The sequence below is a fragment of the Juglans microcarpa x Juglans regia genome, chromosome 1D (assembly GCF_004785595.1).
Source record: "Juglans microcarpa x Juglans regia isolate MS1-56 chromosome 1D, Jm3101_v1.0, whole genome shotgun sequence".
Classification (NCBI taxonomy): Eukaryota; Viridiplantae; Streptophyta; class Magnoliopsida; order Fagales; family Juglandaceae; genus Juglans; species Juglans microcarpa x Juglans regia.
Window position 1 is genome coordinate 26,711,432 of NC_054594.1, and position 72,089 is coordinate 26,783,520.

Sequence of the window (72,089 nt, forward strand, 5' to 3'; positions counted from 1 at the left end):
GGGTCTTTAATATGTCTCTACACATGAAGTGGGTTATTATCAAAGATTTAAATTTCGTATCGTACCGGCCGGTACGGCCGAAATTTTTCGTTTCGGCCGTCCGGCCGGTACAAGTACTATACCTGTTCCGTACCGGCCAAAATACCGGCCGTACCGGCCGGTACCGGTCATACCGGCCTCAATTTCGGCCTGTACCGGCCTATATTTCGGCCGATACCGGCCGATATTTCGGCCTGTGTATTTTTTTTTTTTTTCGTTTTTTCAAACTACAAACTTATTTTTTAACCCTCAATTCAGACTAGACTATTTATAATTTATATATATATGTATTTGTATATAATTTATTTATATATAGACTATTATTTTAGAATATAATTTTTATATATATTTATATGTATAATTTATTTATAGATCGACTATCCCGAAACGTTATCCCGAAACGCTATCCCGAAACGGTACCGGTACCGAAATATTTCGTTCCAGTGCCTTGACCGGTACGCTGTCCGGTACGGTATTCAAAACATTGGTTATTATCACTTTAATGCTAATGATCTCACTAAACTCTTGAGCTTCTAGAGATGTGTCAATAGCCTAGTTATATCACTTTATTGATCACACTTAATGAGACTTATAAACATGATCCAAACCTTATATTTGACAATTATACAATGTATGATTTATGATTTATGTAAATCCATTAATTAAAATATTCCTAACAACACAAAGCTAACCAATTCATTAAATTCATAAGACAACTACACATCAAAAGGTTTTGTTAGCATCTTCTCATATGGAAGGGAGAGCCGTAATTTGGCTGGGAATCTTTTGTCAAGGCTTTCTGGGTGAGATTGGCTTGGTATTGCCTCAATATCTCCAAGGTTAGCTTTAAGTGCTCCACATGCTCCTATTCTGTTTTACTATACACTAAAATGCTATAAAAAAATAAAACAAATTTCCTCAAGTAAGATTCGAATACCTCATTCATTAGGCTTTGAAAAGTTAAAGGGGCATTGGTTATCCTAAAGGGCATAACCAAAAACTCGTAGTGCCCTTATGGGTTGTGAATGCGGTTTTGTACACATCAGATGGTTTAACTCGGATTTGATGGTATCCAGACATTTAATCCAGCTTAGAAAAAATTTCTCCTCCATAGAGTTCATCCATCAATTCCTCCACCATTGGAATAGGAAACCTGCCCTTGACAGTGACATTATTCTCCTGTAATCTACACAAAGCCTCTAAGACCCATTAGCCTTCCTGGCAAGCAATATTGGAGAGCAATATGGGCTTTAGTTGGGCTGTATCACCCTTGAACTCAACAATTACTGCACTATCTTCTCACTTTCTTGTTTGTAGAAGTATGGGTATCTGTAGGGTCTAATGAAAATGGGCTTGGTTTCAGGAAATAGGTTTATATCATGATCATGGGTTCTAGGGGAGGAAGTCCCTTAGGTTCACTGAATACATCAGCATACCCTTCTAGTAGAGTCTGAATCACTGTAGGAATAACACTTCCCTCTTGCGATTGGAAACTGGAACTATCCTCAATCATCTACAAAATGACTCTCTTTTTGTTCTAATTTATTTGGACTTATTAAGTGGGCCCTATTCAATCAGCTAGGTTGCAACAAGCCCTTGTAGCTCTACTATTCTTCCTACATAACTGAACTTCATGAGAAGCTTCTCAAAGTTCCACAAAATAGACCATAACTCCCTAAGCCATTGGATACGTAGGACCATGTCACAACCAGCTTGGAACAGTACATGAACATCCACACTAAATTATGTTCCTTGGATTTTAACCTTCACCCCACTGCACTTTCCTTCACTAGGGATTAATTCCTCATTTGCACTCACCCTCACCTTCTTAGTGTGACCTAAGGGTAATCCAGCCTTGTTGGTTATAGCTGTATCTAAAAAATTATGGGTTGAACCTGTATGCACAAGGATTGTCACCAATTGAGCCCTATTCTCCCATTGAGCCTCATGGTTCCAAGATTTATAGATCTTGTCAAGGCATGGAGAGAAACTTCAGATTGCTCTGATTGAATCTCAACTCTACTTCAAGTGCTACAACCACTTCCAACTTTGGCACCATCTTAGTTTCTAGATTTCCTCCTGACTCCAATAGGACTTCTTCTAGTAAATAGAGCTTTGAGCTTTGACACTTGTGCCCTGGGCTTCACTTAGACTCACAATAGTAACAAAGTCCCTTCTCTCTACACTCCATCTGATTTTGGTTAATTTTTTGGATAGGAAGGGTTGTTTTGGGTACTTGTTTGGGTGCTTCAAAGTGGTTAGTATTTGGAGTTTTGAGTATACCGGGGTTAGGAGAGTAAGTCACATTAGATATGGAGGTTTTTTTTGGTTAGGTTAAGGTTTTCTTCTTGTATTTTAGCTAGGATGTACGTAGATGTTAAGTTGTTAGGGTTAAACATCCTAATAGGTAATCGGATCTCGTCCCTAAGGCCATTGAGGAAACACCTTAGCTTGTATGAATCTTAGAGTCCTCTGAGTCTATTAGAGAGGGTTCCAAACTTGGCCTTATACTCTTCCACCGTCTCATTTTGCCTTAGCTTGGTAACCTCTGTCCCTGGACCCTAAAACATCACGCCATGCCACTCAACATCCCATCCTCATTGAATGCATTTCACTCCATTTGAACTCCGGCATGGGCTTGTGGGCTTTATTTCATCATCTCTTGGCCCAACCATCTTTAAAAAAATAATAGCCCAATTTGACAACCTGTCAGACCCTTTATTGAGTCTAAATCCTTCTATAGATAAGAGAAATAGCCCAAAAGACAAACCCAGTTTGTCCATCACGCCCATCCATTCATCTCAGGATCTGAATCCTATTGAAACCTCCCTATCTACTGAGAATAAATCTAAAAGCCAAATCATTTATAAGTTTATCCCTTAGGAAGAAAATCCAACCCACTTCCTCCCCTTTGTTTCTCACATACTAGAGAACTTATCTCTCATTCCTATCAAAAACTCCCTTTCAATCAGAAAGAGAGGTCTGTCTCACTTAGAACAGGAAATAATAATAAAAAAAAGGATCTTCTAAATATCTGGTCTCTTCAAGGTTTATTGAAGATGTGAAGGAAGTAATAGAATAAATAATTTTTGAATCTGTTATCGTAGAGGAAAAGAATCATACATTGGCTAAACTCTTCAAGGTTTACTCAATACCAGAGGCGTTCAGGAGCCTCCTTAGCTGGTAAAATAACTCAGACCCCATCTCTTTCAATCTGTTTTTATGATGCAGCCACAGTGGCAGGGCCTAACCTGGCACCAAATCAGCCATGAGGCTACTATGATGGAATTGCAGAGGTATCACCCGTCCCTCTACAATGAGAAGATTAAGGGCACATGTTAGGTCTCACCAACCTGACATGGTCTTTCTCTCAGAGTAATATGTAAAAACCAACGGTGTTGTAAATAGACTAAGTTTTTCTTTGTTTTTGCATATTCCCCTCTATAGTAAATGGGGTGGTAATTTGTTAACGTGGCTCTTGGGCCTAGATGTAAAACCTGTTTATATTTCTTCTAATGTAATGGCTATTTTGCAGTATTCAGATCCTGCTCACTTATCTTGGCTACTTGTTCTTATGCATTGCTGTAATATACTAGTCATCGATTTGGGGTAGATAAGTAAATCTTCTTATTTTTTTCTATTATCATTATTTTTATAATCTTATCAGATTTTATATTTATTAACTTTAATAATTATTTTTTATAATTTTGTTGAATTTACTAGAGTTTTGTTTTATTATTAATTCTAATAATTATTACTAGATTTTATCATATTTTAGAGTTTTGGTTTGAATTTAAATCTTGTTTCTTCCTATCCCCACCCGTAAGCATCATCCCTATCTCTCGAATTTATAATCCTAACCTCATAATCATCCTCATCCCTTAATTCATAAATCCAAGTCCTAATAGGAGACCAACTCATATAAGAAAAATCCTACCGTTTATCCTCCCCATCGTCTATAAAATCCCACAGAAACTCTCTGTTTTAAACACACGAAAGTACGAAGAACTCACTTGCACCTTTTATACTCTGTCCAGCAGCCACCGCAGCTTCCATCCCAGCAACCAGTAGCCACCACAGCAGACCACCCTCTCCTCTGCCACAAAATTCGCCGACCAGCGTAGCCCTGTCAAACCCACTCCATTCTGGTAAGCCCACCGCTGTCAACCACCAATTTCTCTCAGCTTTTCAGTTTTACAGCTCTCTCTCTCTCTCTCTTGTTTCGGCATAACTCGATTTCTCTCTCTAGGTGTCTCGCCTCCCTACCTAGAGAAACAGTCATGTCGCCACCCACCTCCACCCACCCAAAGCCACCAAGCATCTCTCCTCTCTCTTGGTAAGTTTTTTTTCTTCGTTCGCCATTCTCTCTCTCTTGTTTTCAGTCTAACAATTTCCCTCTCTAAAATCTCTCTCCCTCACACGACGTCGTACCACTCTGCCAGAAGACCCAGTCACGTCGCCTTGACTTCCAGCTGCCAGAACCACCACACTGTGCAGCCCCTCCTCTCTCGGTGAGTCCATCACAGAACTTCCCCCTCCCTCGCAATCCCTCTGTTTGTTTTGGCCCCGTATGTTTTGATTTCCATAGAAATCCTTAAGTTCTTGATGGGCCCTTGGGCCCTAAGCCCTTATATGCGTATGCTAGGCTTATTTAGATGGACTCATGTAGTAATATTATTATGGGCCAGGTTGTAACTCTTACAGATTCTAATGATCTTTAAATGAACTTGTATTTTAAATTGGGCTTGATCTTATTTTATTTCAACAACAATTTTAGTAATTTTATTGGGCTTAATATTTTAAAGGTCAGTTTTTAATTAAATAAATATATTAGTCAAAGGCTATTTTTATAAGGAAGGGTTTAAAGAATTTGAAATATATTTTAAAGTATATTATTGAGCCTAATATTTTGTTAATATTCCTTTGTCTATTTAGTAGAAATTTAATAAAAATTATTATGTTAAGAATATTTAAACAATATTAGTATTTATTAGGTTTCTTATAAGATTTAATAATTATGTTAAGAAATGAAACTTATTTTAAGAATTGAAGTTTTATGACTTATTTTAAAATAGCTCAAGTATTCTACTAAATTCTAATATGTTATTAGTATTTAAGTAATTTAAATACTAGGATTTATCGATTATAGTTTTAAACAAAATATTTATTTGACTATCTTTTAGATTGTGAATTTAATTTAGTAGGATATTAGTATATATTGTTCCCAAGCAGATTTAGTGATAGTTATTATTGCGTATAGGTGTCGAGTTACGAAGTGATATTCAAGAAGAAGTGTAGCGAGGTAAGTAATTTGATCACAAATTAGGATCATCACAGTTCAACTTATATATAAGTATTATTCAAGCCAGTTCGTTTCCAACCATTATTTATGTACCATTCATGTCATATGCAAACATGTCATCCAACATAGAATACGATTATGTCATTCCGCATCATATTCAAATTCAGATATTATAATTATGTATGTAGTATGCCATGCATCTCATGTATAAGACACATAAGCTATCTTAAGTTCAAGTGCAAGATAAGATAAGATCAATTAATTAGAAGGCCATTCAGATGTATGGTACCAATGCAGTTCAGTTTCAAGGTGGATGTGCAAGTCACGGGCTCAAGCGTAGTCCACTTTAGTATGCCTGAATACTATCAGCGGCTCCCCTCGTGGCCGGGGGACGTGGGGCCTGTGCACAACCTCACACACAGGGTTAAGTGTGTTGGACAGTCAGATAAATCAGTCAGATTAGTTAGTTAATTCAGATAAATTAGTCATGCATAACATAAGTATTAATATAAACAGTTATGAATTTAAACTCTCAGCATGAAAACTTTTATGAAAACCTTATTTTTACGTTGTGATGGATTTCTTGCTGAGTCTTCAACACATTTTAGTTTGTTTTCATGTTTTTAACCACCCAAGTGAGGATGATGAATAAGAGCAGGCAAACTATGATTAGAAGGAGCAGTTGATTTTAGTTTCAGACTTTCTAGAATAAAATTTATTTTTATGACATAAATTTATTCAGTTTATTTATTTAATATTTTTTAGAAGACATTTTATTAGACATTTTTCTACAAAATAAATTCTAATTTCATTTATGAAATATGAGATCTTTTTCCGGGTTTATTTTATGAAAAATACGTGACACTCCTAACCTACAGGAAGGGGGTGTTACAATTGCCCTGCCCAAGAAAGTCAAAAAGCTTCTTTTTAGAATACCTTGAATTCAATCACTATGTCTTATTCTAGTCCTATGTTAGAAATAGGGTATTTCAAGTCAATTCTTCATCAATCTGAGAGAATGGGAGGCAAATCTTTTGCCTCATCCTCTAACCCCAGTGGACTTCAACTCTTCATGGACTAGAATGCCCTAGTTGACCTAGGTTACTCTAGTCCTAAATTCACCTGGTCCAATAAAAGACTAGGTTGAGGTAAAATTCGAAAAAGACTGGATCGAGGCATTGCCAATTCCCAATGGACCCTTCTCTTCCCTAATGCAAAAATTATCCATCTCCTCATAAATTGATCAAACCATGCCTCACTTCTTTTAAATACCTCTTGGTCAAAAAATTCTCCAAAGCCATTCAAATCCAAAGAATCTTGGGCTAGAGAACTTGGTAGCCTAGATTTGTCAAAAAAGTTTGGAATCTTCCTTTCCATGGTTTTCCAGCCTATAGCTCTTAAAATTAAAAGCTCTTAAAATTTGGAACAAAAATAGCTTTGGCCATATCCAAACTCTCATAAAGGATTTAAGCTCTCAATTATCCCACCTCCAATCTTTGCATAATTCTAACAATTCTTCCTTTATGGAAGATCAAGTTAGATACAATCTTAATGAGTAGCTTAAAAGGAAAGAGATTTCGTGGTGTCAAAAATCTAGGATCAATTGGTTAACAACCATTGATTTAAATACAAAATTCTTCCATGTCTTCCACCATCAAAAGAAGAAGGAATGACATAGACTATTTAAAAGATAACTCAAATCAGTGGGTCAATAATCCCAAACACATTCAAGATATGTTCCTTAATCATTTCCAAACAATCTATCAGTCCTCTAATCCCTATGTCCCTGAAGAGTTGGATAATCTCTTCTAGAACAAAATCCCTAATCTAGAAAATAATTTCTTATGCACTATCCCATTTGAAGATGAAATCATTTCTACCATCAAGCAAATCTCCTGGTCTTGATGGATTTATAGACTTTATTATTAAGATCGTTGTCATTGCTACCATATTTGTTTTTCACCAATGGTAATTTTTTGAAGGAATTAAACCACACGCATATAGCCTTAGTCCTGAAAAACAACTCCCCCAATACCGTGTGCTAATTTTGGCCTATTAGTCTTTCTAATGTGTGCTACAAAATCATTGCCAAGATACAAGCCAACAGGTTGGAAGTGGTTCTCCCGAAAATCATCTTACCCTATCAAACTGCCTTCCTTTCTGGTAACACCATCCAAACTAATACCATTTTGGCACATGAAGTCTTTCATCATTTGAAAAAAAAAAAGAGGGAGAAAAGGGTTCATGGCTATCAAGATAGACATGGAAAAAGTTTTTGATTTTATGGAATGAAAATTCTTACTTGCCATTCTTTCCAATTTAGACTTCAATTCTATTTGGATAAATTTGATCAAGGAATGTATATCCTCTATCTCATACTCGGTTATCATAAATTGGAAGCCACAGGGTTTCTACCATCCTTCTAAAGGGCTCAGACTAAGTGATCCTATATCTCCTTTCTTATTCATTATAGGTAGTGAGGTTTTATGTAGACTAATCACTAGGAAGGAGCATAATGGTAATCTAAAAGGGATAAAAATCAGCAAAGATGGTCATACTCTCTCACACCTTTTATTTGCTGATGACTTAATCCTATTTAGGTCAGCTACAACTCACAATGCACAAACCTTTCTTGACTTTCTAGACTGTTATTCGCTCTGGTCAGGACAAAAATTCCTCCAAGAAAATCATCAATCCAATTAAGTGAAAATCTCCAACTCTCCACTGTCAACTCTGTTAAAGAAATGCTCAATTTCAAAATCTCCTATTCCAAGATTAAATATCTTGGTCTTCCCCTCAATTTGGATGCATCCATCAAGTCCCATTTCAAAGAACTGTTAGTAAAATTCAAGATAAGTTAGTTGGTTAGAAATCCAAACTTCTATCCCAAGTAGGGAGAACTATATTAATCAGAACTGTTTTTCTGATTAATGAAAACACATTGCCATGTTTTCTTCCTCTTTCTTATTGGGATCAGACACATTAATTTCATGGTTGGCATTAATTAATTTTGAGGAAAATCCACACAAGTTGCATTATTTGAGTTTTAGAATTCTGAACAGGGCAATATATATATATATATATATATATATATATTAACTTTTATGTGAAATTATATTAGTCAAGTCGACTAGATTATGCGAGTCAGTTTAATCAATTTTCATAAAATGGGTTGAAATGGATTGTGTCGTGTTGACTCATTTCTAATTAATTATTAATAGGTCGTGTCGTGTGTGGCGCCCCCCAATCCCCCTTATATAAATACACAGGGATCGAGACGCCAGGATGGTGACAACACGGTCACACATCCCAACGAAGTGCCAGTGTGTGTACATGCAACAGTGTACAAATAAAATAACGCAGCGGATAGTCAACTAAGTACCAGAATTTATTTACAATCAAACATCAGTAAAGATTTAAATAACAGTTATACAGTAATCCATAGAATAATTTACAATAGTTTTGAAATAAACAAACGAGTGATCCCAGATCACTCCTCAGGCGGAGCCGTCTCCTCAGGCTCGCCCTCCTCCTCCTCATCTGCATCAAAATCTGCGTTACCACAAAATGGTATCGCAGGTAAGTATGACCTCAAATAACAACGTAATATAAAATGTATTAAATGCAACTAACATGCATGCACATGATGAAATATGCATTTTTCCATAAAACATCATTTTCCCCGAAAATGATAATTTTCCAACACACGCCAAAATCCCATTTTGGCCCAAAATATCCGTAAAACATTTTCCCAGAAAATGATTTACCCAAAAACCAACTCGCACTATTTTCCCAGAAAATAGTGCATTAATTCCAAATGCACCATGCATTATTTCCATATGCACCATGGCCTCCCCTATGGACCATCCGCACGTCCTGGCTTCGTAGCGGTGCTCAGTTCCGCGCCCAGCGCGTACATGGCCAAGCACCCACACTACGCAACGAGCGATGCCCAGTTCCGCGCCCAGCGCGTACGTGGCCAGACATCCTCTAGTCCCCGCCAGCAGAAGGACCACGGAGTCGGCACGAGACCATCTCGTCCGATCCCATTGTCGCTCGGCGACAATCCAGGGGACGTTACTCAGTATATTCCGCTCCCGAGTAACCAGAGGAGCTCCACCGAGTTAATACCCCATCTCGGCTTGGGGTCGTGATACACACGCACCAAAAATATTATCACATAAAATCATAGCTTTTCAAATCACATGAACATGAATGCAATACACGAAAACCCAGTTTTCTTTTACAAACATGATCATGCATGAAATGATGAAATGCACATGTACTAACACAATATCCAAACCAACAATTACCAATCCAATCAAATCCAACCAAACAACTCCAATCACAAATCCATCCGACCCCCGAACTCCTCGGACTCAGTCCGGCATGCCAAAAATACAGTGAAATGGGTTAGTGCAAAAATACATTTAAATTACGAAAGTTCTTTGGAGAAATACTTACAGTGCAATATAACAATTTTCGAAGGATCACGAAGTTGAAAAAGGCGACGTTTGAGCAACACCACAGTGTAAAATACACTGTGGCCGTGGGTCACGATACCGACTTTCAAACAGAGGCAAACGAAGACCCAAGATTGATAGGGTAGGGCCTAGGGAGGTCGGTGAAGCTAGTGGTGGTGAAGGTTGGCCGTGGGTGGCGGCATGGGCGGCGGTAGAAGACCAAAAAGCCCAAAACGGAAATGGAGTTGGATGTGCTTCACCGGTGACAGATCGGAGGTGGGATTGGGTCCAATGGGTTGCTAAGAGGTCGAGGATGATGTGGTAGGAAGATGGTGGCCAATGGTGGCGCGACGGCGGCGCAACGGCGGAAAGAGTGCCGCGGCTTCGAAGGGCTACTGGTGGTTAACGGCGGCACGGATGGAGGTGAGGTTGGTGGGGTGAGGTCGCCGGCGGCTGGGGAAGCTAGCGGGCTGAGCGGTGAAGGCCACCGCCGGCTCACGGCGGCGCTGGCGTGAAGGTGGCCCGCGGCTTCGTGGGGTGCGTGTGGGCTACCGGCGGCGAGGTAGGGGCTGAGATTTGGGGAGTGAGGTCGCCGGAGGGAGGGGGAGCTAGTCGGCCGGGCGGTGTCGCGCACGGCGGCGCGACGGCGGCGCGCTGGGCGGTGAGAAAGAACGGACGGAGAGAGAGGGAGGGAGAGGGAGTTGCGCGGGGAGGGAAAAAATAAAGAAGAAAAAGAAAAGAAAGAAAAGAAAAAGGAAGGAAAGAAAAAATGGAGGGAAAAGAAATGAGGTCCAATCCTCATAACTTGGGTCATAAAAATGATCCAACGGAGATGATTTTAAAACCACAAGTTAAATAAAATAATTTAAACGTAATGGTAAAGTTAAATTGAAATAATTAAATCCCACAGTAATTAATTTAAATATTAAAAGCAATTTAGATGCATAACAATAAATAAATATTTGGAAAGCACATAAAAATAATTTTCACCAAATTAAAATCATAGAAATAAACTTACTAAAAATCCAACCAATTTAAAATAAGAGAATAAATTTTAATTACATAAAAATAATTCCTTCAGTAAAAATACACTAAAATACGGGGTGTTACATCCTCCCCCCCTTAAAAAAAATTTCGTACTCGAAATTGGCAAGGTCAACATTAAGACAGGAATAAGATTCAACTAAGAGCAGACTAAGAACATACCGCCAAAATAGTCCGGCAAGGCCACTCTATAAGCAACAAGCCCAACCTTCTCTACGATCTGAAAATGGCCAACATATCTTGGACTAAGCTTTCCTTTCTTACCAAAGCGCTTAATGCCTTTCATAGGAGAGACTTTAAGATAAACTCAATCACCTACTTCAAAGGATAAATCTCTTCTTCTTGTATCTGCATAACTCTTCTGGCGATTTTGCGCTTCCGCCATTTTAGTCCTTATAAACTGAACTTGATCCTTCATTCCTTGAACTATCTCCTTGACATATAACCGAGTCAACTTACCCAACGAGTCAGTATTATTAACAGGCAAGAAATGGGCACTCTTGGTCAGCCGATCCACAATCACCCAAATTGAGTTCTTCCCACTAGGAGTCCTCGGCAACCCTACCACAAAATCCATAGAAATATCATCCCACTTCCACTCTGAAATAGGAGAGGTTGAAGTCTACCTTGATGCTCAACCTTAACTAGACGGCACATGGTACATTTCTCAATGAACATGGCAATATCCAATATACTCGTTTTAGTCCCCCAATGACACATCACGACCAGTATTCCTAGAGTGACTGCTATCCAAAAATCTCATTTCCTCGAGAACCTTAATACAACATCCAATAAATTCCAATGATCAATAGATCCATACAATAATATGTGCCAACCTCAATCAATTCCTATTCTCCAACTTCTAAACCTTCATGGAATTCTACTATTGGAAACCTAATAGCCACTTCCAATGTTAACCATCAATAACAAATTGCACAACCAAATGATTAATCTCCAATTACAAGTATCTTCTCAAAATTCAAGTCACCATTAATTCTTCAAATCAGCACAATTTGAACTCCTGACTACAACAAAAATACCACGCTTCTGCAGCGCACTCTGATATTCGCCACATGCATAAAACTTACGTCCTCATGAAACTAACACCAAGAGTACAAGGTGGCTCCATTCCTACTAACCAAAACCCTTATCACAATTTGGTAGAAAAACACTCTCTCTCCCAAAACCACGAGTTATAACTCAAATTCCTCAATTAACTTCTGCTGCCTTGATCAAAATCAAATTCTATAAAATACAACCATGATCAAAGACAGAAACCCAATATCAAACAACCTCAGCATCCCAAATTGAAAATAAACAACCTCAACCCAAAATACACTCATCTCCTCTAAGATAAGAAACATACTTTAAAAGACTCAATTCCAACCTAGCGAATCAAAAAGAGTGCCTAGAGACTTCTACCTAACAACCTAAACCCGAAAGCTCACCATCTACATTCTAAACATCATCTAATCTAACGGTGACTAAACTCACAACGAACCACCATTGACTTCACCAAAACATTAACAAAACCTCCTTGGTAACTCGCCCACCTATTTCTACTCCAATAAGCTAGTATTAACACAACTAGTTCCTTCAATAGCACATCACTATTAAACCTCAGGGCAAACCATACTGATCAAATCTTCAATCTACCAAAAGCCATTGCAAAGCACCCAGGGATCCTAATGCTTTATTAACTCACATACTTGATCATATTATTCATCGCTAACGTCTAAACTTCAACTTCCAAGATCTTATCATACACCAAATATGACGACCCATCAATCTCTCTTCAAGTTAAATAACAATGTCCTCAATTCAACCAACTGGATGCTCAATCTCCAAAGAAAGTATAACCTTAAAATTTAAATTCCTAGGTAACCTCAAGTCACAATTAATTCCTGAAGATAATCACAATAACTATTCCCAACCATGATTCATTGAGTAACCCACTTCAATTGCACACTTCGATCAACTCCCCAAAAACTCTAAGCCAAAGTCTCTTGAATTACTACTATTGTGTCGACTCCTCTTCCACACCTACCAAAACCACTTCTTTCAAACCAAAATGAGACTAGGACCTGAACTCTTCGAAATGTGCATAAATACTCACCACTACCATGCATCGATCACATGCACTCTTAGCCAAGACCAAAAATGCTCCAAATGTGCAAGTGATCATCATTACCATTTCCATCACTAAACCTATATCCTCGAAATCAATAAGAATCATTTCTTAAATCGTCACCATCTATTATCCTTAAAATTGATATAAATTAAATCCTCAACCTGACACTGCAACCTCATGCTAAAAATAATTATTAACCGAACTAGATCAATATCTTCCATCTCCAAAGAAATTCTCCCCTAAAAATTCTCATATCAGTAACTTAACTCAGATCAATCCTATTTTAATTCAGCCATTCAACTCTGCAATTCTAAAACCTTAACCCAGATATAAATCATTTCCTGAAATCCTCAAGATCGATGAACTCAAATCTAAAACATTCCCCTTATAAAACTTGTAAATTCTAAAACTCCAAATATTATCAAATTGCTTATCGAGGTTGGCAAAATCAAAAACTTCTAGTCTAAGTAATCTCTTAATTGCTTGTTGAACCTACCAGCTTAAATCCCATTAACTTATTTTCTAAAAAACTATGGGGCCACAAACCTTAGATGAACTTCTCATAAATCTAACATTGACATTCGTTGAACTTACAACCTCCTACCCCAAAGACTCATTACCTAAATTCTACGGAACCTAAATCCTCAATTATCCTAAGCAATTAAAAACTATTCCCCTCCTTAGCAGCAACTTGAGTACCTAATCCAAAGAGTTCACCCAGACCCTGATGTTCAAGCCTCGATATTAAAACAACCAATCACCAAGAGTTCAGGCCTACTATACCAATGTTTAAGCCTAACAATGGCCTTCTCAGTCGTACCATCTTCTTGTCATAACATAACCCTTAACCCGCCTTTCAATTTCGAACAAAACAAAATAAAATAAAATTCCATAAATAAAATAACATACGACAAAATGCATAAAACCAATGAAGTAGTTCACCATAAAATAAATATAACAATAAAATAATCCGCCATAAAATAAAACAATTAAATTAAAATGACATACAAATAAACAAATAAACAACAAAATTATTATACAATAAAATAAATAAACACCAAAATTATTATACATTAAAATAAATAAACAACAGAATTATTATACAATAAAATAAATAAAGCCAATAAAACCATACTCAACCAAAGGTAAACACTAATTAAAACAATAAAATCAAATAACATCAATTAACATAAAATAAAATAGTAATAAACTCATAATATAAAATAAATAACTTAACTTACATCACTTAAACAAAAATTTTATTATTTTAAAATAATAAAAATAATTTTCTGGTACTATCCTAAGGGACATGTGGTTTTACCCAGAGCCGAACTGCTTTGATACCACCTGTGGCGCCCCAATCCCCCTTATATAAATACACAGGGATCGAGACGCCAGGATGGTGACAACACGGTCACACATCCCAACGAAGTGCCAGTGTGTGTACATGCAACAGTGTACAAATAAAATAACGCAGCGGATAGTCAACTAAGTACCAGAATTTATTTACAATCAAACATCAGTAAAGATTTAAATAACAGTTATACAGTAATCCATAGAATAATTTACAATAGTTTTGAAATAAACAAACGAGTGATCCCAGATCACTCCTCAGGCGGAGCCGTCTCCTCAGGCTCGCCCTCCTCCTCCTCATCTGCATCAAAATCTGCGTTACCACAAAATGGTATCGCAGGTAAGTATGACCTCAAATAACAACGTAATATAAAATGTATTAAATGCAACTAACATGCATGCACATGATGAAATATGCATTTTTCCACAAAACATCATTTTCTCCGAAAATGATAATTTTCCAACACACGCCAAAATCCCATTTTGGCCCAAAATATCCGTAAAACATTTTCCCAGAAAATGATTTACCCAAAAACCAACTCGCACTATTTTCCCAGAAAATAGTGCATTAATTCCAAATGCACCATGCATTATTTCCATATGCACCATGGCCTCCCCTATGGACCATCCGCACGTCCTGGCTTCGTAGCGGTGCTCAGTTCCGCGCCCAGCGCGTACATGGCCAAGCACCCACACTACGCAACGAGCGATGCCCAGTTCCGCGCCCAGCGCGTACGTGGCCAGACATCCTTTAGTCCCCGCCAGCAGAAGGACCACGGAGTCGGCACGAGACCATCTCGTCCGATCCCATTGTCGCTCGGCGACAATCCAGGGGACGTTACTCAGTATATTCCGCTCCCGAGTAACCAGAGGAGCTCCACCGAGTTAATACCCCATCTCGGCTTGGGGTCGTGATACACACGCACCAAAAATATTATCACATAAAATCATAGCTTTTCAAATCACATGAACATGAATGCAATACACGAAAACCCAATTTTCTTTTACAAACATGATCATGCATGAAATGATGAAATGCACATGTACCAACACAATATCCAAACCAACAATTACCAATCCAATCAAATCCAACCAAACAACTCCAATCACAAATCCATCCGACCCCCGAACTCCTCGGACTCAGTCCGGCATGCCAAAAATACAGTGAAATGGGTTAGTGCAAAAATACATTTAAATTACGAAAGTTCTTTGGAGAAATACTTACAGTGCAATATAACAATTTTCGAAGGATCACGAAGTTGAAAAAGGCGACGTTTGAGCAACACCACAGTGTAAAATACACTGTGGCCGTGGGTCACGATACCGACTTTCAAACAGAGGCAAACGAAGACCCAAGATTGATAGGGTAGGGCCTAGGGAGGTCGGTGAAGCTAGTGGTGGTGAAGGTTGGCCGTGGGTGGCGGCATGGGCGGCGGTAGAAGACCAAAAAGCCCAAAACGGAAATGGAGTTGGATGTGCTTCACCGGTGACAGATCGGAGGTGGGATTGGGTCCAATGGGTTGCTAAGAGGTCGAGGATGATGTGGTAGGAAGATGGTGGCCAATGGTGGCGCGACGGCGGCGCAACGGCGGAAAGAGTGCCGCGGCTTCGAAGGGCTACTGGTGGTTAACGGCGGCACGGATGGAGGTGAGGTTGGTGGGGTGAGGTCGCCGGCGGCTGGGGAAGCTAGCGGGCTGGGCGGTGAAGGCCACCGCCGACTCACGGCGGCGCTGGCGTGAAGGTGGCCCGCGGCTTCGTGGGGTGCGTGTGGGCTACCGGCGGCGAGGTAGGGGCTGAGATTTGGGGAGTGAGGTCGCCGGAGGGAGGGGGAGCTGGTCGGCCGGGCAGTGTCGCGCACGGCGGCGCGACGGCGGCGGGCTGGGCGGTGAGAAAGAACGGACGGAGAGAGAGGGAGGGAGAGGGAGTTGCGCGGGGAGGGAGAAAATAAAGAAGAAAAAGAAAAGAAAGAAAAGAAAAAGGAAGGAAAGAAAAAATGGAGGGAAAAGAAATGAGGTCCAATCCTCATAACTTAGGTCACAAAAATGTTCCAACGGAGATGATTTTAAAACCACAAGTTAAATAAAATAATTTAAACGTAATGGTAAAGTCAAATTGAAATAATTAAATCCCACAGTAATTAATTTAAATATTAAAAGCAATTTAGATGCATAACAATAAATAAATATTTGGAAAGCACATAAAAATAATTTTCACCAAATTAAAATCATAGAAATAAACTTACTAAAAATCCAACCAATTTAAAATAAGAGAATAAATTTTAATTACATAAAAATAATTCCTTCAGTAAAAATACACTAAAATACGGGGTGTTACATCGTGTTAGGGTTTGAAGGTCTAAACCATTTAACTTAATAGGTCATGTTCGGATTGACCCATTTAGTTGAATGCTCATGACTAGATACTACACTAACATGACCTGCAAACACATGTTATCACCCCTAGTTAATTGTAATGGTCACGTGTCTAGTTAGTTTGCAAAAGGGACAGTATTAGAACGTATAGTTGGAGTAAAAAGTCTAGAACATTTGGTCACGTGTCTAAGGGAGGAAGGCTAGCCTCCAATAAATCCATTTCAATTCATATTCTTCTTGTTTTTCCTCTTTTATTCCAATTTATTGTAGAGATATTTTATAATAGAAAAATTCTATTCGATAGCCCTACACGATACACTTGCTGAAGAAAAAAATAAAATAAAAGAGTTATTCTACTCAACAGGTGTGTAGTGTATAACTGTTGAGTAGAATAACTCTTACAATATTGTGGATGACAAGATTTACCACAATAGATTTCCTTTGGAAACAATGATGATGATTCGTGATCATATTTTGTTTCATAAAATAAATCCTTGCACGATAAAGGAAATGCATTGTACGTAAAAGAGCACGAGGTTGAGAGTTCCAAGAATCCTAGAGCCTCTCCCTATTTGTTACTTTATTTTATTAAACTTATGGATGAGTATTTAAAACTAACAATAAGTTGTTGAGCATGTAAATGTGTAATACGAGCATAGTCATCTAAATATGTTTTTCTTTTAAACTCAATTGTATTTAAAATAGGGTTCAATTTGAGGATATGAAGATGTTGTCGACAATGCTGGATTGGTTAGAGCAATTTTCAAATTTTATTTATTTGTTTTTTTTCAAGCTGGTGTATTCTATTTGTTGATGTTGTGTTTCGCATACCCTTGGGTCAGACTCTTACAACTCAGGTCTTCACAACAGGCACTGCAAAGAGAGAAATGTACGTAGCTTTGAGAGGACAACCTGGGGGCCGGGGGAGCCTTCGATGCCAAAGTCAATAAATGTTCTTGGAGTGTAGTAAATAAGTAAGAAAACTTAAAAGTCAGAGAGAGTATCCTCGTACATGGGATCGGCTATTTATACTAGAAGTTCGGTGAGCCGATCAAGCCTGTTGCTATGATATCTGGAGTCTTCGTACTGTTCATTTGTCAGAATCTTTAATTGTGACGTGGTCCTATGAAGGTTCCATTAATGTGGTGTGCCACCCGGGCGGTAGAGCCATTAAATGCGGCGTGGTTCTTCAGCCTTTTCCCCTTGGTCTACTTTTCCTGTAGTCCATTCATGCTTTCTCTGTTAGCAGATTGATGATCCTCTGCACGTTGTGCCTGCTATGTGGGAGGGCACTCGATGACTGGATATTATTTGAGGAACCTCAAACCAAGGAGTCCCATCTCCTGCTACACCGTCACTCCTACAGGTCGTGTACAGGGGATCCTCTTAGTGGGCAGGATCTGTGTCCTTTCATTTTGGGCCGAGCTTGACTGGGCCTCCTCGACCTCGAGTGGGGGGAAAATTCCCCACACTATTCATTACTTGAATTAAATATAACACTGAGCAACTTTTTCAAGCTACAAACTCTTTGTGCTGTTTGTAATGAGTAATTTATTATAAGTATTTACAATGAAAAGAATACTTCTTTTTTGGAGGATGCATGGATTGTGGTTTGGACATCCACTTATGTTTTCCAATTTCTTCGATATAGTAAAAACGACCAGCAATGAAGTATAAAGTAAGTTTTTTACTTGACTCGCTCACATTCGTTGACATCACAGGGAAGGGTAATACTTTAAGCCAAACTGGTGCTAGACTCACTCTTCACTCGTAGTGGAGGTCGGGGTAAGTACTCGAGAAGGGCGTGTGCCAGTCCCGCTCTCCTCTGCGGGAGGGATAAGGCTACCCTTGGGCCGACCTTTCCTTATAGTGTCTCGCGAGGAGGTAAGTTTTCGGGTAGTCTGTTATTGTACCAGCTCCCGCTTGTTGACACTTACACGGAAGGTAAAATTTTTGACTTCGGGTAGCTGAGGACTAACCCGCACTCCGTCACGGGAGGGATAAGATAACCTTAAGGACTATCTTTTTCTATAGTGTCCCGCAGGGAGGTAAGTTCGGGCGATAGTTGGCCGACCGTTTTTCGCCATGATAGGAGTCGGGTTAATTTATTCAAGAGGGTTGTGTATTGGTCCCGCTCTCCTCTGCGGGAGAGATAAGGCCACCCTTGGACCAACCTTTTCCTATAGTGTCCCGCGGGGAGGTAAGCTTTCAGGCAGTCTGTTACTGAACCCGCTCCCGCTTGTTGATATCACAGGGAAGGTAGGTATTGGGTCAGGCTGGTGCTGATCCCACTCTCCTTTGCAACAGAGGTCAGGATAATGTATTTGGGAGAGCCGTGTGTCGGTCTCAGTCTCTTGTTTGGGAGGGATAAGGCCACCCTTGGACCGACCTTTCCTTGTAGTATCCCTCAAGGAGGTAAGTTTTCGAACAATTTGTTATTGAACCTGCTTCCGCCTATTGACGTCTGCAAAGAAGGTAAGTTTTATTTTCGGGTGCCATTGGCTAACCCGCTCTCCCTTGTGGGAGGGATAAGGCAACACTTAGGCCTACATTTCCCTATGGTGACCCGCAGGGAGGTAAGCTATTGATGACCTTGTAGTCGTGTGTCATGTTAGCTGCGCTTTGTTTTTATTTGTTGGTGCTGTACTTGTAAGGCGAGAGTATAGAGTCGGTGTTCCAAATTACCCTGAAAAGTTCTATTATTAAGTAAACAAAAATATACAAGTTTAGTGCAGAGTCATTACAAAAGTTAAAGGGCCCGAGTTCTTGCTCTGGAGAAGTAGTTGTCCGCCTTTTCCTTCACAGCCTTGTGCCATCCCTTCCCCCCTAGAAACTAGGCAAGGCAGATCGCAGACAGGAGCTTGTCGTTGTTTTTCCGGTGATGCCCGACCTATTTTGTCTCTTTGGTGTAGTCCAAGGCGGGCTCTTCATCTTTTTGTTTCAGCTCCTGCACGTAACACTCCTTGCCGATGCTTGCTCCCTCCGGACTTCTCCCACCCCAGGGGAGTTGGGAATTTCATCTTGAGGTGGTAGGTCGACGTGATGGCCCTTAAGCAGTTGAGGGTGGGTCTTCCTATGATTGCATTGTAAGCCGACAGAGTTTTTACCAACAAGAAGTTGACCATGACAGGAGCCTTGCACGGGCTGCTTCCTGCCAGGATGGACAAGGTGATGGTCTCCACCGGCAAGACGATGCCCTTGGAGAAGCCTTTCAAGGGTATGGGGCGGCCTGCAGTTGGGAGGCTTTGATACCCTTTTTGATGAAAACTTTCCAAAACAGTATGTCCGCGAAGCTTCCATTGTCGATGAGGATTATGTTGGTGGTGAAGTTGGCGATGAGTATGGTGACCACTAGGGCATTCTCATGTGGGTACAGGGCCCCCTATTCATTAGCCACCGTGAACGAGATCACAGGAGTAGGGTTGCCCTTTTGTTGGTTAGTGGGGTGATACTCGGTCGAGTACACCTCATGGTATCAGGCCCGCTTGGCATGCGCCTTTCGTCTCAACGAGGTGACACCCTCACTTGCGAACCCTCTTGTTATGGTTCAAGTCTCCCTAAGAGGCGGTTGCTGCCTTGGTGGCAATTACGGGGGATCATGCGTTACTCCCCCTATCGCCAGTCTTCGGGGGTGGTTCTCTTGTTGGTGCCAGTCCTTCTTTCTCTCAACCTTCTCCTTGGCTCTTGTGCTTGTCTCTTGTCCAAGGAGTGATGGTGCCTTTGTTGCTCTAGATATTTCTTCCTTCCTCCTAGGGAGCAACAATCCTTGGTGTTATGTGAGGTGGACTGATGGTATGTGCAGTATCGGCGTATTGCTCCCCGGTCATTCTCCCCTTGAATGATGAATGTGGGCCGGTTGTATCGCGGCCTCGGTCCTTTCGTTGGTACTTCCTCTCGTTGCTTCTCCTGCGAGTCCCTTTCCCTTTTTTCATGAGGCTTGGCCTAGGCTGGGGCTTTTCCTTTTTTCCGCGCGCTCTATTTCCTTCCTTCGCAGTTCGGTTAACACTCAGAGAGTGTCTTCCACATTAATGAAGTTGTCGGCCTGGTCCTTGAATTCCTGTAGCATTGAGGGGGTTCGCCTGGCTATTTCTGCCATAAACTGGGAAAGGGGCCAAACACCTCCTAGAAGTGCCGCCAAGGTGATCTTCTCGTCTTGGTCGTCGGCGGTCATGCGCTCATTATTGAACCGGGTCAAGTAGGACTTCAGGCTCTCGTCCTCCGTTTGTTTGATAGTGAGGAGGTATGCAGCCGAGTATCGCCTCCTCCGATTGGACATGAATTGGGTTAGGAACAGTCTGGCTAGCCCGCCGAAGATGTCCACTGACTTAGGTGCCAGTGACCCAAACCATGCACGTGCGGGCCCCTTCAAGGTTAGCAGGAACTCCCTATAAGCGATTTCCCCAGGGAAGCCATGCAACATCATGTGAGCTTTGAAGGTTTCCAGGTACTTGAGAGGGTCCCTATTCCCATCGTACATCTCTATGATGGGGATTCTGAACTTCGGTGGCAATGGGAATGCCATTACTTCTTCAGTATAGGTCAGACATGTGCTTGTGAGTAGTTGGTCCACCGTTGACAACGTACCCACTTTCCTCGCTATCTCCTCTTACTTCCCCTTGAGGTTGCGGAGTTCGTCTTGCATGTGTTTTTGCTCCTCTTCTTTCTTGGGCCCACCTGTGTACTTCGGGACCCTGCTTGCTCAGTGTCGCTATCGTCCCTGCTTTCTTGATCATTTCTGGAATTCTTGAGTTCCGCATTCTTCTTGTGGAGTGTTTCTACCTCGCCAGTTAGTTTTGTCGTCCATTCTTCCATGGCTTTCAGCCTTTCTTCCATGGCGCCCCCCCCCCCCCCCCCCGATTTCTTCTGAGTTGTTCGAAATGGGTTGTCGTAGGCATGAGAAGGACACACAACATCTATTATGATCCCACAGACGGTGCCATTGTTAGTGTCGCATTTCGCACACCCTTGGGCTATGCTCCAACAACTCAGATCTTCACAACGGGCCATGCAAATAGAGAAATGTACGCGGCTTTTAGAGGGCGGCCTGGAGGCCGAGGAAGCCTCCAATGCCAAAGTCAGTAAATGTTCTTAGAGTATGGTAAATAAGTAAGAAATCTTAAAAGTCAGAGAGAGTATCCTCGTACCTGGGATCAGCTATTTATACTAGAAGTTCAGTGAGTGGATCAAGCCTATCACTATGATATCTGGAGTCTTCATACTATTCATTTGTCAGAATTTTTAAATGTGGTGTGGTCCTGCGACGATTCAATTTGTGTGGCGTGCTGCTCGGGCGGCAGAGCCATTAAATGCGGCGTAGTTCTCCAGCCTTCTCCCTTTTGTCTGCTTTTCCCTCGGTCCATTCATGCTTTCTCTGTCAGCAGATCGACGATCCTCCGCATGTTGTGCCTACTATGTGGGAGGGCACTTGATGACTAGACATTATTCGAGGAACCTCAGACCAATGAGTCCCGATGAGTCCCATCTCTTGCTGCACCGTCACTCCTACAGGTTGTGTACAGGGGAGCCTCTTAGTGGGCCGGATCTGTGTCCTTTCGTTCTGGGCCGGGCTTGTTTGGGCCTCCTGGGCCTTAGTGTAATACCTTGCTCATTCCTTCTTACATACGCTTCTTCTTTCTGACGTACGTTCCTTCTTTCTGACGTAAGCAAATTCCAAGGATGAGATTATACAACAGTCTATCCTTCCCCTAATGACTGCAAGCCTTGTCATGCGTGTCGAACCCCGATGGTGTGTTTTAAAAGATATTATGTGACTTCTAAGGCACGCCCAATATTTTAAATGTATTGAAAATATTTATAAGGAGTATTTCCAGTGTTATTGAACTAAGTTTGATTTTAAATACGATAATTATAATATTCTTGAAGAGCTTCAAAAATATTATAATTGTCGGAAATCATTTTAATATTATTATTAAAATGATTTCAGTTATTTAAAATATTATGGGATTTAAATTATGTTGAAAGCTTTAATTAATTAAATGGTTTTATCTTTTTAAATATATTAAATAAGACTTCATCATTTATTAATGATGAAGGAATATCATTTTATAAACTAAAGTTAGTTTAAATAATATTCTATCTTAATTCCTCTAAGTGCTTTTAATTAAGTTAATGGTTACACATTTTCAAATCAGTGTTTTAATTTCTCACCGTTAGATCGTTTTGAGGATCCCAAGACGAAGGGACTGGGTTAAATACCCAGACCCCTCTTCCTTCTCCCTCACTTTTCCCCAGCCCTTTCTCTCTCCTCCCTCCCTCAACTCACGCTTACTAGTACGTTGTCCCTCTCCAAGCCGTGTCTTCCACTGCCTAGCCCATCACCGCCGTGCGTCGGTGAGTCTCACCTCCACCACCATTGACCTCCTCTCACGTTGGCTACCCCCCACCAGCAAAGCCAACCTCCATCTAGCGGCCACCTTCCCTGTTGCACGCATGAAGAGACCCACGCACAGCCTCACCGTGCGCAATGCTTAACGCTGCCGTATGCGGCCACCACACTGCCACTGGCAGCTTCCCCTCCCACCGGCCATCATCCTCCAGTAAGCTTATCCTCCACCTCACGGCCACCTTCCTCCCATGCACGTACGTGGTCTCCTCCATGCACGGGTTCACTGTGCACGTCCCTAGCGCAGCCATGCGCGACCACCTTGGCCACCGGACACCACTATGAGCTCCTCCTGGTCTCTCCCTTCCTCCTCCATGTGACCCGAGGCCCATAGCCTCCCTCCACCGCACGGGTTTCTTCCCTCTCCAAAGCACATGTTCTCCTCCCTCCACCACCGTACGCCGCCACCCATGGCGTGTGACCACCATCTCCAGCCTCCTCCAGCCACCATCGACCTATCCCAACCACCCATGGCCCTGATCTGCCACCCATGCATGCACACTCTCTCACGGACTCTCCCTCCTTCCCAAGCTCGATCCGCTGCCGTGGACCACCATGCCACCACCTCCGAGCCTCCACAGCTCCACCAGCAACTCCCTTATCCAACCCTAGGTCCCAATCGCCAATTTATGTTGTGGATAGCCACTGCATGTGATGGACAGCCACTGTACGCACACTGTACACGGCTAGATCAGTCGTGTTACTCTCCTTGCCACCATCACAAGGCCACCACGAGCCCTTCCAAGACCACACTTAGCTATCCAAACGCCCAAACAACCACCGTACGTGGTTAGCCGCCAAGTAAGGCCCTTTCGACATCATCAACTGTGACGATCGGCGAGCAACGCATGGGTTATCTCATCGATGGTATAACCCTCTATCTCTCGTTAATTATGTTAAATGTTGATTAGTTGATTAGATTGTGGACTGTGCTGTTAGTATTTATGGAGTTCGTTGTGTTGTGATATGCTGTGTAGAAGCGTTGGGCATATCTGTGTAGTGCACTGTAAAGTGTTGGGCGTAGTTGGGAAATGTGCTATGAAGTGTTGTGGACTGTGTTGTGTGGTATGGCTGTGGAGTATGTGCTGTATTGGTAATGTGGCATGTGGAATGGAACAGTACATGCTGAGTGTACTCCATGTGTGGCGTCGTATGGGATAAACAAAGTATATGTAAAATATGCCCTCCTGGCGTAATGGAATGGGAACAGTATACGCTGAGTGTACTCTGTGTGGGGTGTAGTGTGGGATAAGGAGAGTACATGTAAAATATACCCTCCTGTCGTATTGTAGAATGGGAAGAGTACATGTGAAGTCTACTCTGTGTGGCGTGACGTGTGTGAAGGGAGTACACGTGAAGTGTACTTCAGGTGGTGAAGTGATGCACCATATGGCGGGTATGCCATAATGGCGATGTGGCGTAGTAGGTGTGAAAGGAGTACATGTGGTGGAGTGATGCACCTATGGTGGGTTTGCCATAATGGTGATGCGGCGTAGTGCGTGTGAAAGGAGTACACGTGGAATGTACTCCATGTGGTGGAGTGATACACCATATGGCTGGTATGCCATAATGGTGATGTGGCGTAGTGCGTGTGAAGGGATCCATGTAGTGGAGTGATGCATCGTACGGCGGGTATGCCATAATGGTGATGTGGCGTAATGTGTCTGAAGGGAGTGCACGCAGAGTGTACTCTATGTAGTGAAGTGATGCATCGTATGGCGAGTATGCCATAATGGTGATGTGGCGTAACGTGTGTGAAGGGAGTACACATGAAGTGTACTCCATGTAGTGGAGCAATGCACCATGTGGCGCGTATGCCGTAATGGTAATGGGTCGTAGCGTGTGAAAATGGGAGTATACGTGGAGTATACTCCACGAGGCAGCGACACTCCTTGTGGCGTGTAGTAGAGATAAGGATGGTTGTGTGATTGATGGGCGTGGAATGTGATGAGTAATATCGAGAATTGTGGAATAGTATCTTGAAGTAGTTATGGCGTAGCCTGTGGTCTGAGGTGACAAATGTCACTGTGATGGACTTATGCCTAGAAGTATGCGTGAAGTAGTAGAACAATGTAATAGGAGTACGTGAGGAACCGTACTCGTGATGAGTTAAGGGTTGATGTAAGAATGACGTAGCATGATGTCAGGTGACGTGACAAGGTCATGGTGTAGCTTGGGTGTAGTCTCGAGCTATATGACGTGACATAAGGCGTAGTGGTGAATGAAGCCTTGTCGTGTTAAGTGTTGAGATGAACTGTCAAAAGGGAAGGGTAGCATGAAGAGTCATGCTAGCCGGGTTAAGAGAAGGTTGGTTAGACACATGCCTCGAATGTGGTTAGTAAGAAGAGTAAGACGAATATCTTAGTGTCTTAATCCTAAGGTGAATCACAGGTTCACTTTAGAGATAAGCACTTGAGGCAAGAACATCGAATTGAGCAGAGGTAGTGACCGTAAGCGGTCCCCGAAGGTGTTAACATAGTAAAGGGCACGTAAGAGCACGAGATAGAATGAGAGTATTCCAAGTGATGTGTAGCTCTATTTCTAGTTTAAGTTGCTTATGCATTAGATAGAGAATGACGTTAAGGTTATGTGTATGCATGTAGGTTGCCATTTGACACGCACATGAATGGACTGCATGATATGCAAGTTGTATGGAGTCCAGGTAAGTGTTACGTTCATACTCTTCTAAAGTCTTCTAAAATATCAAAGAAACGAAAACAAAACATTTTTCCTCACTATGCTTTATGAAAATACACGAAAGACGTTTTACGAAAGAAAATGCTAAGTATTCAAAGGTATACGTATGTACAACCCTCATTGGCAGCCCCTTTTTACGCAACGAAAGTATTAATTGTACGCATATGAATGGATGACTATACGCTGTATCTATTGTATGTATTTTCTAAGAAAATCCATGAATTGCACAAAAGATATGAAAACGGATGCTTTTATGGATCCTACGAACCGACGCTTTCATGTTCGCCATGAGGTGATGCTCATAGATGCCATGAAAGACGACGTTTAAGGTGACGCTTATGGATGCCATGAAAGCTAACGTTTAAGCTCATGTATGTTTTTAAAATGACGCTTTCCATGAATGAACTGTTAAATGAAGGATATGGCTGAAATGAACTAAGCCCATACCTTAAATGATGTTTTTCCATGAACTGAACTGTTAAATGAAAATGACTGAACTGAAAGGGTTGAACTGTAAGAAAGGACTGAACGAATGAATGCGTTAATGTATGAAGATACGTAACGGCCAGATGAATGAATGAAAAAGGTACCAATGAATGGGCAGATTGCAATGCCGGGTAAGTAGTACTGGAAGTGCACCCAGTGCTGCCCCTGACTGAAATGGGATTTCCAAGCCATGGCTACGGGCGGAATCCAGGTCCAAAGGAAGACCGCTAACCCCAACACACGGGACATAATAGTGTGTACTGACCTATGAAAGTGATAAGAAAGTATGGATGAATGCATGTATACATGAACGCACGAACTTTTAAGAAATGAAGGCACTGACGGGGGAAACATTTTACAAAAAGAAAGCCCATTTTCAAAAGAAAAACCCGTCCATTGATGTTTTCAAATGAACGCACGTATACACGCACGCATGTACGTATAGTATGTATGAATGATGAATGCATGAATGAAAATCTATATTGTTATTTTTTAACTGTATGAAGTAATGCTTACAAGTCATCGACTCATTTTAGTTTTTATGCATGTCCCTTCCCTACAGGAACTGAATGATCAGGACGGACAAGGCCCATGGGGAAGAGCACAGAAGTCTAGGCATGAGTTTTAATTGTATGAGAGACCCTTTTATTGTAAGATTAATGTTTTCCGCTATAAACTTCTTTTATTCTAAAAGCACATTTTATCTTATAAACGTAGAGTCTTGCACCTTGGGTATGAAAGTAAAAAGTTTTAAGTCGAACAGTAATTCCCGTCATCCTTTCTAAAATTATTTTATAAAATGTCTCACTACAAGAACGAGCGTAACACTAGATAAGGGGAATATTCCCCACACACTATTCATTACTTGAATTAAATATAACACTGAGCAACTTTTTCAAGCTACAAACTCTTTGTACTGTTCGTAATGAGTAATTTATTATAAGTATTTATAATGAAAAGAATATTTCTTTTTAGGAGGATGCATGGATTGTGGTTTGGTGACATCTACTTCTGTTTTCCAATTTCTTTGATATGGTAAAAACGATAGCACTTAATCATGTGGCTCATGTTATATGTTTGGGAGTCCATTTTGGATTTTTTTTTGCCAAAATCCACAATGGGACAAAGAGTTAAAAGTGATTGATGTGGACAAGAAACCAGAATTCACAGGAATTGGATTCAAGCTTTAACGAACTCCATAGAAGGCCTTGGCCATGCTTTTACGTATCCATTTAGTCGTAGGCTCCAGTTTGAAACCTCCTGATTATGATTGATTATCCAATTTCCTACAATAGGATAAGCAGAAAAAGTGAAGAAATAAAAATAAAAATAAAACATTAAGGCACTCATCACCAACCATATGTTTTGAAAAAATCAAAACAAAAATATCTAACATCTCAAAAGATCGCCAGAAACTGTAATGCAACTTATCAGAACCTAGTAAATAACACCCATCTAAAACAAAGTATAAACAAACTCTTCTAAGTTGCCAATAACGTAGTCTTTTTTTTATATATAAATAAGAAAAATTTATTAATCCACATAATTAGGCATAGCCCAAGTCTACAAGAAGTATACAAGAGAAAGACATATAATTACAACTTAAGAGCTGAAAAAAATAGTATGAAAGTCATTAAGACTAGTCCCATCCAATATAATAACCGAGGTCCAAAGTACCAATGTACAGAAAAAAAAAAAAAAAAAACCTCCAATCCCTCTACCCAAACATTCTCTATTGCAAAAACAACGCCCATTATTCTCATTCCAAATACACCACATAAAGCATAGAGGCACCATCTTTCAAATAGTCGCAATTTGTCGATTGCCCTGAATACCTCTCCAACAAACCAAAAGATTTACCACCCTCTTGGGCATCACCCAAGCAATACCAAGCCTAACACAAACCTCATCCCATATAGCCTTAACCACATCACAATGGATAAGAAAGTGATCCACTGATTCGCCACACTTTTGCACATAAAGCACCAATCCATTACAACAATACCTTGCTTTGTCAACTTATCAAAGATCTAACCGAAAAAAATCTTATTTCCATGATGAATCCAAAGAAACCTAACAATGATGCCCCCACCTCCCAATCCTGAATAGCTCTAGTAAACCTCACTGACCACTGAAGAAAACTAGTAGAATTATCCATATAATCAGCCACCGAAGCACCATCCAAAGCAATCCTAAAAAGAGAAGGGAAGACATTCTTTGAAGCATCATCTCTACACTATAAATCATGCCAAAATCTGATCTGGATGCCCTACCCACCTCAAATCTGAAATTTCCAGAGAATCCCCCCATCCATTCCGAATGAATTTCCACACTCCCATACCATACGCCCCTCTTATTTCGTTTGAGCACCATCCTCCCCAAATACTCCCATATTTGACATCAATAATAGTCCTCCAAAGTTTCAAAAATTGCCTTATTAAAAGTTCTCAGCTTTCTAACCCCCAAACCTCCATAAGATAAAGGAGTACAAATCTTGTCCCACTTAAGTAAGGAATGCAGACCTCCTTAAGAAAAGTATGAAAGATCTTTTCCATTCTATCAGTCACTCTTGCAGGCAACAGAAATATAGATAGAAAATAAGTTGGGAGGTTAGATAAAGTGCTCTTGATTAAAGGGATTATTCCTCCTTTAGACAAATAAATCATTTTCCAACCAGCCAATCTACATTTGATCTTTTTGAATATCCATCCCACATTGCTTTGGATTTATGAGGTGCCCCCAAGGGAAGACTATACTTCATTGGCAAAGAAGACACCATACAACCCAAAATATCAGCCAATTCTCCTAAATTATTAACCAAACCAATGGAGACAAATCCATACTTCGACAAATTCACCTTTAAAAGCCAAAAACAGCTTCGAAACATAGCAAAAGTGCTCGCAACGAACGAATCTGATCAGGGTTCGACTCACAGAGGATCAAAGTGTCATCAACAAAGAGTAGATGAGAGAACTTAATGCTGCCATGCAAAGAACCACCCACTGAAAATCCAAGATAAAGCCCTTCTCCAATGTTGCCCTCAACATTTTGCTCAATACGTCCATTACTAAAACAAAGAGGAGAAGAGATAAGGGGACTGTCTCAATTCCCGGGAGCTATTAAAAAAACCCACAAGGGTGTCGTTAACAAAAACCAAAATCTAACAGAAGAGATGGAATACTTCATCCACTTACACCACATCTCCCCAAAACCATAACTGCCAAGAATATACACCACAAAGTCACAATTAACAAGGTCACCAAAGAATACCTAGCACTCGCGCGCCGGGGGGGGATGGCCCCCCAAGGGTCTGTAAAATAGGCATTATAGTAACTATTTTTATTCTTTTCCTATTTTATTTCAATTAGAATATATTATTTCTCTTTTTAAAAGACTTGTAATTATCTTGATGAAAATTATTTAACCAAAACCCTCACATTCACTTAATAGCTAGCTATGTGGTATGCAATTGCATTACTAAAAAAACTTTTTAAATATATGTTATTCAAAACTTAGCTTATGGTTTACATAAATTATCTTTTTTTTTTATTATTATTTTTTATTTTTATAATTCCTATATAGATCGCTTCAACTGCATCATTTCATTGCAATATATGAAAAACTTAGTACCAGTATTCATAGAAAAATACAAATTTAAGATTTATTTGTTACTTTCTTATTTTTTACATATTTTTTTTATCACTTCGTTGAAGGTATTCCTAAAAATCTCAATTCAACTATTTATTCTAGATTAAAAAAAAAAGCTAGTATCGGGCCCCTCCAAACTTATAATCCTGGCTTCTTTCCTACTAGCACTCTAAACTCTTATTCTACTTTCCAAACATTGATTAGCAATGAGGACCGAGCCAAGAATTTGCCTTCCCATGACAAAAGCATTTTGTGACTTTGAAACGATCTTTCCCATGACCTCGCTCAAACGATTAGCAAGAACCTTTGAGATGATCTTGTACACCCCACTAACGAGACTAATGCGATGAAAATCTTTCACCTCCATAGACCCAATCTTTTTTGGAATAATAGTAATGAACATAGCATTAAGACCTTTTCAAATTTCATATACTAGTGAAATTTAAGAAATACCTTCATGACATCCTCCCTAACAATATTCCAACAAGCCTGAAAGAAGGCCATGGGAAGGCCATCTGGTCTAAGGGCTATCTTTTTCCATTCCTCTTATCAAATTGAGCACCTCCTCTCTTCAAACATCCTCTCCAACCAAACCGCACTAGGCTGATCAATCGAATCAAAAGCCAACCCATCAACCTTGGGTCTCCAAAGATATTGCTATGTAAGAAGCTTTTCATAAAACTGAACAATATGATCTGGATTTCAAAACAATCTGTATGTAACGACTCGACCCAATATTATTAAGGATAAATTAAGGATAATTTTATTGGGCTTAAATTAAGTTTGATAGGCTCTTTGGATGAGCCCATGAGCAATAATTATTGAGGTTAATTAGGGATTTTAATTAGTCCCGAGAGCCAAAAAGTTTACTTTTTGGCCTGTTAAGGTTTAGCGATTGATTTTGCGCCGATATCTTTTCAAGCCCAATCGAGATTTATTGGATTATTTTGAATAGGCTACCGGCGAAACATTTATTTATATAAGTTACGGAATTTTTATGGGGCTTAATAATTGAGTTAAAGTCCATAAAAACATGAATTTATTTTGGACTTGAGATGAGGCCATTTGAATTTATTGAATACTAGACCTATGAAAATATGGATATGCCCATGAGATTATTGGATCATTTTAACGAGCCAACTCTTTTGTCGAAGCCCAAATAAGGATCCTAGAGAAAACAAATAAGGAGCCCAAACATGCCGTACCAAGACCAACCCAAGGCCCAAAACTCAAACTCGTGGGACCCAAGGTCCAGTTTATTTATAAACTCCATGCCATGCACGTCTCCATTCCACTAGGTTTCACAACAATACTATATATATACACATTATACATGTTCATGCACAACTTCCCCTCCTACCAAGCACATGGATCACACGACAAGCCTTCATCTTCTTCCTCAAGTCCCTAGGGTTGCCGCAGCTTTGAGTTTCTTTGCTGTGAAGCTCCTCTTCCACCCTGCTGCACCTTCCCCTTAGCTCCGGATAGTCTCACGTACAGCAAAACCCTACACGGAGCAACAACCTCCAAGGCCCCACCGCTACAACAAATGCTACCACCCTGCACCACCAAAGCCCACACTCAAAGCCCTATTGCACAGACCAACACAGGAAGAATCATGCCATCGCACCTTGAACGACTGAAAACCAACCTCGGTTACAAGTATCCACCATAGACAGGCAACAAAAGGCCCCTCCTAGTTTCTGAAACCACCCCGCATGCTCCAAGTTGCAGCATCTCACCTGGTTCACCATATGCCAACCTCGGTTTAGAGGAGAATTAGTCGAAGACCCACTATTCCTCCCATCCAAGTGACACTGCAGCACAATCTCTCTCCACCACAAGTCCCCTTTGATCTTCGGAACCACTATCGTGAGCCAAGCCAACTCGTGTGCACCATAAAGAACCAAATGACCCTCTCTCTCTCTCTCTCTCTCTCTCTCTCTCTCTCTCTCTCTCCCCACATAAACATCCCCTCCCTCTGATAAAGTCCATCACATCTCCCTCTCTCATGAAATCATCCTCTTTCATGGTTTTGATATATGGGTCGAGGTAATTTGGTACATACATGAGTGTACTATATAGGTGATACGGATTCATTATAAGAGAAAACATATTTGTAATCGTGAATTGTGCGACCACCGAGTAATCGTTTTGAAAAAAGTGCATAAAACATGTGACCCACATGAAAAAATTAATTTTTTAATTGTAGATCTTACTCTTTTACAAAGCAATTACGCGGCGCTTATGTACTTCACGATTGTATATAAAATTATTCTTATTATAAATGGGCAGGCCGTGAATTTCAATTTGTGTTGTGGGTTTAATGGGGTATATATCAATTTAGGAGAGTTCAGGCCCATGAAAGGTTAGACTATTTTAGGAGAATTGATGAAATATTGGAAAATTTAAGTTGGACACATGAACACTAAATTTACGGATTTGATGGATTTTATGTCAATATTATGGAGTCGATGTTTTTTAGAGTGATGAGGACTTGGTTTATGGAAATATAGGTTAATTTCGAATTTAAGGGAATTATGAAGTACGTGTTAAATTAGAAATTTACGTGAATTACGTATATTTTATAGGTAATCAGTCGCATCCTGAAAATATTGGATTAGCGCTACAAGGTAAATATCATGATCATACCCTTACACTTATGTACGGTAAACAACATGTCTATTATAAAAGTATTATGCATGTACGCTTTCTATTGGAAACTCATGATAAATTTATAAATGCCATGATTTTATGTAGAAGTTGCATGTTAGTTGCATGACATATGCATCAAGATATTTTATGAAAATCTATAATTTTATATGAAGATTTATGCATTAAAATATTCATGATAAGTCATGATTTTATGTGAGAGTTATGCATTAAAATATTTATGAAAAATCATGATTTTACATAAACAGTTATGCATCAAAATATTTATAAAAGATCATGATTTTATGTGAATATGTAACACGACATTTTATGATAAGGCACGATTTCTTTTGAAATCTGTGATATGATAATACTAGATATGACAAGAAAGTATGAATGTATGATTATAATGAAGTATGAATGTTAAGATACGTAACGGCCTATGTTATGATATGAAGACGGTACCATATGTTATGGGTATATTACATTGCCAAGTTGTACATGCTGGTAATGCACCTAATTTGTATTCCTTATGTATAGATTCCACAACTCGCGGTCATGGGCGAAATCAGAATCTACTTAGATTCGCTAACTCTAACTCACAGGATCAATAGTAGGTACCAGCCTACGACAAGTGAAAGACAAGTTAATGCATTTTATGCACAGATCAGGTTCATGTTCATGTTACTACATATGTAACTATGAGTATGCATGTTTTTCAAGAACCCTTACGTTTTTATTATGTTTACTGTATTATGTGTTGTTTATTGAATATTCAACTCATTTTTTTATATTTTTATGTTTTAACTTCCCCATGTGAGAATCTTTATGAGGATGGAGGTGCAGGACAAGACTTGGCCCGGAAAGGCGAGGTAGAGGCCTACACAGTTTATGGCATGCTTAGTTTTATGATTTCTAGTTTGGTAAGTTATTCTTGATAAAACACATGAGATTTTATTGATTTTAAATAAATACTTTTGCAAACTTTCTTTTAGACTTTAAGTATTTAATAATAATTGACTTTATTTATTTATATAATCTTTAGAATCTAGTGCTTCCTTTAAAATAAAGGTTTAAAGTCAATGTTAGTAGCAGTCCAATTCCTCGAGATTTCTAAAAATGACTTTATTGAAAAACGGGATGTTACATAGTAAGAACACTACCTTCTAAGTGAAGCACCTCAATAGCATTATTTCTTCAACGAGATTGGCAACTCTAAGAAAACAATTTGGTATATTTATCTTCTTCTTTCGGCCAAAGAGCTCGAGATTTTTCTCACCCAAAAATCTCCTCCATTAGTATGATATTTTCCAGCTCAGTTGCCAACATTTTTCATCAACCAAGAGGGCCCCTGCAACCTCCTTTTAATAAAAAAAAAAAATAGAGCTCCTCGAAAAGAGACTTCATCTTATCAACAATGTTCCCAAGGATATTATATTTTTTGTAGAATTGGCTTAGCTTAGGTGATGCCTATGAGAGTGGTTGATCTTCTTGCATATTGGAACAAGCTCATTGGTTGTTCTCAAGTAGATGCAGCTTAGAAGATGGTTCCTTTGTGCCTTATATTGTGCATTTGAATGAAAAGGATTGAGAGACGTTTCAATGACAAGAAGCGAACTTTGGACCAATTTTGGAATTTCTTTGCATGCTCTTTGTTGTTTTGGTTTTCTACTTTAGAAGTTAAACAGAACTTCAGTTCATGATTTCTTGTGTTGAAAAATTATTCAAGATTATTTCCAAGTGGCGGCAGTGTAGAAGATGATCTCATTGTTCATCATGTGGTGCATTTGGTCAGAAAGAAATGAGCGTTGTTTTAAAGACAAAGAGCGCACAATGGCAAAGCTGCAAAATTTCTTTGTACACACTTTAATGCTTTGGTTTTCAGCTATTGTACTAGATGAGAACAATGTGCGTGACTTTTTGTCTTTAATTTATTGTTCATAAAATATATGTGTTCTTTTGTATACTTACTGTATACGCGGATTATGCCTATTTCATTCTCATTTATAAAATTTATCTATTACTTATATAAAAAAATGATTTTCGTGTCGCTTTCTATTTCCTAGAATGTATTTACTATTTAGGTGTTTTTTGTTGTATACTTCCTGTATACATGAATTTTGCCTATACATTCGTCTCTAATAAAATTACTTCTTACTTATAAAAAACAATCTAGATATAGATCAACTGCGACTGGACAACTGGGTTCCAGACAGCTATCCACAATAAATAATATTTAACATTCTCTCAACAAATGCAATGGAACTTTTTTTTCGGTAGGTAAAAAGAAATTTTATACATAAGAAATGCCATGGACCTTTAATTATGCTTAGGATAACTTTACCATGAAAACTCTGGAAGTCAACAGTGGAAAAGCTACTCCAGAAAAACTTGAATCCTGTCGCCCATTGTGTCAATAAAATCTAATAACTGCTTCCCACCTACTTCATCTGCTGCATCATCCAACAATGCTTTGATATTTACACCCCCCAATGCTGTAAACAAAAATGTGCAGAGTTTTTCATTTAACCATCCAAGGACTTATCTGAGCAGACATCTGTTTACAAGAAGTTTGTAAACTACAGGGATTACCTGGTACAATATTTGTGATTCCTTCCAAGAATCCAGCCTGTGTAACATTTAAAAGAAACAAAAGATCACTTCTCGTAAATCAAGAGGATTTAGCATAGTATAATTACTGACGCATATAATCAATGTACACGTGAAGCGTGGTTAATTAGGCGTCTTTCACTTGGCTCAACACGCGGGGGAGACTTGGGACTTCAACTTCAACACTCCTCTCATATGGTGGCCTAATAGAATAAAAGAAGCAAAACCAAATGGACTAAGCATGAGGAGCAGGCTCCGATACCATGTTAAGAACATCTAATTGATGTGAGACTTCTCTTAATAAGAGCATTTGCTCTGAAGAGTACCTTTAAGGTTGAGATAAGTTATGTAGGAGCTTAAACAGGAAAGTCCGAGGTTGAGAAATCCAGCTATATGTGCCAAGCTGAATAAACTCTTATCAGATAAGAATTCAAGAGTTTGCAAATGTTCATGTGCTGAGTGTTTCCTGCCGTTCTTTTGGATAACACTTAAGACATGTTTGGCTTGCGGAATGGGCATTCCTATCCCTCAAGAAATTGGAAAAGGAATGCCCTTCCTATTGTTTTGTTTGTAGTGACAAAACATCAATGTCTTAACGGAATTGAAGAAGTGAAACTCCTAAATTTCATCGGGTGGCTAATTCCCACCAAAGAAACAACGCCATCGAGATACTTCATTCTGATGGAATTGTTCTTTCGGATCATTCTCAGATGAAGGATCATATTGTTCAATTCTATGGAAGGCTTCTTTCGGAGCAATATCCTTGGAGACCTAAGCTTGATGGGTTAGTTTTTTATACTATTGATCATTCGTGTGCTGTTTGGTTGGAAAGAACTGTTCAAGAGGCTGAGGTTCATAATGTGATAAGAGAGGGATGGCTAAAGATAAAGCTCCAGGTCCATATGGTTTTTCTATAGCTTTCTTTTAGGCCTATTGGGGCATTGGTCGATATCATGCAAGTCTTTCTTGAATTTCATTCATTCATGAAATTGGAGAAAAACCTTAATGCGACTTTTATTGCCCTCATTCCTAGGAGGGAGGAGGCATTGGAGGTGAAGGATTATCGCCCCATTAGTCTTGTGAATGGTTGTACAAGATCATATCTAAGGTTCTTGGCAATCCTATGAGCTTGGTTATAGAGAAGATCATTTTGAAGTTATAAAAAGCCTTTGTCAAGGAGAGACAAATTCTCGATTCAGTGCTCATTCCTAAATGCTTGTAAAGGAGACTTTATTCTTTGCAAGTTGGATATGGAGAAGGCATGTGATCACATAAATCATAAGTTTCTATTGTACTTACCTGCGAGATATGGATTTGGGGAGAGGTGGTGCAAGTGGATTAAGCATTGTACTGCCACTGCTAGATTCTCAGTTTTGGTGAATGGAACCCCAGTTGGTTTTTTGTATAGTTCTCGAGGTTTGAGATAAGGGGATCCTTTGTCTCATTTTCTCTTTGTTTTAGTAATGGATGCATTGAGTAGAATGTTGGAGGCAGCAGTGGATGAGAGTTCTCTTTCGTTCTTCTTGTGGGATGGCATTGAGGATGAGAATAAGTTCCATTTGGTTGGCTGGGATAAGCTTTGTACCCCCATTTCAAGTGGAGGTTTAGCGGTTTGAAAGCTGAGAATTTTTAATAAGGCACTCGGAAAATGGTTATGACGATATCATCAGGAGGGGAATGCACTTTGGAGGATTGTTGTTGATACCAAATATGGGAGCGTTTGGGTAGGGTGTTGTTCAAATGAAGTGAAAGGCATGTATGCTGTGGGATTGTGGAAATCTATTCACAAGGATGGGGGGATTTTGTTAGTCATTTTAGATTTGTGGCGGGTGGGGCACCTCGGATTAGATTTTGCATTAAATTTGGTGAGGGGATATGCCCCTTAAGAATGCTTTTCCTTCTCTTTTTAGATTGCCTTCGATCAGGATGCTCCTGTGGCGAATTATATGGACAACGCCAATGCTTCTCTACAGTGGAATGCGAGATTTATTAGAGCTGTTCAGGATTGGGTAGTAGGTGATATCTCCGATTTTTTCAGCATGTTGTATGCTGAAAAAACATTGATAGTAGGGGGGGGGGGGGGGGGGGGGAGGGGGGGTGTAGATTGCTATGGGGTCATCCCGGAAACAAGAAAGGTCAGATCAGGCTATTCTTGCCAATCCCATAACCCTTTTCCTTGGAGGGCATTTGGAGGAGCAAGGTGTCTCTCAAGGTTGCTTTTTTGGTTGGCTGACTTCTCTTGGGAAAATTTGAGAAAGTGTGGTCTGATCATTATGGATTGGAGTTTTATGTGTAAAAGAATGAAGAATCTGTGGATCACTTAATACTCCATTGTGAGGTGGCAAGGATTCTAAGGGATGAGATCTTTAGTAGGATTCGTATTGCTTGGGTGATGCCTAGGAGGGTAGTGGATTTTCTACTTTGTTGGAGACGTATCCAGGGTAACCACCAAATTGCTGCCATTTGGAAGATATGCCTTATGTGGTGTATTTGGCTTGAGAGGAACGACTGTAGTTTTAAAGATAGAGAATGCTCGTTGGGAGAGATTAAAGATTTTTTCTTCCATTCATTATTTCTTTGGGCATCTGCTATTGTACTTGATGGGGCTTGTTTACATTATTTCCTTGTTGCTTTTTCTAGTTCCTAGCTTGTAATTGGGTGTTCTCTCTTGTATACTCCATGTGTACTTGGGCTATGCCTAATTACTTGATTTAATATTCTTTTTACCTATATATAAAACGTAAAATTCCTAAAATATCCAAACCCCACAATGTTTTTTTTCTCCAAAAAAAAAAAAAAACCATTATTCTTAAATTTAAAATAAAAAGATACATGGTGCCACCTATCAAACCCCAAGGGGCTGCCAGACCAACCACGGAATAGCACTCTAGTGTGGCCAGAGCCTTAATGGACATAGTGGGTGGCTCGGGCCACCCCCAGAATGGCGGAGGGTGGTCCGACCACCCCTATGGGTTTTGTTGGGTGACTGACCACCATTATAATTTTTGAAAACATAAAAATGAAAGTGTATTTTTAAAAAATTGTACACCAATGCTCCTGGGAGGAATATAGCTATTCCTCATTTTGGAGACCATTCCTTATCCTGAAAATATAATCAAACAAAAGAATAGCTATTCCATAGAAATAGCTATTCCTTTCTATCACCCTATTCCACTAATCAAACACACCCTTATTCTATCCAAGAATGGAAGAGTTCTTTCAACTTTGCACGTATCAGGACCATTTCAAGGCAGTAGTATGATGTGTCCAAAGAGGATAATGACTTACAGGGATCCTAACATCGAGCCTCTCAAATCCATCTCTTCCAGTTATTTTGATTCTCAATGTCCGTGACCAGATCTGCGAAAAAGGATCCCTTGAACCATCTGCACCATCGTTATTGTACACATAAGGAGTTATCACTTCAACAATGGGATCATCAGGACTTCGACCTCTCTGCTTTGTATCATCTTGTGCACTATTTTGCATAGAGTATCTGCTACTGCTGACTGACAAATATCTTTTAGTTATAAGAATTAGTGAGAAGGAAATCTATAACTGAAAACACTTTTGGTTAAAATCATGTGAAAAAATTGTGCTTTTCTCAAATCATCTATAAACTCTATTTGGTCTCGATAAAGAATGCAACATGATTTCATACAGTTCTAAAATCATGTGCTTTTCTAAAATATCTCACTATTCTCCAACTAGGACCTTACATTATCTTTCCTTAAATAAATGAGAGGTCCTTAGGTTTTATAAAACTGATCTTATATCCAGCATCAACAGTTGCATTCACAAATTACTAATAATATGCATGAAAGAGAGAGAACAGGGGGGGCTTGGGAAGAAGTACTGTCTAATTTCCAGTTATTAATACATTGAAGGTTAGAGGATTATACTCTATATTAGAAGCCTAGTGAGATCAGAATATGTACGTTGCATAGCCAGTAGGGTGACATATTTTCAGCTCACCTCTCTGTGAAGACAGCTGATTAGTACTGGTAGCATAGTGCTGCTCTTCTTTGTAGTAAGTGTTGAAACCTAAGATTTCCTTTATTTCCTCAAAAGAAGGCATGCTTCTCGGAGGAGGAATACGACCTCCTCTAAGGGCAGCCAATGAATCCTGCCATTGAGTCAACAGAGAGGGCAGTCAAAGAATTGAGATATGTTCTAGGTAAAATGCCTAATATTCAAGCAGCAATAGCAATAAGAAAATGTGCAAATGTTAACTATGATCCAATTACAACTTTCCCAAATTTCCACATAAAATATAATAAACAATTCAACTTTTTCAAATCCCAAAACAATAATAATATTAAAAAATAATATTCTAACAATATTTTATTCAACTTTTAACTTTCATTTCATCTCAACTCACTATCCAAACCGCACCTAAATCTCCAATCAGTAAAACATCTCAGAAACTAATAAAATCTTTAGTTTCTTGAGTAATATAATACCCATAATAACATTCCAATGACAAATTATAACCATGTCCTAGTAGTGCAAGATATTCCCAACACAAATTTCTAACTAAAAAATAAATCAATTATAAAAACAAAACAGCTGGTTCTCGAACTCCCATCTTAACATAAAACGGTAATTTGCTTTGTGCTTCTTCATATTCTTGAACTCCTGTCCGATGGTTGCACTGATTGAAGATAAATGAAGACTGCGGTAGTGCAGTACCAAATTTTCTCAAATAATGATATTCCTACAATCTATTTATTATGCCTGTTTTGTATTAACAAAATTGCTTTTACTTGTAAGAAGTTTACAACCTATTTTACAACCAATCATTGTGCTGATGCCACATAATAAAAAATACTGAAGTTTTATTATTTAAAATTCAAATTTTAAATAACTACCCTCCATTTAAAATCAAGTCATAAAAAGAGTTGTGTAAAAAGAGTTGTATGTGTATCATTACTTAATTTTCTTACCTTTGAATATTTTAAACTAGTGAAGTGATTCAGTGAAGAAGACTAAGCAACAGTTCTTTAAAAAAAAAAAACAAATGGTTGAAATTCTTTCACAAATGAACTTGACCTGCAGTTTTTTTTTTTTTTTTTTAACATTCTATCAAGACTATACTTGGATTCATATAGTAAGTGGACATGGATGTACTGACAAGTGCCAGTCTTTTCTTTTATGCTGAGGAACTTGGAGACCGTGCAGACACGTCTTTTACCCAATTAAACTCCAGACCCATGTAACACGCCCACATTATATGAATTAGATAAATCATTGGCTTTTCACCTATGAGATGTGGCCCTAGAAATTGTTTGTATCCAAGGTTCAAATCTTAGAACAAGGGGGAGCATACCCCCAAGACCAAGGTCCTTACCATTTGAGTCAAACCCTAGGGTTTGACAAGTGCTAGTCTTTGAAGCAATTTTTCATAAACAATATATCATGATTATAACTCCTCCAATAAATCTTGATGTGTCCCACTTTGGTAAGTGTAACCATACACCTCAGGATAATATATGGGTAAATAAAACTTTTCGCTGTATCACTTACCCCATAACTTCACAAAGTTTTGGTGTCAATTCTCCCACCACCATAAAAAAATGGCATAAATGAAAATACCCTTTTTGACAAGTAAGAAAATTTATTGATCCTCATAATTAGGCATAGCCCCAGTACACATGTAGTATACAAGAGAGAAACACCTAATTACAGTCTTTGAGCTAGAAAAAGCAGCATACAAATCATTAAAGTTAACCCCTCTAATACAATAGCCTTAGCCCAAGTAACAAAGAATGGAAAGCAAATCTCTAATCCACCCCAACAAACGTTCTCTATTTTCAAAACAATGTCCATTCCGCTCATTGCATATGCACCACATAAGACATAATGGCACCATCTTCCAAAGAGCCACTATTTCATGATTGCCCTAAATTCCACTCCAACAAGCCAAAAGATCCACTACCCTCTTGGGCATCACCTATGCAATATTCAGCCTAACAAAGATCTCATCCCATAAAGCCTTCACCAAATCACAATGGAGAAGAAGATGATCCACTGATTCACCATTGCTTTTACACATAAAGCACCAATCCATAATAAAAATACTACACTTCCTCAACTTATCGATGGTCAAAATTTTCAGATGAGAGGCCAATCAACCGAAAAAGCAACCTTTAGAGGCACTTTACTTTTCCAAATGCACTTCCAAGGAAAAACAGTAGATGAATGGGTTGCATAATTTGTTTTTTTGTTTTTTATTGGAATAGGGTGTCCGAGGAGAACAGCGTCCCAACTAATCTTAGGGGTAAATAGGTCCTCGGCAAGGAGTTTCCCGCAAATGAATCTCGGGTAATTCAAGGGGAAAATCCCCCAGTCTGATGGCCTCTAGGAACTATTTGCACTTAAGTGGATTCGAACCTTAGACCCAGAGGGAGCGTACCATAAAGACCAAGGTCTTTCCCACTTGAGCCAACCCTTATGGGTTGGTCGACATAATTTGTACAGGAATCTAATTGAGAATTTCTTATTCCCGAGATGAATCCACAGCAATTTATTCTCCCCACCACACTCCAAGTTCAATGCATACAAGGTGCTGTAAAAATCAGAAACGTCCCCCACTTCCCATTAGTGAACAGCTCTAACGAACCTCACATTCCACTGCACCAAGCCATTCGGATTGTCCATGTAATCTGCTACAGAAGCTTCCTTATTCAATGCAATCCTGAAAAGAGAAGGAACGGCATCCTTTAAAGCAACATTTCCACACCAAACATCATGCTAGAATCTGACCTTGGTTTCTCGACCCACCACAAATCTGAAATTGCTAATGAAGTCCCCCCATCCATTCCTAATAAATTTCCATACTCCCACACCATACACTCCTCTCTCTTTATTTGAGCTCCAACCTCCCCAAATGCTCCCAAATTTAGCATCAACAACAATCCTCCATAAAGCTTCCCTTTCCTGATGATACCACCACAATCATTTCCCAAGTATGCCTTACCGAAAAAACTCAGCTTTCTTACCCCAAACCTCCACAAGATAAAAGGGTACAAATCTTGTCCCATTTAATCAAATGGAATGAGAATGGCTTCTAATGCTCAAGATGCCCTCTAATGCTCAAAATGGCATGAGTTGTTTTTTTTATAGGTAATCGATAAGTTTATTCATAGAAATAGGCAAAGCCCAAATACACAAGAAGTATACATGAGAAGCCCCTGGGTAGAGTTTACAATCGAAAGGAGAAAATCATGGACATTTAGTCCATTACAGACAATGGCCCCTGCCCATAAGATCAACGATTTTAAAAAGAAAACTTTTAGCTCATCCATTGTTCTCTCATGATCTTCGAAGCTCCTAGCAATTTGTTCGTGCAAGATGCACCAACACATACACATAGGAACCATTCTCTAGATGGTTGCCACTTGTGAGTTACCATGAATGCCTCTCCAGCTTGCAAGGAAATCCACCAATCTACGATGCATTACCCATGACAATCCCATTCTCATGAAGAAATCATCTCACATTGTTCTGGCCACCTTGCAATGTAAAAGCAAATGATCTACCGATGCACCATACGGACACTTGTCTCCCTCCTTGAGCCAAAGCGCCCTTGATTTTTGTCTCCAGGAAATCTCCTCCATCAAAGATACTCTTTCAAGTTCAGTTACGACCTGAATTTTGCAAATTCTCTCAGATTCGGAGAGAGTTCTTGCCTCCTCCTCACCCTCCAAACCCCATAGCTCTTTTAAGAGAGAACGCTTCTACTGAAGCACATTGCCAAAAACTTGTTTATTCCATTGCTTCGGATCATGTTTCAGAGCTTTCAACTTTCTTGCCATTATAAAACTCGGAGAGCCTTGAAAATTGTAAGAAGACTGCCATTGCATGACCCTGTCTACAAAACCATCAGATTTAAGCCACATATTCTCAAATTTAAAAATACCTTCTATCCCTTTAGATGCCACCACAGTCTAAGATGATGGGGAAGTGATTGGAGCATAAGCGGTGTAGTCTTCTTTAAAATACATCTGGATAATATATCTCCTAGTTTGCAGTTAACAAGAACCTATCAATCCTCAACCAAGATGGGAGTTCTCAGTTGTTGGACCAAGTAAATGTACCTCCTGTTAATGGAATATCCATAAGCTCTTGTTTTGAAATAAAATCAAAAAACTCCTTCATGGCGGGAGTGATGTGGGGCACACCCAACCTCTCGCTTGGGTAGCAAGCTACGTTAAAATTGCCCCCTATGTAACTGGTTAACTCCCACCAATTGAGAAGTCATGCCAATTCTTCCCACAATGGTCTTCTCTCCGAATCAATATTTGGGCCATAAACACCAGCAAATGCCCATTAGAAACTGTCTTCTAGGTTCATAAATAAACAAGCCACAGTGAAGTCACCCACACATTCCTCTACCCTTTTCAACACTATTTTATCGAACATAATTAGGACTCCCCCGGATGCTCCTTTAGATGGCAAGTACGACCACCCTATATGTTGCCCTCTCCATAAACTTTGGACTAGTTTTCTTGTGATAACTTCCAACTTAGTCTCCTATAAGCAAACAATGTCCCCATTCCATTGGTGAAATAAGTTTCTAACTTGGAGCTGCTTATTATGTATGTTCATGGAGCCCCCTTACGTTCCATGATATTATTTTTGGCTTCAGAAAGCAACCATCTTACCCCTCCCCTTGACATGCTCCCCCGGTTAGCGCTTCTCTCCACCATCATCATTCATAGCCCACGTAATGGGTCTTGGACACCGTGCTGAAGGGATCACTAAAATGACTAAAATGCCCTATAACATTCATTTAAAATTCTAAAATATTCCCTAAAAGACTCAAGATCACTAAACCATTTTCAGTGAATTTTTCAAAACATATGGAAGTCAATCAAATTTCGTCATCCATGAACATTACATCTTTTTGTACTCATCGCCATTTTGCAAATTGATGAAAAAGATCTTGGTACTATTATTTGAAGTTAAGGACAATCAAAGCAGAGCTCACTTGTAAAGTTAGCAAATTTGAAGATGCTGAGGATGCTTTCACCTTGTCAGTTTGGGGAAAAGCAACTAGGAAACATCCTTTAAAACATGGTTAGAGATATGGAATTGACTCAACTTTTGTAATGTCCAAGACCTTCTGGTAGTCCACATTTAAATTCTTCTTGAAAGCCTAGAAAATAACCCTAAGATCCTTAGGAAGTAGGAGAGAACTCTCTCAAGATTGTTTCTCATAGCTAATACTGAAAAAAATAACAGGCATCGCCAAGCTGGCCTTATTATGTGCAAGTAGAGTTCAGAATCCAACACTAACGGAAATCATAATTCAAAACGAACCTAAAAACTCACTCGAGCAAAATCTGTGTGAAGGTTGAGCTAAGTCTATTCAAGCAATCATTGCAAATTTGCTCAAGCTGGAATTGTGTGAAGTTTCAGCTTGAGCCTTATTGCAAATTCACTTGAGCTAGAATCCATAGAAGGTCAAGTGATGTCTCTATTTGGGCCTAAAACTTGATCGAGCATGTCTGGGTCGAGCGAGACTCAATAAATTGCAAATCCCCTTCAAGTTCAAAGGTGAGCCAAGCATTGATCTACATCATCCTTCCCACATTGGAGAGAATTCACCCTCAAATTCACATAATTATTTGAAGAATCACACTGAAACGGAACCAAATACTTGGTGTTGGATATGGACGTCTCAATATGGCTTGGAAGCTTCAACTTTCCAAATGTATAGGAACTCCAGATGATGCTTTCACTTTTTTCTTCCTTGTTTTCCAAAAATCTAAAGCTACATCTATACCTTTAGTCTGATTATAAGAAATCATACACAATTAACTCGCTCTTGTAAAAATATTCTTGAATTAAGCACAATGTCACAATGAGCGAGTTGTCACGGCATTTCATCCTATGTCATTGCTCTAAGAATTGGCTTAATCTCACAGTAATGCTTCTTGAATTCTGTTGAAGCAGAGTCTCTTTGTATATTATCAATTACCAACCCGTTCTTATGATTATGAAGTATCTCATCCTGCTTAATCATAACAATATGAGAAACGCCAAAGTATATGGATCTTACGGAGGAAAAGAATCAACCTTTCCTAATGTTCACCTATTTGGATTTTCATCAAACAATGTGGGGCCTTCCAATCAACAATATTGAATTGCACACTGCTTTAAAAAGGATTCTTCTCAACACTTGATACATGTCATGACCTTTATCCCTTTTTTGAGTAACTGTTAGGGAACTTACTTCTACTCTATGACATATTCTTCATTGGTTATTCATTATAGGTTGGTGACAAATCCCAAACCAGGAATTCTTCCAAACAAAGTAACCAATTACACACATAGAGGGGAGATTTCACCCCCCCCCCCCCCCCCCCCCCCCCCCAAAAAAAAAGAAAAAAAACCTACCAATTGCAATGGCATCTCCAAATTATTTAACTTTGATACTTAAATACCATATTGCCATTTGCACCATCTGGCATGTTTTGATATTAAATTGGACAAAAAGTACATAATGTGACTCAGACCATCCTTTTTCTGGCTTAAAATGAGCAAAGCGCCCTTATCATCCACCATCAGCGGTATAAGGACACATTGGCTTTTTTAAGTCAAGAATTGACACATGCAAGTCACGTAATCTACTGTTTGTCCATTTAATGTCAAAATCTTATGAATGGTGTACAAATTCACATCAAAGTATCAAATTGGGATGCCAAGAATTGTATCGATAGTCTGAAGGCGTCATTGAAAATGGGTATTCGTTTGGAGGGTGATAAGTATAATTTTTCCATATATATATATATATATATATATTTTTATAAGTATAATTTCTCCATATATTGCGAACAGACCAGAGCTATATTCTCATACGCAATCAGAAGAATCATAGCAAGCATCTTCTTTCCTCACGAACATGATACATCATCTCCAATATATATTCCTTGTATAAAAAAGCCAAGCCGCTATAAGCTGTTTCGAATTTATTTTGGACAATTTTGTCCCTGCTTTAGTGGGTGTGGATTAATTTGAAATAATTACTTGATGCTCCCCTCCCCACCTACTTGCGTTGTGAAATAGAGGCTCCTTTTATGGATGCTCCAGGTTGCTACGCTTGCCTTTCTTTTCCATGTGGGACAGATAGTATGTGGGTTTATTCCATAAAATACAAATCTTCATTTCTTTTCCTTTCATGTGGGACATATAACATCCAAAGTCAAAAGTCAAAACTTTATTGTTTGAATATAGCTTGCTATTCCACACTAATATTTTTAAAGTTCATTTTTTTAACGACAATACTTACCTAGAATTGATTGCGCTATAAAACTGGGTATTTAAATAAAAAAACTTAGCCAAACTAGCATGTATAATGCTCGAGTTCATTATACCGAGATAAGTTCCAAGTAATGAAAAAACCATTCAAATGAGAGTGTGATAATACCTAATCAAAAGATTCGATATACACAAGACCTTTTTCTTGTACAGTGGGAAAATCTTTTGAATAATTGAGAAATATATGCCAGTATATTTGATACGCACAAAGCCCACATCAATTCTTGGTTCAAATTTTCTAGAACACGTTACAAACTGTCTTGTACAATGTGGTCAACAAAGCAAATGCAGACTAAAGTTCGTGTAATTATATTTGGGACATGAGCACTCTCAGCATATCTTTTCAAGTCAGCATAAACTACTTAATAGTTCATAGAATTACATTAAATGTCTAACATAGATAGAGTTACAATCACCTACTTTATTTCCACCAAATTTCCATAATTCCTTAGAAAGTAAGAGCTTACTTTTGATAAGGAACTACATGACAGTAGATTTAATCCTTTATTTGGATGCATTACTTTCTTTATGTGTTGTCTATGTTTGTGATTTTTTTTTTTTTTTTATCTTCTTTTATGCATATATCTTTTCCTCATTCAATATTTCACATTGTAAGGGCAGATTCTTTCCAGTTAAGTAATCTAAATCATTGCCAAACGGGGAGATCAAGGCACGCGCCTTGCATGCGCCTATCTCCCTAGTGATTAGATATACTTTTAACCATTTCATATTTATATAACTCTAGACAATTGAAGATAATTGACCAGGAAGGAAAAAAGGTTAAGAGTAAACCTGCATTGCTTGAATGGATGCCCCAATCAAGGAAAGTGGATAGCTCACAAGTTTATATCCAATATCCTCAAGTTCAAGAGGATTAAGTATTGGTGTTTTGCCCCCTCCTTCAAGCATATTGGCCTAGGCAAGAATCAATGAACTTTATTAGTAACTACAATTTGTTTTCTAATATGACAATGTAAAGCTTCATGACTCTATGTAACCTCGAAGTCCTAGTTAATGACTGCGATCTATTAGGCCACTGATAATAAAAGAAAGCATTAGGACATCACTTAATCATATAGGAATTCATGTGCATGTCTAATGATATCTATGTGTGTCTGTTCATGTGTACACAGCATGTCTTTAGTGGCTCAACTAAATTGTCTGTATTTAGCAATTAATTTTCTGACTTGTAGGGGAGGGGAAGGAGGTTAGTACAAACAATTCCACTAGTGACACCTCTTCCTCCATTCCATTCAAGAGATTTAGGAACTCAGAGTTACCGAAGGGTTCCTATAACTAGCAGTATAAGTCAGCCAAAACGACTAACTGAGCTACTCTTTGTTGTCAAACAATGGACCAATTGTAATCACACTCTTCAACAAAAATTCAATAGGAGTTACTGCATACCAGCTGCACACACACACTCTAACGAATCAACAAAAATTCAATAGGAGTTACTGCATACCAACTGGTTTAAAACTAATACAATTAAGAACATGCCATTCTCTAACAATACAAAATTTGAACCATTAAGTCAATATGTGGAACCCCTACTATTGAATCAGTGAAGAAGTTCACCCATATAGAATGAAATGGGCTTTTATTATCCATGAACGAAGTAAAATCTGGACTAGTAGATCGTTTAGAATGAAATTAGTTTTAGTATCCAATAACAAAGTACATTCTCGACTAGCAAAAGTTTACACGTAAATGGTCACCCAGATAATTGGGCTTGCAAAAAATCAATATGATCATATTGTTCATGTTTATTGATTAGTTGTAGACATCAAGCTAGTTTTAAGATTTCTGCAACATGGGAACACAACATAATAAATTTCAAATGCCAACCAGAATATAGCAGTGAAAGTGCGCTTGTGGTTGCACCATTCTTTTTTCTTTTGAACTTATAATAAAAAAAAAAAAAAAAAAACCATTCTTTTTTCTTTTGAACTTATAATAAAAAAAAAAACCGTTCTTTTTTCTTTTGATATGTGAAGATCTAATTCACACAAAGGGGGTGAACCCAAGAGCAGAAAAGATATACAAGAGAGGACACCCCTGCCCCTCCTTTTCTTTAATAAGCAAAAACAATTTGCAAAAACAATTTTAATAAAAATAAGAGAGTTGTTCGGTACATTCAGTCCTAAAGTTTTTTTTTTTTTTTTTTTCGGTAAAAGGTGCCATGGTATTCGGTCCTAAAGATTAAGAAAAACATAACTGCTCAACAAAATCTAAAAGAGAAAAAACATGTAAATGGCTAAAAGTAAGTATCCACTCCTACAAGGATTTCAGATCAAGCGTAGCAAGCTCCACCCAAATAGTCAACATCAGGCATAAAGGAGTAGCAATCCAAACCATTTTGTTGTTATACCGTCAGAAAATCTTTTCCAATGGAACAACAATGCAGCTGCCTTTTCAGAAAACACCTGACAATATTTTGCAACGGAGCAACACCAAGCAACAAGTGATCAACTGACTCTTCACTAGACTTAAACATACAACATCAATTCACAATTTCAATTAAATCATCTGCAGTTAAAATTTAATCCCGAAGCAGTTGTCTAAACAATGAAAGCAACTGTTTCAGGGGATTTCCTATACCTAAAGAGAAATGAAATCTCATTAGACCCTACTAATGCCTAATTAAAGGAAAAAAAAATCAAATTCTGCAATTTGAGTATGCCCCCAAACTTATCTCTCCTACAACTCACTCACAAGGAAGAATTAGAACATAAGACATACAATAGAGATTCAACGGATCCTAACTCCCACTCATGAGAGCATGAGCGAACTTAGAATTCCAAAAAATTAATAGCCAATTCTCCGGTTGAGACTAACATATGCGTCGTTATCATCAGAAATTAAGATCAAATCAGGATGAAACGATTTTTAATTAATATTCCCATATAACATATCACTTCTTAAAGAGTTTGTTAGAACTTGAAGAATATGTTAGGTAGAGGAATGCGTTGAAGGGTAGTTAGGTCATTTTAATGTTTTTGCTACCATTTTCTTTTTATTGGCACCAGGCGTCCGAGAACAAAGTCCTAACTAAACCTGGGAGTGCACAGACCCTCAGCAAAGAGCTTCCCGTAAGTGCACCTCAGGTAATTCAAGGGGAAATTCTCCCAATCTAATGCCCCTATAATTTGTTTGCACCGTAGGATTTGAACCTTAGACCTACAGGGAGCATATCACCAAAGTATGAATTATAACCTTCTCTTTCACTCAATGCTTTCCATGCGAATCCTATAACATGGTCTCATAGCACAGGGTTCAGGGTTTTATCTCTTCAAATTTTCCAATCTTTCTGCCTCAACTTTTGTTTGATACTACAGATCGTGAAGTAGAGAAATATCGGGCTCTCTTGATTGGGGTGAATGACCCCAATATAACTGTCACACATGAAATTTTAGGTTCTTATTTCAGGAAACTGGGATTTCCTTTTTAAACTAGGGTTTCCATTTTAAAACGTAAATTTTGATATGAGTATCAAAAGGTTCCTTATGAATTGTTTGTATGTTTTAGTAAATCGTTTGGAACTTTTGTGTTGGAAATTAGAGAAAAATAGAGTATAGGGAAAAAATGTGGAGCTGTACTAGTATTTTTTGAAGCTGCTGGGACTCTTTTGAGATAAGATTTGAGTTGTTTCAGATCTGGGGAAGTAGAAACAGCCTCATTTATAACTCTTAAATGGGTCCAAGGAATAGAAACATATTTTCCCTATAACTCCTAGCCATTAGGATTTTTACAAACCTTTTCTAAACAAACTGTGAGTTAAATTCGTACAGCCCTATTACTGCTGCAATTTCAGGAGATTGAAAACCAGCCTCAGCCTATTAAGTCAAATCCCTTTTCAGAAACTTCAAGTAGGTGATTATTGACGCGTTTGTTATCACTAGAAACGAACACGAAAGTAGCATAATCATACCCTTATGTGTATGGTGAACAATGTTTATAAAGTATTATGATGAACCCCAATATTGGAACGAACATAATCCTCTCTATTATTTAAGTAGGTGTTCTCATTTGTATGCATTCTGTGTAATTGGGCTGTGCCTATTTACTTGGAATAAAATTTCTCTTATTAATTATCAAAAAATGCATGGCCCTTTATTGAAAGCCCCTTTTTACATACCAAGTTATGATGAAAGTGATTTTTGAATGCCATCTTATTATGCATTTTACATACATCATAATATATTTTTACTTATGATGTTATGACAAGTCATGTTATTATATGTTTATACGCATCATGATAAGAAAGATAAAACACAAGTTATGAAAGAAACTTTAAAGAATAGCCATAAGAGATGCATGGTACCAATCTAATGGGTGGATGTGCAACCCACACTAAAGGACATTTACATGAAAATGTGGTCCACCATAGTTATGATAAGTTAAGCGGTTCTCCATGTGATCACAAGCAATGGAACCGGTGCACAACCCTGCACACGGAGGTTAAGGTGTGCTGGTCATTAAAGAAAGGGAAAGACAAGATTAATGAGTTATGCACAGTATATATTACATGTTTATGTTTGTATAAGTGTGAGTATGAATGTTTTTCAAGAAAACCTATGATTAATTATGTTTTACGTTATGAAGTGCTATTTATTAATTATTACTTAGTAAGTGTTTTTACACAATAGGATTCGTTTTAGGTTGTCTTCCCAATTTTTACACAAAAGGGTTCTACAAACAAATTGTATTGATTAAGATGAGATATTTTCTCTAGTCGCAAGGATTTCACCGTTTCGTGTCCTTATTTCTGTAGCTGTTAATCTTGATAGACCACTGTTTCAATTGGATGCCAAATGTTTTATTACATAGATGTTTACAAGATGAAGTTGATATGGAGCAACCATCTGGGTTCATTGATCAAAGGGAGCACTAGGTCTATGTCTATGGGCTAAAAAAGACTTTCTATGGTCTAGAGCAATCACCGAGGGCATGATTTGGGAAATTATCTTAGGTGTGATTGGAGTTTGGTCTTCAAAGATGTCAAAGGTAGCTTTTTAATATTTTGTTTAAATGTTGATGCAAGCTATATTCTCCTTGTGGTGAAACTAGATTTTATTGTGATTACTGGAGATGATTTAGGAGGTACTGCTCAATTAAAATCTCTAGAAGAATTTCATATAAAGGATTTGGGTAAGCTCCACTATTTTTTGGATATTGAAGTCAATAGATCTCTTAGGTAGGTATCAATTTATCTCAGGAAAGTATGTGCTTGATTAGTTAATAGAGATAGGTGTTATGGGTGCTCAGCCCATTGAGGTTCCGATTACTAAAGGATGAGGGAAGTTTGAAGATCATGGAAGATATTATTGCTTGTTTAGAAAGTTGAATTATATTAGTATCACCAGACCAACAACCAACGTGGTGTGGTTAGTCCTGCACAACTCCAGCCACCATCGGTTCGATCTTCAACGCAGCTCCTCGTTGAATAGCGGAGTCAGTTCACACCCCTAATGTTTTATGAAAGAACAAAGCATATTGAAGTTGATTAGAATTACAGATAACATTCTTAATGGAGATATATCTACACCAATTGTGAAGTCTAGAGGCCAGTTAATTAGCATGTTCAAAAACTCTGCCGTCATTTGTGAAGTCCAGTCCAAATTAAGATGTCCTCCACAGTCAACTCGACACCCTAATACCTCTCTTTATTCCACAAGGACTACACCACAAGGAGGGGTTTCCATGAAGTTGAGCTTATGAACTATAGACTCCATAAAGCCCAAGAAACATATCTAATCTCCCTTACCCTCCTCAAACCTTAAGCTATATAGTTAGCTCCTGTACTAATTGTAGATATCACCCGATTTCTGTTCATAAGGATTGTCGTATATCACATACATCATATATACCACTACCATTGATCGGTTATGAACAAGATGCATTAAAAGCATGAAAACAAAGCATTGCCTTATGCGGAAACCTTTTACAGCTTAACGAATCAGAATCCAAGTCTTAGAAACACTGGAATTATATGAGCAATGAGCAAAAAGTAGCTGTCAAATCTCTTTCCAGATTATACTATAAGAAAAAGGCAGCTATGTTCCCATATATATTTTAATTCAACAAACTACTAAATGTTTTCAATTTAAAACTCAAGAAATTTTGACAAAGCCACATCCCGCAGACAAAATTCAATGCCAACACTGCAATGAGGAAAGTATAATGTACCATTTTTGGAACTAGGGGAGAAATTTCACAGAAAGCCTTCATCTCTTCTTTTGAAGCTAGTGCATCAATAAAAAGAACGTCTGCTCCAGCATCAGCAAAGGCCCTACACCTCCAGAGTGATTCGTCCAAAGATACTGCTTGGCGAGAATCGGTTCTTGCCACAATAACAATGTCGGAGCCACTCTCCTTCCGAGCATCAATAGCAGCCTTTATCTTCATTATGGCCTCCTCTCTGGGCACCACTTTTCTGCCTTGTGTATGACCACAAGCTTTTGGAGACACCTTGCAATGAAAGTTTATAAGTAACAAAAATCTTAAAGGGGTAATAACGCAGATTGCATGGTGATTACACAAATTGCCAGTAACAAATGCTACGTAAAAAATTAAGCTGTAAGTTTTAACGCACGGGAAGATAAGTAAACTGCTCCAGATAGGCTCTAAACTTGCAAAAACAGCCCATAATAACTTACAAAGCAAGGCCACGACAGACTTTCCAAATGATTTCACCTTTCCAATTGAACAATTACTGTGAAAAGCAATAGAATTGAACATCACCTTTTGGGTCCTTCAAATTCCCAACCCTCATGAGGGTCTTATGTTATGACCCTCAACAATCTTAAAAAATTTTCATGCCTAACGGGACATAGTATTGAAGCAAGAGTTATAAGACCCCTTTCCTTTATGTGAAAACAAAATTGTTATCGTGCTTGCATGAATATTTTTTTTGCTAAAATTTTTATACTTTAATGAGAGGCTTCAAACAGCACTAGAAATAAGGTTTGTTCACTCAACCCTATTCTCATTTCATAACTATGATTTTTCCAAAAGCCAATGCTTGGCAGAAAACACTTTTAAACAAAAATCTCAGATTATACGACATTTTTATTTTTCCAATCCTATTTTTAAAACCACCCTGATCATCACCTTCCACCAACTCATGCAGATGAACTAGACATAAATGTAAGGAAGTTAAGTAAAATATAATAAAACAAAGCCGCATTAATATCCTAGAAGCAAAAGACCTATCTATTCTGTAATCAAGAAACAACATATAGAAGTTAATATAAATAGAGAGACTGGGAGAAAGAGTATAACATATCAATTCATGAATATTAAGTACAATAATATGAACCTGATCTTCAAGAATGATCCCCGCAAAACCTGCACTAATATATCCCTTTACTGTTCTCTTGACATTCATTGCATTCCCGTATCCATTATCACCATCCCCAATGACAGGAATCGAGACAGCTTGGGTAATTTGTTGCCCCTGATCTAACATCTCTCCATAGGATATTAAACCCACATCTGGTAATCCCAATCTAGCAGCCGATATTGAAAATCCTAATGGAAGCACAGAATGGCATCAACAAACTAGCTTGTCTCTTCCAAAATAGTTAACAACCCCATTAATGCCACCACAAGTACAGATGAATTCCAAATTACCTCTAAACCTAATTTCTGAAAAAATGATTTTCTGTCCACTTCAAAAGAACATCCAGCAAAAATAAAACTTTCAAAGGAGAAATATAAAATTAAAACAGTTATGTATCCTCTGTTAATTGACTTAATAAAAATGATCCGTGAATGTGTAGGGAATGCTCTAATCTCTTACGTAACACATTAAATTTGAAAATTTTATAGAATTATCTGAATCAAAGGAAAATAGAAGAAGACAGACTCAAATGCTGTAAATCGAGGCACTCTTCCCCCTCATTCAGATGGCATCTGAAGTGGGAGATTCTGTGCTGCTGATGTCAATTTTGGTACACAGATCAAAATCTGTTGGGCAGAAATATTTCTTTGAATCCAGATTATTTAAGCACACCAAACAAGAAGAGATCACTATGGCCAAGTTGGTGCATTTAATTACAGCATGGAGGTCTTACTATCCAAACTATCAGGGATTTACAAACTGAAATCCAAAGTAACTGAAAAACAACCTCTCATTATACCACCCAAAGTGATCAAGATCAGGAATACTCATAACCTCAGTAAAACAAGCCCCCCAAAAAAATGAAATCTTATAAATAAGAGCATGATATTCAAGTCACAAAACAAATTTTAGTTTCAAAGTACTTGCTTAATTTTCTTCGCATATTCTCCGTAGTAGATCAAAATAATTATACCAAACATAGAGTCCAAGAAGACCATAATGAATTATTTTATAGGTAAACAAAATTTTATTGAAGACCACAATGAATTTTAACAAGAGAATTTAACACCCCCAGCAACCACAACCCATGGGCCCAGTACTTCTAATCAAGGTAAATTACTTATTATCTTGGGGTTGTCTGCGTATAGGATTGGCATCACACATTCCTTTAAACCAATAAAACAACATCAATAAAACAATTCAGCTAACCGTTAAATCCAGACATTAAAAAAATGACAAAAAATCACTGATAAGCCAATATCCAAGCCTTTTGAATCAAAGTAGGCTATCTATCTGTCATTGCGCATTATAAGTGATTAAATTCTTTTGATAGGTAAGAATTTTTTTTATTGATAGGTAAGTGATCAAATAAAAAGGCACAACCACTGAAGTAAACAAAACCCTTATCTTATTGGACATCAAATGTAATTGCATTTAAATGTAATCATATTTAAATGTAATCGAATCAAAATTTAACCTAGAATATTCCCAATCACAATCAACAGAATTCATAACCAATCCAAATATGTAATCATGGAACCCAAATCTTCCACAACTCAGAACACAAGAATGAAAAAAGAACACTCGAGCTCCAAATATGTAATCAGTCCTGTTAAAGACCCAAACATTGATCTAAAAGTCTTAAAACTATTGGATGCTAATTTGGTTAAGTCATTAACCTTCAGGATCAAAACATTTCACCACGCTTCCAAATTCAACGTCCGCAACGGCTCACTCTATCGACACTAACCGGTAGTTATTTCCCTTTGGCGGTTCACTCATCTATCAGTATTCAATGACTTAACATCATTCCTACCAGGCCATTTTAATCTAGTTTATAGGTCGCTCTCTGTGACTTGAACTTGTAACGTGATTCCTACTCTAATATAAATTGTTAAAGACTCAACCATTGATTTAAAAATCTTAGGATCGTTGAATACTAATTTGATTAAGCTTTTTAACCATATCATAACAGTCCTGTGCTGGAATCCCAAACGACATAATTCAATACTCTTGAAAAATAAAATTAAATAAAAAGAGGAAAGCACATGCCACTGCTGAAGCAATATTGAAATCCGGCCTTCTCCACAAGCTTTGCACTGAGAGCATCAAAACAAGCAGGGCCCTGGTGAACACCAGGCAAGTCGAGAATACGTCGAAGCGCCTTTGCCGGAGGCTCGGTTACGCTATGGTCTCTCTCAGCAGCGCGAGCTAGGGCCAAACGGGTGTGGGATTTTTGTTGTATGGGATTGCGGACGAGAGATATTGACCACTGGATGCGTGAGCCTAAGGTGAAACCCAAAAATGGAGGTGATGACGTTGAGCGGATAGCGAGGGACGGGATGTGGGGGAAAGAGCCGCCGCCGCCAAGTACTAATGCAGGCTCCATGCTCAGTAACTATGTCCGTGCGTATGGCTGTTGTGGTGCGTATCTAAAGACAGACCAGACCCACCTCACAGTCTCACACAGCCTCTTAACTCGTCTTCAGACTGAAGGATTGCTTTGGCTTTATATTAACAGTTATTCTATATACACTCAGTAGATACAACTAGCGTGCAGTCATCTATATTACATCAGATTTAAAATAAATTATTCCTCTCTCATCAGCTCGATCTCTCTCATAAACTCGGTCTTTCTCTCTTATCAGTTTCTTCAGCTCAGTCTCTCTCTCTCTCCTCAGCTCTTCTCATCTCTCTCATCAACTCGATCTCTCTCATTAAGTGTCTCCACATCAGTTACGTTTGTACACCGTTTACACCAGGCGCTTGTAACAAGCGTTTTTCTTATATTAATTACAGACGATACGACGTAAAAGTTAAATAAAATATTATTATAATATAATATTTTAATATAATTTCTATTTTAAAATTAAAAAAAATTAAATTATTTATTATATTTTGTATGGATGTTTAAAAAAATTATAATAATTAAATTAAATAAAATGAGATAAGATGATTTATCTAACCAAAAGAGACCTCAGTGTTGGCACTAGGGGCGTAAAAGAAATCGATAAACAGGTTAAACCTAATCGAATCGATGTGTTTGGTTCGGTTCATAATTGATTCTTTAGAATTGAAACCGATTTTAAACCAGTCTATGATTTTCATATTTTGAAATTTGGTTTGAATCGAATTGAACCGGTATAAATATATATATTAATTTTTTTATATTATACATATAATATTGTTTATATGACTATAACGGGTCCAATTTGGTCTAATTTTATACATTTTTTATAACCGAACCAGTATATATCGGTTTTAAAATTTTAAGAACTAATACCAGATCAATTCACTATAGAAATTAGAACTTCTGGTTTTTCCGATTTTGATCCGGTCCGTTTCGAATTTTTCTATTTTACAAACTATCTATATTAGTGATAATATGATGTTTACGTAAACTAAACTACTAATCTATTTATATTATAGTATAAATACATTAATAATAATTAATACATATCTATATAGTATTGAATTTAACTATAGTTTATATAAGTTCTACACTTTTTATATAAATATATATGATCAAATGTGTAAAAATATATTTATAAAAAGAATATATATTATAATTTATTATGTCAAAAATATTTTCTTTCTTAACTATAAATAAGAAATAACTGTTTTCTTTCTTAAATAAATTAGGTTTATATTTTTTTAATAATAATTTGAAGTATTATTGTAAGTTTTAAGAATAATGCTACTTTGACACCTTATTTTGACATCTCATATATTTTAATTTTTTTTCTTTATTTAATAGTTTAGAAAGTTACTATTAGTATATTGATATTTTTTTTTTGACATCTTATATATTTTAATTTTTTTTTCTTTATTTAATAATTTAGAAAGTTACTATTAGTATATTGATATTTTTTTTATATATTTATTAAAAATGTTTTAAAATAAAAAAATATGAAAAAAAATTAAAAAATTGAAAAACTATTTTGGTGGTAACTTGTAACAAGCAAATATAAGGAGTAACACCGCTCAAGTTTTAAATCAATCCTAATTGGCTGGATGGAGAGTTATCCCTCGCTACCCAACCATCAAATCATCACTGAGGTTGTCCACAGTCCACACTCAAGTCGGTGGCATGGTGGCCAAGGTCTAGCAACTATGGGCTTGTCAAATTTGGCCACTGCATACAAGAGCGCCATTGGGTGATGACCAGCACCTACTAGGAGAGGAGAGGAGAGGAGAGGAGAGGAAACTTCCAATCCTATCTTCTGGTTTTTTTTCTTTAAAAAAATTATCATAATTTTATATTTCTATTTCTTTTTTAAATAAAAAAATATTTTGCATTGCAATATTTTGGATTGTCATGTGTAATCTATCAAATAGGGTGGACAATATTTTTAATAAGAGAAAACTTATAAACTTACATGATTTAATATAGTACGCTAAATTATAAAGTATATTTTGTGGTAAAATAAATTTGATAAATCACATTAAATTATGTTAATTTATAAACTACTAAGATCTAGCATTTCTCATATATACTTCAATTATAACTATAATACTCAAGTTTAGAATATTTAAAGCTAGCAATTAAGTATGCTTACAAACTTGGTACACCATTTTGGAAGAATTCTAAACTAGCTAAAACATTTTCCAAAATCTCGATGAAGCAAAGGAAGAAGTAAGAGTAGAGTTGCTACTCACCCCATACGGGCAGTAAGAGTGTAATCAGTTCAGTTTTAGACATATTGTTGAACCGAAATGATCTAAGTCGGTTTTGAAATTCTGATAACCGAAACCGACCAGTTCAGTTAGGAAATTGAAACTTTCAGTTTCTTGGTTTTGGTAAGATTCGATTTTACAGGTATGATTCAGTTTTGGACTTTTTTGTTGGACTAGTTTGATTTTTCTTAAGCAAATTAATATTTTTTTTAGTCCAAATATGAGTTTTAGAGCCCAAAACAACATACATATAAACCAATTATCTAAGTAAAACTACTAAAACCAAATAACCAAAATACACTAATTAGTTTAATTAAAAATGCATTTAATAATGCATAAAAAAAACTACTGAAAATTGCACATAACAACATTCCTAAGGTCTAAAGCTAAAAGTCTAAAACACGCATATAAAAAACAAATAGCCTACTTAAACAAAATCTTAAAAAGCATACACTAAAAGAATTGCAATGCAACCACCAAAATGTAAAAATGTACTTAAAACATATATATATATATATATAATATATGTGCGTGGATTTTATACTTATACCATATTATATATCTAAGTATGTAAATTAATTTGTAAGAATAGATAATAACATGTTAATAACTTAATATTAATATTCATGTTTAATAGTAAGTTTATATTAAGAAAGTATAAGTAATAAGACTAAAATTTTATGATATATTAATTTTATTACAAAAGTTCTACTTGCAACCGACTAGGACAACCGTCGCATAACTGGGTGAATAAAAAACTTTATTTTTTCAGCATCTCTCATCTCTCTTCATTTCGTCCCCCCCCCCTCTCTCTCTCTCTCTCTCTCTATATATATATATATATATATCAATTTTCCTCTTCCTCTTCTTCCTGTTATTCTCCCTCTTAGATTTCACTCATTCTCCTCTATAAAAAAATGCATGGCAGTTGTGATAACTGAGTCTAGAAAGAGACAAAGAAGAGTAAACTCTTTCCTCCTTCATCCTCCTCCAGATTAATTTCTTATCCAACCCAGGAAAAGAAAATGAATGCTATAGACTCAGTCTTTGACCCCCTCAGAGAATTCTCTAAGGATAGCGTCTGCCTCGTTAAGCGCTGCCACAAGCCCGACTGCAAAGAGTTTGTTGTGATGGGGCTCGTTGGGTTCTTTGTGAAGCTGATCTTCATCCCCATCAACAACGTCATCGTTGGATCCAATTAAATTAGGTCATTTGGGATTGCGGGCCCACAAAAAGGATGATGTAAAGTAGTCAACACATAAGGAAGAACAAAGATTCATGATTTTGTGGGTTCAACGTTTTTTTCAGAAAAACACCTTAGCAGCATTGTCATGTTCTCAGAGTAGATAGGAGTAAATTTTTACGTCTTTAATCCTAGTTCTTAGTTTGTTCTGATGGATGTAAGTTCAGATTTGTTTGGTATCCTTACAATGGAAAGATGATTCCCTCTCTTATTTTTTGCCCTTGTTTGGTTGATGGTTTGAATATTATAGCGACAATTATTTGAAAAAAAAACAAAAAGAGAAAGAAAGAAGTTTCAAGAGGAGCATAGACTTTAGACGAAAGAGCGACAATTGTTCTAATGGAGTTTCTAACTTTTTCATGGATAGACGGAAAAATGAATGGAAGAGAAAGAGGGAGAAAAGGGATAAAGTGGTGGGACCCAGTTTGTCAGCCGGTTACACAAAGATTGTGTAGGCCGATTGTACGTAGCATTTCTCTTGTAGATTTGGAGTTTATAAATAAGACAATTTTAGGATTCCGCAATTTTATTGGTTAGGTTAGTTGTAAATTTGTCTTGAATGGTGTTGATTGTGGGTGATCTAAATGGATTAAAAGAGAAAATGAAATGAAATCCACGAAATACTATGTAATCACTTTAAAAAAAGTAAATAAATATGAGACCCATATAAAAAGATAATAATTTTTTAATAGTAGACCCTACTCTTTTTTTAAAACGACTGTACGGTGTTTGTACACTTCACGACTGTATATAACATTACTTTATCTACAAATATGCAAAACCCATGCAGACCAAGAGAGCCGCGGAGACTAGAGTGACCCGCAAGCCATAGGTCTCGATGTAGAGAGTAGAGAGAACTTGAAGACGTGATCTTGCATGGACCGAAAAAGAGGAGGAGAGAGAGAGAGAGAGAGAGAGAGAGAGAGAGGAGAGTGGCATACGAAATGAAAATGATGGATGATGGATGATGGATTTTCTACTCGTTACCCTTTCGGGCCGGGTAAATTGCGTGGACATGCTGGATTTTGAGGACCTATTACCAAAGCTTAATTAGCCCTGCTGGGTTGATTTAAAATTACTTGAGGTTGAACTATAATCATGTACAAAATAATCTCATCTCCTTATAATTAGGAAACACGAGGAACTCAGAAAATATTTGTGAAAATTGGTGAGAGAATAAAAGTAGTTATAAAAAATAAAATATTTTCATTTTTGGAAGAAAGAAATTTGCTGCTATAGAAGGAGATCCAAACGTACGAGAATTTGTAGGTAGTTTCTTAAATCTCAAGCATTATTTTAAGTTTAGAATTTTAATCACAGTAATTAGTATTGCCTGGTATCCATTTTGTTTTTTTTTCTTGGAAAATAGATTTCATTTATTCATGATGGCGAAGTAACAGCTGTGACCGATAGATATAGGGAAAATTCTAAATTACAAGCCAACTACTTGCGGTTGAGACTCCATCAGTACACAAATTCCTTTGTGACTTGTATGATCTTAACTTTTGTAACTCTTTACAGATAAACTGTCTGAGAGACCACACTCTGCTTAAAACAGAGATTTCAATAAAAAAATTTAAGATATAAATTACTTTAGAAAAATACATAAAAATACCAGAAAAAGACCTAAGCTCCCGTTTGGATTCAGAGATAAGATGAAATGGGCTGAGATGGTTTGTGAATAGTAATGAGATTTATGAATTAAAATTTATGAATAGTAATAAATAGTAATAAGATGAGATACTCCCAATCCAAACCAACTCTTATTCTCGTTGGTGGCTTTTGCATTCAGAACTAGCCATACACTCCTGCAATGCACAAGAAATTATCAAAATTTTAATTTTATCAGTTTATAGAAAATTCAACATACTTGTCAGTTTATACACACACCGAGAGAGGTTTTAAGTTCAAAAGAGAAAGAACCATCATATTGCTCATTTTATGTTGAAAGTCAAAGCTGCAAGATATATTAAAAAAGTGGGCAAAAAGATGACAATTTCAAATGTTGGCACTGAAGTCTCAGTTGTCGCAATTTTTTGCACAAAAGAGAGCCATCTACACCACTAACGTCACCACAAATAGTTATATTTCTTGTAGGGAAACCAAACTTGAAACCTTTAAGGACCACCCACTTATATGGGTTTTAAAAAAGAAGCTGCAACTTTGTTTGGAGTAGCATCAATTACTCTAAAGTTGACATTTGGCAATGCCTATAAAAGATGAGAATGAAACAAAAAAATGACACTTTAAGTTTCGTTTGAATCATAAACTCATCTCAATTCATCATTATAATTTTTTCAAATTTCAACACAAAATATAATAAATAATTTAACTTTTTCAAATTTTAAAATAATAATAATATTAAAAAATAATATTCTAACAATATTTTATCATCTCAATTCAATTCAGTTTAACATCCAAACCTTAAATAGAAAACTACGATCTTAAAAAAAACTAGAGGAAGTGTTAACAGATTGCCATTTAAGTTTGGAAACTAAAAACCCTAGAAATCAAATGTTGTTTAAGGAAATAAATTAATGAATGATATGGTTATTCAATTGTTTTAATAGTCTTTAATAATTTGGAAATTTAGTAGTTGTTTATAACTAGGGAATAGTACGATTCTAAAGTAAAACTGAACTTAAAAAGTCTTACCAAATGGACAAGGCGAGCCATACTCAGAAAGGTGTGGCCCTAGGCGGGCAAATGATCAGGAAAATAGTAACTAATGATTGAGAAAGCACCATTTTGGGCGGGCAAAGGTAAGGTAGCCAAAGAGATTTGAGTTCCATGTCAAACGAGTAAAAGATGGGCAAGCGGTGTGCAAGGCGGGCAATTCAAAAGCAAGCGAAGTTATTCAAGTGAGCAACGAGCAATTAACGATGCGATGAAACAACGGGCAAGTAACGACGTGGGCGAGCAATGTGCAGTGCGAACACATTTCAGGGAAAGCAACAGACTACCCATGGCGAGGTCGATTGGATGCCTTGAAAATTGGAGTGCCCATAAATAACATGGGAGTGCTCATAAAGTAGTAGATAACCTCGCAGATAGATCATACTCAAACAACGACATTCTTACAAGGAGCATGTGCAAGAAAGAAATATAACGGGCTCAAATATGCTGACTAGATGCATGAGCTTTCCAAAACGTGGGTGACATTCGCAAGTGGCAGACTACACTCTCCTTGTCTCCTTTGCTAAACTTCTGCAATGTGCAGAGCATGTCCTATCCGTCACTGTCACACCTCCATCTGATGTACACCTTGATAGTGGGGGACTTGCCGATTTACTAGACAACCTACATCAAGAATTGTGAGACTCGTGATAGGCCAAATATTCTATATAAAAGTCTCGCCTTGTTGAACTCCTTTTTCATTCTTTGGGATTTCTGTAGAGCTTAAAGAAACACACACACACACACACACACACACTCTCTCTCTCTCTCTCTCTCTCTCTCTCTCTTTCTATCTCTATCATCTGCTCTGAACCTCGAGTGAAGGTAAAAGCTCTAATTCCGAAGGAAAAGCTTGAACTCTCATGCTTTCAGATGCTAGAGTCCTCATCAAACGAAAGGAGGTCAGATCATCAACAACTTTTTGGTAAACGCTTACTATAAAGGTAGGTTGGTTCTTTTCTATGACGACGCTAGTAATGTTGGGTAATGTCTATGAGTATGTTCAAGGTGTTCATATTCTACATCTTTGTCCTTTTCTCTTTTATTTTTCCCATGTGCATATTTTCCTACTGCAATTCTTTGACTATTTTGCTAAAGGATTGACGTTATTCTTTAAAAGTACTTTCTTTTCAGTTTTAAGAAGAGTTATGCGTGAGTAGATCACGACCCCAAGTCAAGATGGAGCATTATCTCAGTGGAGCTTCTCTGGTTACTCGAGAGCATTTGAGAATTGAGTGACGTTACTTGAGTTATCACTAAGCAACAACAGGCTAGAGCGAGATGGTAACACTCTCAATTTGAAGTCGTGGCCTCTCAAATGGTAGAGGCTAGAGGATGTCATGGTCAAGCATGGCGCGAGAAGCTAGGAGTCTCTCGTTATGAAGTTGTACACGCGATCGTTACCCCCAATGTGGTGAAGAAAGCCAGAGTGTGCGTACAACCATGTGATAAGGGAGACTGTAGCGTACTCATTACTAATTGGAAATGGTTGGTAAGATGGATTTCATGCTGTTGAATGGACCTAGGATCCAATGTTGATGGTTTTCATGTTGTTGAGTTTTCGACCTAGGGTCTAATGATTATTTGATGCCTTTGGCACTGGGTGCTCAAAAATTATTGTTGTAAATTATTTCTACTTTATTTGCTCGGAAGATGGTGCCTCAGTATGTATGTTCTTTCTTTTATTTCATCTAAAATTTATTATTTCATATTCGTCGTCATATCTTGCATCTATAGTTGTTGTCTTAAGTTATAACTTACTGAGATTTTCTCTAAATCTCACAATATTAGTCCCACTATTGTTTTGCTCCTTGAAAGCGTAGATTTTGATGCAGCTATAGGAAATTATGCAAGATACGATGAGGAGGAGCCAGTGCAAATTGAGGACTAGTTTCGACGGTCTGTCCTCTTTAAGATGTTGAGATTATGTAATATCTTATAGTTATTTGATTTGGGCGATGACCAATTTATAGTTTTTAATATTCTAACTACGATGGTGATGTAACTTATGGATAATATTTGACGAGCTAAGTACATATTCTAGTATTGATATAAACTTTTGCATCGACTTGTATTTTTATTTTTTGTTACGACTAACTGAACACGTATGCCAGGCATACAAACACACAATGATCCACAAAACGTAAAGGGTGTTTGCCTGTGTGGCTTGCATCCTACATCTCGGCCTTTTGCCAAATCCCAAGCAGGGGTTAGGGGCGCGCAGAGGCTGGTATCAAAGTTTTTATGACTCTAGGTAAATCCATAAGTCACTTAGGAGCAGTACTAGAGTTAGGTCTTAAATCTTAGTATAGTAGACTTAAATTCTGGTAGCGTTGGGGACGTGCTCAAGTCCTATGGCAAGATAGTCAACATGGTGCACCCTAGATTAACTATAAGCAAACAACCAAAAGTTGTACGTGAGGAAGAATACCATGGGGGGATAGAAACTACATTGTGACCCAAGCCCCAAATCGGATGATGGACATGTTGCAACGACAATAGGACCTCTTTCAACAACAGCTTCTGCAGCAACGTACGTACATGAAGCAATAACAATATACTCAACCCAAGCATCTTGATCAGTGGGGATGCTTGTATGAGCATTTTTTGGCATATTGGTATCTAAGATTCAAAGGAAGCGAAGGACCCATGAGGGACAAGAAGTGGATCGCTCAAGAGGAAGTTTGAAATAAATGGTGCACTGAGAACCAAAAGGTGTTGTACGTGGGGTACTTGGCTGCTATATGGTGGGACACAAAGCTATAGTTGCTTATCATGAAATTAAGATACATGGAGGTTGTAACCTTGCAGAGGTTTAAGAAGGACTTTAAAGATCAATTTTCCCCTGCCATCATGAAACAATAGAAGACAAGAGATTTTGCGAACTTGGTCCAGGGAGGAATGATAGTTGAATAATATGCAGCAAAGTTTAAGGAGTAAGGCATGTTTTCTTCGCATCTCATCGCTAAGGAGGGGATGCGAGCTAAATTATTTTAGGATAAGTTGTAGCCACGAATAAGATCTCAAGTGACATGATTGCAGATGCCGAGCTTTCAAAGGCTAGTAGAAGTAGCCTTAATTGCAAATAGAGAGCATCGTAGTCTAGTGGCCTTGGCAACTGGGCAAAAAAGGAGGACTTACATTAGGGAAGGCAACCGCTCAAGGTCTCCCTGTCCAGAACATGATTGTGTCTGCAAGTTGTTCCAAGAATGCGCATGGGAGGATAAGCGTTGGTATGCGGTCAGTGCAACAGGTCCCATGAAGGGAATTTTTGATAGGCTGCTAGCACGTGCTTTAAATGCAGTCAAACTAGCCATTCTACTAGGGAATGCCTCAGAGCAACTCAAGGAGAAAGGACTAGCCTAGCTGGAGGAAGAACGAGGTAAAAGAGGTTAGTGCAGGCGCAGGTGTATCCCTTGATGCAAGGAGAAGTTTATGAGGATGCCTCAGAGACTCAAGAGTCTGGTATCATTACAGTTATGAAACCTTTCGTCTAAGGTTAAGCATGTGTGAATAATAAATTTGGGTAATAAGATTTAAAGGGTTCGGTTGCATCAAGATGAGTCAAATTATTTGCGTACTATATGTATACCTTGTTTGACTCGGGTGTATCTCAATGATTTATATCTACCACATTCGCCTACATTTGCCTGAGTGTGTAGTTTACAAATGGTGACGATGCCACATAGTGTAGCAGCAGCTCTACACATAGGGAAAGTAGTAGAATGCACGCGAGTGGCTTTGGGTTGCCTTTTGGAGCTAGAAGAGAGAGTGCTAGAAGCAAATTTGATAATGTTTAACCTACTTGAGTTTGACATTATTCTAAAGATAGACTGGTTGTTCCAACACTATGCTAGTATAAATTATCAAAGTTGGGTTGTTAGCTTCCAATTGCCCAAGGGGAAATGATGGAGTTTGCCAGTAGCAGACTTAAGACATTATTGAAGGTGATTTCGACTCTACAAGCTAAGAAAGATCTGACCAGTGGAACGGAAGCATACTTGGTGTAGATAGTGATTAAGCATACAAAGAAGAAGTTGATAAGGGGAATTCCTAGAGTCGAGGAATTTCCAAAGTGTTCACCAACGATTTCCTTGGATTACCTCCAATTCGGGAGATTGAATTCACAATCGATTTGAAATTGGGTGTAGCTCCTGTATATAAGGCATCATGTAGGATGGTGATGTTGAAGTTGAAAGAGTTGAAGGCACAATTGCAAGAGCTTCTGGACAAGGGATTTATCAGACTGAGTTTGTTGCTATGGGGAGCACTAATATTGTTTATCAAGAAAAAGGATGGGACCCTTCGAATGTGCATAGATTATCAAAAGTTGAACAAGGTGACAATAAAAAATAAGTACCCCTTGCCCAAGATCAATGATCCGCTCGATCAACTATAAAGAACACAATCATCTCCACGATCAACCTTAGGTTGGGGGTATCACCAACTGAGGATTAAGGAGAGCTACATTCCCAAGAATGTTTTTAAGACAAGGTACAAGCATTATAAGTTATGGGGATGTCATTTGGTTTGGCCAACACCCTTGTAGAGTTCATAGCTATCATGAACCAGGTGTTTAGGTCTTTCTTGGACTTTGTGGTGGTGCTCATTGAGAATATCTTGGTCTATTCACGAGATTTGGGAGACCACATGAATCACCTACAATTCGTATTGGAGATACTATGGGAGCATGAGTTGTGTGCCAAACTTAGAAGGTGTGAGTTTTGCTTGGAAGAAGTGAAATTTTTGGGGCATGTGATCTCCAAGAAGGGAGTTGCTGTGGACCCTAGCAAGATCGTAGCAGTGGTAGACTGGTAGCATCCCATGACAGTTCATGAAATTAGAAGTTTTATAGGACTTGTTGAATGCTACCAGAGATTCGTGGAAGGATTTTCCAGACTCTCAAGTCCACTCACAGCGTTGACTAGGAAGAATGCCAAATTTGTGTGGACTGAAAAGTGTGAGCAGAGCTTTCAAGAGTTGAAAAGGAGATTAACCATGACTCCTAAGTTGGCCTTGCTATAGCCTCACAAGCCAATGAAGGTTTTTAGTGATACATCTAAGTATGGCCTAGGATGCGTTTTGATGTAGGAAGGTCGGGTAGTGGCGTCTGCATCACGTCTACTAAAGAATCACAAGAAGAATCACCCTACCCATGATTTGGAGTTAGCAGTGGAGGTTTTTGCTTTGAAGATCTGGTGGGACTATCTCTAGGGCTTGTAAGATATACATGGACTACAAGAGTTTAAGGCATCTCTTTACCCAGGAGAACCTCAACATGAGGCAAATGAGGTGGTTAGAAATGATAAGTGACTACCAGTACGAGATCAAGTATCACATTGGCAAAGCTAACTTGGTGACCGATGCATTGTCAAAAATCTAGGGTGGAAGATTCAATGAAGCCTTCAGAGGTAGATTCCTTCCTCAATGGAATGAGGGGGGTACTGTTAAATAGCTTTTAGCAGGGGGAATTCATCGCCTCAATGCTGGAAGTGACAGTGATGGACTATGATGAGTTAAAGGTGCAACAAAGAGGAGATCCTAAGTTGATGGACATTCGACAGAGGTCAAGAAGGCGAAGGGTGTGACATCGCAAGAAAAGGAATGGATCAAGGGACTTGCTTATAGACTTTGGACTTGAAGGTCACAGGTTGGGCTAGATTTCTAGGCCCAAGATTTCCATGATGATCCTTAAGTAAGCCTAACTTCTTGGATTTATTCGAGGTACTTAGGATCATAGTTTGAACAAAAAATTAGCACAATTTCTTAGTTAAAATTTTTAGAAAATTTTGGTGCGATAAAAATTTGTGATGACATGGCATCAAGTGGCCCAATCCAGGCTTGACATGTGGCAGTCCATTTTTATCACCTCATTAATGAAGATCATACAGTCCATAGCCACTTGGACAAAGGCTCTTGTAGTCCCAAGCACATGTTGGAACTATCTCTTTCTTCCTTACACCACCTTACCTTACACTTGGCAAAAAAGTGTTACACAACCTTGCTTTTTCAGATTTTTGTCTCCCATGCCACCCCTCATCACCAATGGAACTTAAAGCTTTTGGTCAGTTTCTAATTCTTTTGGTCAGTGCATTTACTAGAAATTAAGACCTTATTAGTGAATAAAAGAAAGCTAAAAAATTAGGAGTGAGGAAAAAGAGCCAGAGGTCATAGCCGAGATTCTCCAAGCAACCTCCCCTCATCCCTTATGCTATGTGATGTTCCTTCTCACCAACGAGGCTCATGTATTTTGGTTGATTTATCCATTTAGATTTTGATTAGTGCAATTGTTAGGGCCAAGATCACACATTGGTCAACCAAGATTGAAAACTTGTAGGGAAAGCTAGGGAGGAAATCGAGCACCACCTTCAGCCATTTTTTCATCATTTTCATGCTACAAATCATGCCACTTGTCCAACATTCACAAGGCCGACTTGCACCTTTATGATTCCTCTAGAATTAGCTTAATCATGAGGAATTTTAGAGACTAACCATTGGGCATTAGAGCTGAAACAAGGGGAAGAGATGTTGTTTTTAACTCCAAAACTTATGCTCATTTTCTCATCTTGTAACCAAGAGCTTTCTTCTTTTCTTCTCTTTTCTTCCAATAAACTACACTTAGATTAAGACACCAAGCTAAACCTCCCACTTGCTGCAAATCGAGATAGAGGAGTTAGCGAGTTTGTTGAGGTGAGACTTCACTTGTGAGCTCGAGTTCTTCAACTTTGTAAGTGATATTCTTTTCTTATTTTTTAATTAATGTTAAAAGGTCATGTTAATGTTTGAATGAAGATTATTTTCCAAAAGAAGAATAATTGATTATGGTGTTCATGTTGGCTTGAGACTCAGTTGTCATTAATGGAGTTAGAATGTTAGTTTCGATTTGAGCTAGATGAAGGTGGATTTTTATGATTTGTATGATATGCTCAGATCTTTGTTTGTCATTAATGGTGTTATATGTATGATTCTTGTGTATGATTTGAGGAAATATAAGTTTAGAAGACCATCTAAGCTATTGCATGTTTCAGTTAATGATTTGCTAATGCATATGGATTATTTTGTATTTAATCTTTACAAAAGTAGGATAATATGATGCTTGAGGACTTATATTCAATGTGTGAATAAAGAGTATGATCCTGGATGTCTAAGAAATTATCAAGATGCATGAGATTGTAAATTAAGGGTGTAAGATTGTCACAAGCATGTTTCGGCTTCAAGCTTTGTGTTTGCATATATGGTTTCTTTTGCAAGTGTGTTTCGGTCTAAGCAGTTATGAAGTGTTAGCTTCTTCAAGAAAAGGTTTCGAACATGTTGGGGGTTAGAAATTGAATGGTATGGATGATTTATGTATTAAGAGCACATAGGGACTAAGATCATTGTGACTAAGTTTCAGTTTTGAGGAAGTGATGTTCATATATATGCTAGTTAGTATTTCTTCAAATTTGAATTTGAAGACATGAATCAGGAGAGTAAATATGTTTCTAAGATTTGTTTAGGGAACAAGTTAAGAAATATTTCGACTTGATGGTTTTTCTATGTAAACTAAGTTTAGTGTACTTAGTAAATGACTAGTGATTCAAGGTCTTGGTTTTAGTCTATTACCTCGATGAGATGTGTAAATATCAATATTTTGAGGTCAAAAATGGATTTCGCATGAAAGTTATGTGATAACTGCAAAGTTTACTGAATTTTGGGATCAGTTTGTGAATATTGAAAGTTTAGGGGCCATTTTGTAATTTTTGATAGTTAAGGGCTGATTTGTACTTTTGCTAAAATTTAGAGTCTTGATACTTCTTTATATGTTATTTGTTCTTTATATGTTATTTTAAGAAGTCCTAACATTAAGTATCACTTTTTGCAGCACGACAACCCTAATTTAGACAATGAGTTTGTAAATTAACTTCTAACTTACGCTTGGATAAAATAATTATGATCACATGCAAACACTTCATGACTATTGTATATGTTTTATTTGTTTCAATTATATATATATATATATGGGTCATGCAATACTAATTGAACATATTATAAGTCATGCATATGACATGCTACAATTAAATTTCATTATCATATGTCCATGCAAAGAAGTACATGTCATGCATTAAAAAAATAATTTTTTATCACGACCCCAATGCTAAGATGAGGGATTATTCTAGTGGAATTCTCATGTCCACTCTATAGGGATTAAAGATGTAGTGGAATCTCCTACGTTAATGAAAAACAATTAACGACTTTGAATAGGATAGTAACGGTCCTGGAGCGAAGGTAAGAGCATTCTTGCTAGTGAATGCGATAGAGTACTCATGGTGAAGGTCATTTCACGTTGTCTAAATATTATTGAGATAGAGCCATAGGTGGGGTTACCTATTGTGTGGTGAAGAAAACCAATAGGTACACGTTGTTCATGGGAAACCGTGGGGTAACCACATGTATGAATAAGAAATTATGTAAGATGTATGATGAAAGAAAGCATGTTATGAAGCCATGAAGTTCATTGGATTTTTTAAACGAAATTTGGATGAGAGAAAAATACAGTTCCATGAAATGCAAGTTCATGTCCAAGCATGCATGTTCATGCGTACCGTAATCATGCTTATATTATCTTTGTGTATGTTTGTGGCATAACTTACTAATACTTTCAATAAATCTCACCATGATAATCCCACTACCATTCTCATCCGCAATGGTAGAAGTTGTAATAGGGCAGGGATTGACCAGGCAAGATGAAAAGGAGCAAACCAACTTGGTCCAGGTTGACTGATGACAAGCTTGATCTTGACAAGAGAATTGAACTAGTGATATTTTTTCGTAGAAATTAGAAAAATGCTTTTTATAATATGGTGTAATTTTGGAGCATGATACTCTACTATGGTACTTTGAATTTTGGATGATGGGATTAAGTATGAAACCTGAACAATTGTATGAAGTTATGTTTCGATTTGGGATCAATAATTATTCTGGTACCAATGATTACTTAGTTATTTTCCAGTACGATTTATTTAGATTGTTAGAAACGTGCTCAGTACATTGCATGTTAACTATCATGAATGGGGTATGTAACCCAGTAGAGCTGGGCTCTAACTCCGACGTTGTCAGAAAGCCCAACTTCGACCTTCGATCCTGACCAAAGTCGGAGGTCAAGTTGAGCTCTGACTCCAACTTCGATCAAGAGTGGAATCCGATTCCGATCAAAGCTCAAGAGATGAAGACAGAGGTTGAAACTCTAGTCAGAGTTGGGCTTCCTTAGAGTGGTCGACTCGCGGTGGTAATGTGTAGTGGTTGACTCACGGTGGCATCTCGCGGGCTGGCAAAGCAGAAGGAGGTGATAAAACCGAATAAGCCATGTAAGAACCAAAACATTTCCAACATCACGAGAACAGTTCCAAGACAAACCTCTCTGCAGTCTAGCTCAGAGCTGCTGCTTGTTCGATCCTTTCTCATGATACAAAGGCAAACGAATGAAAGTAAGACTACATACAATCCTCTCACCTGAGCTTGTTTAGCAGAGCTATAATAAGAGCTTCCCTCTTCTTAGCCCTAGCCTCCTTTATCATCCTCCTTTGCTCTTCCCACAACTTTTCAAAAGCCTTTGTCAAAAACCTCAATTTCCGCAACTTGCTTAT

The 72,089-nt window shown here is 38.1% G+C and overlaps 3 protein-coding genes across 7 annotated transcripts; 1 reads left to right on the forward strand and 2 right to left on the reverse strand.

The window, feature by feature from the left end:
- Window positions 1-20,710: 20,710 nt before the first annotated feature.
- LOC121245946 lies at window positions 20,711-21,226 on the reverse strand. Its single transcript, XM_041143883.1, has one exon. The coding sequence runs from the start codon at window positions 21,224-21,226 to the stop codon at window positions 20,711-20,713; it is 516 nt and encodes a 171-aa protein (XP_040999817.1).
- Window positions 21,227-27,410: 6,184 nt separating this feature from the next.
- LOC121265992 (2,3-dimethylmalate lyase) lies at window positions 27,411-56,366 on the reverse strand. 5 transcript variants are annotated; one of them, XM_041169688.1, is made up of 9 exons: window positions 55,923-56,366; window positions 53,847-54,058; window positions 52,715-52,996; window positions 47,318-47,440; window positions 39,176-39,326; window positions 38,489-38,709; window positions 35,183-35,219; window positions 34,935-35,085; window positions 27,411-27,576 (listed from the first exon to the last, which is right to left on the reverse strand). In XM_041169688.1, exons 1-8 carry the CDS (start codon window positions 56,257-56,259, stop codon window positions 34,967-34,969), a joined length of 1,482 nt encoding a protein of 493 aa, XP_041025622.1. In that variant the 5' UTR covers window positions 56,260-56,366; the 3' UTR covers window positions 27,411-27,576; window positions 34,935-34,966. The 5 variants fall into 5 exon arrangements, with proteins under 5 accessions (XP_041025622.1, XP_041025629.1, XP_041025615.1 ...); XM_041169695.1 differs by lacking the exon at window positions 27,411-27,576 and having other exon boundaries at window positions 34,801-35,085; window positions 38,489-38,586; XM_041169681.1 differs by lacking the exon at window positions 27,411-27,576 and having other exon boundaries at window positions 34,801-35,085.
- A 3,159-nt stretch (window positions 56,367-59,525) lies between these two features.
- On the forward strand, window positions 59,526-60,001 carry LOC121235920 (protein transport protein Sec61 subunit gamma-like). Its single transcript, XM_041132359.1, has one exon. The coding sequence runs from the start codon at window positions 59,573-59,575 to the stop codon at window positions 59,747-59,749; it is 177 nt and encodes a 58-aa protein (XP_040988293.1). The 5' UTR covers window positions 59,526-59,572; the 3' UTR covers window positions 59,750-60,001.
- The last annotated feature ends 12,088 nt before the right edge of the window (window positions 60,002-72,089 follow it).

Excerpts from the sequence above, each read along its gene's own strand:
- LOC121245946 (XM_041143883.1), bottom strand. The coding sequence starts at position 21,226 with ATGGCATTCCCATTGCCACCGAAGTTCAGAATCCCCATCATAGAGATG.
- LOC121265992 (XM_041169688.1), bottom strand. The coding sequence starts at position 56,259 with ATGGAGCCTGCATTAGTACTTGGCGGCGGCGGCTCTTTCCCCCACATC. Across the intron at positions 38,710-39,175 it reads TCAGCTGTCTTCACAGAGAG|TCAGCAGTAGCAGATACTCT; the intron begins GTGAGCTGAAAA and ends GATATTTGTCAG. Across the intron at positions 35,220-38,488 it reads GGCTCGATGTTAGGATCCCT|GCTGGATTCTTGGAAGGAAT; the intron begins GTAAGTCATTAT and ends AATGTTACACAG.
- LOC121235920 (XM_041132359.1), top strand. The coding sequence starts at position 59,573 with ATGAATGCTATAGACTCAGTCTTTGACCCCCTCAGAGAATTCTCTAAG.